A 53,032-nucleotide genomic window follows, 5' to 3' on the forward strand; every position below is an offset into this window, starting at 1 on the left:
GGGGAGAGTGTTGACAACAACATCTCAGTTTGATTAATAGTCATGCTGGATACTTACTTCCCTGGAGGGTTTTGTTTAATTTATTTTTGCTAAATATATGAACTCCACCATCTTTTGCGGCAACTTAAGGCCCTAACAGCCCTAACGCTCTATGAAATCCCAGTCACTCTTCTAGCTTCCCTCAGTGCTCTGTGCATTTGTGTCACTTTGCCCAGTACATGCTAGCATATGTTGCCTCCATTTGGGGGTCGGTAGAGGCCTGGGGCAGCATTAACTAGTTGAAGCTTAAACTTGATTAGATGGTTGTGACACAAATTACTGGAAGCAGAGACAAAAGAAGATATACAGAAGGGATCATATCATGCCGTACAAGTGAGGAGGTGTCCGTTATTTATGATTTCATTTTGTAGCCAGAAGGTATGGGATCCCAGCTGCTGCTAGGTGATCACATACCAGCTGCTTTCAAAAACGTTTTTTCCTCCAATACCTAATCAGGAGACTAAGGGGATTTTCTTTCAGATGTGTACTTTGATACGTTAATCCCCGCCTCATCATCAGCCCTGCACTAGATTGCTTCAATATGCTTTACATGGAATTACACCTGACGTCAATCAAGAAATTAAACTTCAGGCAGAAAACAACCATGTGCTGTAGTACTTTTCAGCAGAGGACACAGCTCCAGCGCTTTCTGTTGGCAACGGCTATTACAGTCCTCCAGGTAGCCTTTAATACGTTGGCTGTAACCTTTAAAGGTATAAAAGCTCGGGGACGATTTCCTAGGACAGCTGTTAGTTAGCACTCTCGGTTAGCACTGCACCCCGCGGCGAGGCCCGAGCTCGGTCCCCTTGCTGCGGAAGAGGGGATTCGCGGGGGGCCTCCTCTGCAGGGCGGCCTCTGCTCCGTGTCCGTGCCCGGCTCTCCGGCAGCCACGTGGCAGCACTCACGGCAGGCCGGCCGACCCCAGGGGCGTGCGCATTGGTAAAGCGGGTGAGGTTTTCTGTCTTGGGTATGGTTTGCTCCGAACGGCTGGTTAAAACCTCTCGGGGGTTGTCATTTGTGTGTGGGTGCGGACAGCCACGGCAAAGGGAGGGAGTAGGAGAAATCTTTATACGACTTTGCAAATTGGCTTAATTAAAAAGACACTACAAATACTTGAGTGTCCTGACTTATGTAGTCGTTCCACGATACCGGTACAGCCACACTCCTGTCACCCTACTGCTTTTAATGCACCTTGACCTCAGGAACGCTGAGGTCCGAACCACGCTCCCCCTGCTTGATCTTCAACAGTACGTTGTTACCACATATCCCCCCGCGTTAACATGATTGGCTTGGGAAGTAAAAACGCCCGTTACGAGCACGCAGCTGCGGCTCGGTGTCGCTGAGCCCCGGTCAGGGCTCGGGGACCAACACGGCCCGGCCGCCTCAGCGCGGCGCGGGCAGCGCCCAACGGCCACCAGCGGCCCCGGCACGCGGCGTGACGTCACGCCCCGCCCTTCGCAGGCGAGCTCGCCTTCTCCCATAGCCAGGCCCAGGTCCCGCCTCCTGCGGGATCGCCCCGCCCACGGCCCGGCCCGCTCTCCTCTGATTGGCGCTCCCGCGGCTCGCCCCGCCTCCCCCGGCAGCTCTTCCCCCTTTCCCCGCCTTCACGCTGTCCCTCCGGGCCTTGCCTTGCCTTGAGCCCTGTCTCCTGCTTGCCCCCGCCCCCCGCCGCGGCTTCTCCAATTGGAAGCGGGAGCCGTTGACCGACACCCCCCTGGCCCAATGCGGCGCGGAGCTCGCGGAGCGGGGGGAGGGAGCCGGGGGTGCCTCCCTCAGCAGGCGGCGGCGGCGCGCCCTGACGGAGGGGCCGGGGCCGCGCCGTCCCCGCCGCGCCTCAGCGGGACCGGAGGCGGCCGCCGGCTGAGCCCCGGCTCGGGGGCAGCTCCGCGCCCCGCGGCGCCCCCTCGCCCCGCCGAGAGGAGCGCGGCGGCGGGCCGGGCCTGTGGGCCGCGCCCCGCCGCCGCCCCTCCCCCGGCCGCCCGGCCTGCCTGCGCGGCCGCACCCCGCCCCGCCGCAGCGTCGCCCGCCGAGCGGGGAATGGGCGGGCCCGGCCCTTAGCCCCCGGCCGCGGCGGCTCCTCCTCCTCCTCCTCCTCCGCCCGGGTCCCAGCGTCGCGGCGGCCTCCGCCCGATGCTGGCGGAGCTGGCTGGGGTCTCGGCGGCGTTGTGAGCGCTCCCGCCGTCCCGCGGCCGCCATGTCCGGCGTGGTGCGCACCCTGAGCCGCTGCCTGCTGCCGGCCGAGGCCGCCGGCCGCGGCGGCGACCAGCCGCGGCGGGAGGGCAAGGAGCGGAGCCGCGACGCGGAGCGGGAGGCGCGGCGGCGCAGCCGGGAGATCGACGCGATGCTGGCGCGGGAGCGGCGGGCCGTGCGCCGCCTCGTCAAGATCCTGCTGCTGGGCGCCGGCGAGAGCGGCAAGTCCACCTTCCTCAAGCAGATGCGGATCATCCACGGCCGCGAGTTCGACCAGAAGGCGCTGCTGGAGTTCCGCGCCACCATCTACGAGAACATCCTCAAGGTGAGGCCCCGGCCCGGCCCGCAGCGAGCGGGGCGCCCGCTGACAGGCGCGGGGCGGGCCGGGAGCGCGGCCGCGCTGCGGCTCCGCGGGGTCGCTGGGCCGCGCCCTCTCGTTGGGGAGGGGGCGGCGGCGCAGGTGCCGCGGGGAGCGGGCGGCTTCCTTCCCCCCCTGGGCCGGGGGGGCCGCAGCGCGTCTGCGTTGTCCGCGAGCAGGGCTGGAGGAAGAGCCTCCGAGGAAACTTCCCTGCGAGAGGGGTTGAGAGGAGCTTTGTGGAAGCCCGGAGGAAAGAGGATATAGGTGTGGCCTGCGCCCTGGAAAAAAACACGAGAGCATCCTCCAAGGCAGGACTGGAGACGCTTCAACGTTAGAAGGAATTTCCGTGCCTCCGGAAAGTGCCCCGAGTCCCTGCACCTCGAGGTGGGGTGAGAAGGAGGGTCCCCATATATACATATCATAGCAGCAAATATTACTTGGCAAATCTCTACAAACAAGGGAGCCCGGGTTGTTAGGGCTGGCTAGCGCAGACTGTTGTCAAGCATAGCTTTGAGGCTGAAAGAACTTTGCTTTGGTACCTTTGCAGAAAAGTTTTGTTCGGCGCTTGTGCAGGCGCTCTAGCGCTGGCTGTGTTGTATTTGTTCAGTGTCTGGAGAATATAAAGGCTGCTGATAGTCTGCAGGTAGAGACTCGGTCTACAGGCAGTTAAGGAAAATCAGCCTTGACAAATATTGTTTCTTGTTGGGAAACAAGTTTTGATGCCCAGTGCAGTTAGGAGCGATCATATTTCAGAAAATCCCTGAAGATGCATAAAAAGCTCACTTAAAAATGTATCTTTCTTCATAATCTCTTTCTGGAAGAGCTACTACAGACTTTTTTTTCCCCCTGCCTGTATTATTCTGTAGGACTGTTTCCAGTCATGGAATTTGTGAGGCTATGTGAGATTTCATAGAAAATTAAAGGAAAGTGTGCAAGTCAAGGATAACAAGAGTTACTTCTGAATTTTCAGATTTGTTTTGAATAGAAGCTTTATATGTGCTTAGTAAGTGCACACACAAAAAACTGATTCTTGTCTTTAAGAACTGTGTTGTGCCATCAAAAGCTTTTACTTCTGTTAGGAGAGAAGAGGAAAATTGTTGACTAGTTTTCTTTTCCGTTTTTGGTCCATTTTCAGGAGCACTGCAAAAGAGGAAATCATGCCACTAAAATGAGTGAAAGGAAAAGGAAGAAAAACCCTGTGGCTGCGGGTTCCCTAAGGGGTGAACCTGAAGTCCTCTCGAGCAGGAAAAGAATTGAAAATGTAGTGTATTAGGTGCCTGTTAACTGCAAGAACATTGAGGCTCAAAAGCTTCTCTTTCATTAAAGAGATTGATCAGCAAGAAGGGTGTTACAGGTTTTATCTAAACACCTAGAAATAAGGAGACCTATCTTAGAGGTCTTATTGTTTATTTTGGTACTGCCATTATGTATTTGGTACCACTGCTGATTTAAAGTAGTAGCATAAGGCTTTAAATGATTTGTGACTACAGAAAAATCTGAGACTCTTTCTGATATGAGTTGTGTAAATAATTTTGCTATGGTAAAATATCGTAATATTTTACATATGCAGAAGGTATAGAGCTTTCAGCAGTAGAATTTAGTGTGCCTTGGAAAGGAAAGCCTGTATCTGCATCACCACCTTGTAGCAGGGGAGACCGAGGTGTCCACTTGAAGCACATGTCTGCTGGATGACTTTGGGCAAATTTGCAGAACTTAGACTAGAATCCAGGTCTTCAAGAATCCAGGTTTTCTAGATAACAGCCTGGAGTTATGATTTCAAGACCAATAGTTACAACATTTTTTGGACTGTGGTCAGCTGAACATGTTTTTAAGCATCTTAGTCATCATGCTTAAATTTGATTGGCTATTTTAAAGGGAGTTATGGCCTTGTAGATCAATATTTGGGAGCTGTTATGTTAGGTTATCCTTCTAGGTATGTGGATAGCATCTGTCAGACTTCTTATTGATCTTGGATGGCGGGGATGGGCCTTGCCCATAAGCACGCAGTCTGTTCTTCACCCATGGGGTTTGGGGAGTGGCCTAGGAGCGCTCGCTATGGAAGAAGCGTGCAGGAGCGGGGGAGCAAACAAAGGAAACTAAAGGAGTTTTCTGGTGGGAAGGAGGTCTAAGACTGGAGTGCGGGGAGAAGGCAGGACGTGTCCTGTTTGCCTTTCGCCCATCTGAAAGAAATGCGGTAACACCTCAGAATTCTGCCTTACCATCAGGGAGAAATCGGGTAAGACAGATTTCAAAACACAGTGATGTTAGTGCATGTAGTTTAGGATAATCGTATAGCATAATGCTTTCCTTGTGTTAAATTTTTTTCTGTAGAAAAACATTACTTTCGCTGCTTTGACAACATAAATTACCAATTGAATCTCGCCATTCCTTCTGTGATAATGTATTTGGAATACAGGTTGTTTTCAGTTTATCAGAAAGTTCAGGCTGAAATGACCCATTAACACTCAACGGAACAGAGATCACTTAAACATTGTATGTGCTATGTCTTCATCATGTATCTAACTTGTAAGAAAGAGTGGAAGATGAACTTTTATAATACAGTATGTGACTACTGTCAAATGAAAATGGTCATATACAATAGCATATAAATGTACTTGACCTTGTGAAGTACAGCTGCCAGCACCCTTAGCCCCTTTTTCCATATAGTTCTCAGCACTGTCAAATAATGGTTTTGTTAAGCCTCTACACCACTGAGATCTGAGCTAGAAATGCAGTGTAAATCTCTGGGATTAAATGGTCAATTTTCGTTTTCCAACCATGACTAAACTTCCCTCTGAATGAGAGGGGGTTGCTATTCTCTCAGCAGTACTTGGTATTTCTAAAGTGCTTATTGCAATAGTATTTGGGCAGGCTGTACGGCTTGTGGAAACCAAATGAACTGGTTCAGAGAGGAGAACCTGAAACCTTTTTGTAAATAAGTATGAATTGATCTTAGTGTCAGCCTCTACTTTCTTTTGAATTTGCAGCTTCGTACTTTTCTGATATCTTATTAATGTTCAGTTCTTTCCTTGCTGCCTTCTCTCCATTTCTCATCCCCCACTTTGGGAAACCCTAGTTAAAAACAAGATGCTGAAACTAAGTAAGTCTGATCCAGAATTTACTTTTCCATTTAGTACAGGTGATGGTTCAGGGCCTTGCTAGCTTTTCCTGGCATTTGTGGAGCAGTCTTCAAATATATTAGTTTTGCTTTGGTTTAAGGTAAATAGGCATCGGTTAACTAGGGCTTTGCTTGTTAATCAAGGCTAAGTTTCAAAGTAACTCTTTGGAGCTTTTTGATGGTTGAAGTGAAAAGCAGCAGTGTTAATGTCCTGGTGTGAGTACATGGCCTTCCTGGCTTGAGCACCCTCGCCTGGAGATGGCGAGCGGGCAGGATGGGGCTAGCTGCTGCCGTGCGAGCTGGTGATGGCTCTTGGTTGTATGGAGAAACTGGGAAAACTTTTATGGACCTGAAGTTTCAAATCTAAGAAATGGCGAATGTTGTTACATGAGCATTTCGATGCCTCCTCACAGTAACTGAAGGAGTCTTGATACCCTCCAGAACTGCTGGGGAGGGGCTGCTACTGTACTTGCTTCCTCTGATAACAGTTCAGGAGCTTAGGGACTTGATGAATCACAGCTCTGATGTTCCTTTTCTAAATGGTTTTGGTTGTTTTAAGTATGAGACTATCATGCTGCTTGGAAAAAAACCCTGGTTTAGCTGCATAAGAAAACAATTAAAGCAGTCTGCAAGCACCAGAGTGGTACCTGCACCAGCATGTTTGGGAGATTTCAATCTGAAGAGAGGGGAAAAATCAGCTTTGAAGAGCCTGGAGAATAATCTGTTCAGGCTTTTTTTGGTAGTGCTCCTGTCCATGTCGAAATCAGTAAGTCCAGCTCAAGGTTTGAGTAGGACTGTGACTGTTTTCTTGTTGCCTATGGCCTGATTCATGGTGACTGACTACAGAATTGGAAAGCCTGGAATTGCAGAGGAAAGGACTACGCAGGAAATGTGTAACTTCATTTGTGGGCTCTGAATGGAGGGGGGGGGACCCGAAGACTTTTGAACATGAGAGCTCCCTGAGGATATATCTACAGGATGGTTGAGTGTAATTGCAATACACCTGGGCATACCTGAAAGCATTTCTCTTGATGGCTTGAGTATGAGTAACAGCAAAGCCTGGCAAAATGACTGGCCTGTGCTGAAGTCCATTTTAAGAAGAACTTTGGACTTCCGCAGCCAATACCGAAACCTGGATGGCTGCCGTTTCAGTGCTGCTGGTAGTCTGTATTCCTTGAGTGCCCTTACACTGCATTTCCTCTCTCGGACTGTAACACAGATGTACCTTGTGGAACTGGAGAGGGGAAAAAAAGAAAGAAAACTCACTTGTAACCTGTGGGCTTTGATCTGGAGAGCAGACAGACTCAGCAGTTGGAAAAGAGCATCGCTGTGCTGGGTCGCAAGCTGCACTTAAGTGACCACATTACTTAGGCAATCCTTTATAATGCAAACACATTTCTTCTAATAGCTTAAAAACGTAGGGGGAATATGTCTTTCCATTATGTGAATTCTAGCTACGGTTTGAATTGACTGGACTCATTTCCTTGAGTTTGCATACAGATGAATTCAGTAACCCATTAGGAGCTGATGCTAATGACAGTCAATCTGCTACTACAGCGCTGGAGTATGGCTGTACTTGAGTAGCTTGCCCCAGGACAGTATCACTCTTTCACTGAGACAGCTCCTTTTAAAAGGAGTGACAAGGAGCTGCAGCTAATTAGGAGCTTCTTCCGATTAAGTTTAATGTTTAAGTACGAAGGCTCCATGAGAGAACTAGTATTTAAATCTGGTTGTCTTCACTCTGTGCTTTTCTTTTTTTAGCATGAAAACTGTTGTTCACAAAATCGTTTGAAAACAAAACAAAAAAGCTTTGAGTCTTGTTGGTCTTTCTGTTCCAGGTTCATATAATCAATGAAGCTTAATTTCCATTTGGTGTATTTTGTGTATCTTAAATCTAAATTCTGTCAGCTTTGGTACTCTCTTCACGTTTGGATGTCTCTTGATTGGGCTAGAGGAGAGCAATCTGTCGTCTTCATGATGGACAGTGGAAGAGAAGTAGTAGTCAATAGTGAGTGATAAATATTCATTCTTTTTTCAAAATAGAGTGTACAGTGCTCTTGAGATGTAGTCACTAGTCTTGCAGAACATGAGTTAGTCCCTGGAGACTGTAGACATACTTCGATGTTGTCCAGAGAAGACTTTAGTCACTTGCGTGACTAAATTTGGGAGGCTGCTGTATATTCAATTGGTTGAATATACATATATTTTTATAATTAATTTGGGAGCAGTATTGGCAAGGAATTTTTCTAATTATGTGACTAGAAATGCTGCAAGAAAACTTTGGAGCAAAGGCAAGCTAGCACACATTCTTTTAAAAAGTAAGATCAATGCAAATTAGAAAAAGAAGAAAAACAAGGGAAGGAAGAATATGCTGTGGAGTTTCTAAATGAGTTTCCTTCGCTCACCTATTTTTTTCATCTCGGGGGGTGAAGAACTGGTCTTGTCCTAGAACTGAAAACCCCTCCGTTGTGGATGAAAGGAAGATGCTTTCTAAGTATGTCCGCTTGGTACGGCGGCAGCCTGCTAGGGGGGCAATACATCTCAGCATTGCTGAGAGCACAAAATTATGAGCTAGACATTAGTGTGATAATTCTAGGAAATGGAAAACTTGCTAATGTAATCTGAAATCATTCACTTAGGACTGTCTTGTAGGACTCCACGAGTCATCTCCTGTGAGTTTGGTTGTCTCCCTACTTTGAGCCTTGCTGCAAGTGAGATTATTTTTCTTCTGCATTTATCCTCATCTTGCTGGATTTAGTCAAAGACAAGGGCTCTTTTCAGAGTTCCCAGACAAGCAGACATCTCTGCTGTTACCAGTTCAGAGATTCGACAGCTAAACCAAATGTTTCTTAATGTTTGTGTTCCTGTGGACTAAGTAAATGACGCTTTTCCTTTGTTCACTACTTTTTTGTATGTTGGGCTGGAAGGTAAGCCCTCTTTAGTGTTTACCCTCCTCTCACCTGGCTGGTATTGGAATATGTGAATGGTGAAAACACACATGCAACCCTTGAACCTTTTTGTTGGCTAACTGCTGCTGATCCCACCCTTATCCTTGTGGCTGTCTCGCCTTGCAGTGAACCAATACAGGTGGCAGAAGCTAGTTTTTACTTAAGTGACTAGATTTTTGGTGGCAGTTTGTTCACTGGATTGACTCGTGGGCTCAGACAAATGACAAATCCATCTAACAGGAGAGGGTGGAAGCAGGAAGGATGCTCCTTTTGGTGGTACCCAGCTGTTAGACTGACTGCTCTGTAACATGAGACCTCATCCTTAATGGCGTCGTGTTCTTTGCTGTTACTTGATTATTAGATTTGGAGGAGGTGGATCAAAGAAAGACACTCTTAATGGTTTTGTGACAGTAAAAATCTGATTGTCTTCCTATTAGCTTTATTAGTAGTGATCACCACCTTCCCTGGGTTCCAGGTGGAATTTGAAAAAAAACCCCCGTGCATGCTGCTTTATTTACAAACACTAATAACTTCATCTCTAAAACTTGTATTTCAAAATGTCCTTTTTAGAATGTTAAGAGACCTATTCTAAAAATACACATAGGTTACATTTTATCATGTTTATTTGCCAGTAAGCATTGCCTGCTGAAGGGGCCAGTCCCATCCATCTATGGCCGTGAGGTTCTGCTTCCCCTCGTGTATTGGCACTGGTGATCATGAAGCTGTCCGAGTTTCTCTGGGTGCAGAGAGACTTGCCAGTCCAGCTGTGTGCTCATACCGCTGCCTGACTTAATACTGTTCTACTGCACAAAGGATGTGTTGGAAATGTCTCACCAAGGTGGGAGCACCCTTGATTTATGTTGATCTCTGAATTATGATCTCCCAAACTTTGCTGATTTCTTGTCAACAACACTAAGGAGTAACACACAGTAGGAAATGCGTTTAAATCTCCCTGCTGACTGCAGTGTTAGTGTTGGTTTACAGCCACAGGACATGACAGTATTGCCTGTTAGCTCTGATTTGGAGTCCCCTGATCCAGTATCAAGCAATGGGATGACTACTTTTTCTGAGCACTTTCTCTTGTAACAACAGTATACGTAAGTGATAAGGATGGTGGACAACTAGGACTTTGGTTTGAGGTTGAACAAGGTATTAATGGCAAAAAATAATGGTAATATCTACAGTACTCTTGTTTCTGTGTACAAAGTATTTTTTCATTAAAATGGTTTTGAGAAGGTTCAGTGTAGGAGACTGCTCTACTTGATACGAGTGGTTCTGCAAGTTGTCCCTAGGCACTTCACTAGAATAATCAGATCTTTTGCCTATTTGATTGTCAGCTTGTGCCTGGAAGAACCTGCCCTCGCTTACGAGCTCGTGTCCCCCAAACTTGTTGTTTCTGTTGTCTGCTTGCTGCTGAGATGTGTTATTTTCATGCAGCCTTTGAGTTAGTCCATCTGGCAAAGGATGTGGGATTTTTAGGATTAGCTTAGGATAATGAAACCTTCAGCTGTTGGAGGAGGTGAATGATAGAAAATATGAATGCTGTGTTTTGTGTAATAGTAACTACTGATGTAAGACTTTTCTGTTACCAAACTGTTCTTTAAATACTGTAGTCAAACACTTCATGAATTGGCACTCATTACTGGCTTTGAGTGAAATTAGCTGGTTGTCACTTTTCTAATAACTCCCACAAAATCAACTTTGTTGAAATACAGAGATTTAAAGGAAACTACCATTACCACCAAAATTACTTTAAAAATACAAAACAAGCTTTTTTTCCCCCAAAGCTAGAATGCTCTCAAAAGCAGAGGAGACAAAATGTATTTTGGTGGGTCCTAGAAATAAAAGTTTGTGCACATGCCCATAAAACCTTCATACTGCTAGTGAGTAGCAAGCACTGCTTAGCAAGCAGCAGCTGTGCTGCATCAGGCGAGAGTTCTCGTGTTTTCCTCCGACGTAGGGAAAGAGTAGGAGAACGGGGCAATGTGATACTTTCCTTCGGTATACTCTTCCAGTTATTGGCAGCCTTTGGTTTCGGAAACGTCTTCAGCCAGAGGTTATATCTGGAATGTAATTTAATAAGTCTTTCTGGACCTTTCTTCCATGAATTTGTCTTGTTTTTTGAGTCTGTTTATACTTTTGGCCAACATCCTATGTAAAGGAGTTCTTCCTCACTGTGGGGTGTGTAAGGAAAAAACCTTTTGTTTTAACAGTCTGCTTGATAACTGTTGCTATTCTACTAATACTTGTGTAGCGAGGGGAGAAAAGGAATAATTTTTTCTATTCAGCTTTGCTATGCAATTTATAATTTTTATGGATCTCTGATATGTTGCTCTTTATTTGTCTCTTTCCAGGCTGTGGCATTCTTGCTCTATTTAATGCCTGCTTGGATAGAAGATATTTCATTAGTTGGATCATATGTATCATTCTTTGTTACTTCTTTTCTAGTTGTGCCCTGTCTCCATTCAAGTTATTTACATGCCTGGGATTTATATGGTGATGTGAATATGTTAAAAATCATTAGGAAAAGAACAGAACAGAGAACATGCTGTTTGCCTCTCTAACTGATGCTGACCTCCCAGTATGCTGCTCTTTTGCCATTTTCTAATACTTGACATTATTCTTATCTATAAGTTTTTCCACCTGTGCTTATTTTGCATACTGTTTTGCCTGCAGCACAAAGCCCTTAGATCAGTGGAACTGCTCAGAAATTTATTTCATATCAGAAGCTCTTCCTACATGTTTTCCCACGTTCCAGTTTGAAGGTAGCGATTGGCAATATTCAGTCTTCTGAGTGAAAAAGTGAATCAGTAGTTTCTTTAGTAGCAGAAAATCGGGGGCGGGGGGGAAGGCATAACAGCACTGGGAATATTTATCATGAAATGAGCACTAGTGAAAGTGGTCTAGTGTTGCCTTCACTGCTAGGATGTGGGAGGGACGTTGCTGGTCCGATAGGACCTGGTATTTTTTTCATTATTTGTATCTGTGATGTCAGAGTCTAAATTTGGGGTTGATATATTTTATTGTTAAATATATTAAGCTATTCTGTTCTACAATAAGTGGAAATTCTAGGAATTTTAATTTAATCTTCTAAATGCAATTTTTACTTCTGGGCATCCACAGCACATACAAACCTTTAAGCAGTTTTGCCTATGGAGAAAATGACTCCCTGGCTGTCTCCCATGACGGTCCTTATATTTCACACTCTATATCCCTTAAATACCTTTGTCTTCCTAAAAGGATGTCATCTGGTAAGCTGTTCCCGAAAACCCACAAGCGCAGTGGTAGTTATCATGGCTGTCTCTGAGCTCCCCTCACTTTGACTGCCGGGTATGCAGGAGCTGTTACTCTTCAGGAGACTTTTGGGGGAGGTGAGGAAGGGTGTGTTTTAGTGTTAATAAACTTATGCTTCCTGGGATGCTAGCTGTAATAAACTCTGTGCGTTTGAGTCTTATTTTTAGACTTTAGGTCAGTTGATTTAGTGTATTTTTGGCTTCTTCAGAGGGAATGCCAAGGAGGATTTTTAAAAGCCTGGATCTTTTGCTTCAGCAAAGCTGTGGCTTTTAGTTAAGCCCTCCTGTTTCCCTCCTTGGTGCTAAGCCTTTCCACCGTCAGAGAAACAGCTTGAACACCTCAGTTATTGTCTTTGTTTTTGATGCTGATTGGAACTGTGGCTTGATTCACTTCTGGAAGTACTGGGAAGGAGTAAAAAGCAAGTAGAAAGTGTTCATACCCACTATAATCCTGACTCTTCCTCCTCATAAACATATTCTCTGCTTCCATACAGACTCGCTCCGGGACGATATGGAATTCAAGCAGAATGACCTTGGGGTACCTGGCTGTTGCTGAATGTTACACCCAGTTTAAAAGTACTGGTATCTGTGTTTGGTGGCTTTGTAAGATGAAAAATTACAGATTTTTCCCTTTGTTTCCTATGGGAGAAATCTGGAAAGTGTTTTGAATGGGTTTCCAGAAAAAGCCCCATTCCTCTGGCAGCTTGTACTGCCCCTTAATTCCTGCCTGGAGTGGGGCAGGAATGAGCAAGGTCTCACTGTGGCAGCTGGAAGGCAACATTACCGGTAATGCTGTGAGCAAAGAGGGGCAATATGTGACATCTAAATTGGGTGATTTCGGTTTCTTCTCGTCCTTCCGACATCTGCTTGTGGCATTTATAGAACTGTTGTGCAAAGATGGAGAAATGCTAAGTCTGGATTTGCTTTATTCAGGATCTTGCTTAGTCACAAATATTTTTGCCTGCCAAGAGCTGAGCCGGAAGAAACATTGGTTATGTTGGTTTTGATGTAAAGCTTTGTCTCACGATCTCCTACATATATGTTTCAAAGTTGGTCTCTTGACTTTTCTGATTGTGAGGGCTGTTTTTGCTTTGGATACACATTGGACACTACTAACCCATTTCCTATTTTTGATGTTCATTTGGTGTTTAAAATGATCCTTCTCTGTGTGTCTGGATGCGCCTCTGTTTTGGCTGTGCTCATGCTGATGTCTGTACATTTGAATCTGCGTGTTTGTGCCAGATCAGGCCTTGAACGTGGCTTAGTGGCAACCATTTCTTTCTCTGAAACGGTCCAAAGATGTTGATGCTCGTGTGCTCCCCATGGTTCGCCTTATGGCCGTTAATGCATTCGCGGAGGGTCTGGGTTTAGTTCCCCTCTTGCCCGAGGGAGGTCCAGACCTGCGTTCCGAGGAGCCGCAGCCAGCAGATAAGCGACGAGTCTGGGACTGGAGCTCTCGTTACGCCCTTTATTGAAATCCTGCTCTGTGGTTTTCTCCAAACAAATGATGAAACTTTCCTTAACAACAGTCTCTAGAGATCCTTAATATCTCCAGTGGAAGCAGTAAAAGGCAGAGTGGCAGCACAGAGAAATACACAGAGTTTGATGTCCAAGCACCAGTTTAATGGGAATTGTGCGATCTTGACATCATTCCTTTGAGAAGCTCTTAAGGGAGCGCGGTGGCGGCGAGACGGTTAAGAGTTAAATCAGTTGCAGAGCGGCAAGGCAGAAAAGCTAGAGGTTAAATGGGAGGGAGATGGCTTTAGAGCCGAAGCAGGTGAGAGGTCGGGGCTGGCGTGTGCGGGCCGGAGGGCTGCAGCGTGCTCAGCCAGCCCAGGAGAAGGGTCCGCTTAACCCTTTCTTTTAATAAATGCTACTTTTCACCAGCGAGAAGCAGCCTCGCCACTTATGTATCCAGAAATAGCAATGTTCCTGCAGTCTCTGTTACTGCAATGTTTTGGAAAAATCTCATGTTTAAGTTTCCTGTGGGGTGGGGGGCGACACTGACTTTGAATTCCACCCACGATGGTAAAGTCATGAGATGCAGTGCAGACATCTGCAGTTCAGAGGGATAACCTTGGAAGTTGTGTTCTTTTCCCTGCATGTTTATATTTGTTGACACCATTCAAATAAAGGAGACTTACTGACTACTGTAACTGGGCATGAGGGTGGGCTTCTGGTCAGTCCAGCAGAGCAGGGAATACTGAATAGTTCAGACTGGTATTTAATTTAGTTCAGTGTGTAAATGTTCAATTTTAGTCTTTTCATGGTATCGTGGAAGTATATTCTATGCATCATTATAGAAAGAAATAACCATTGACAAATCGTAAACTTTTACATTTTGAGGAAACTGCACTTTACGGACATACTTGCAATTTTGATGGCTTAAAATATGCCCCCAAAATTAGTCCCATGATCTGGAGGTTCAGGTGAATAGCTGTGGAAAAAAACTTCCATTCCGCTTTTTATATTGTTTTCATACACTGTTAAACCAAAAGATCAACAAATGAGAGAAGGAGTTTAACGTAGCCTGCAGATTTTACTTGCGAGTTAGGTGGTGCTTGAGATGCTAAGCTGCCATTAACAGATCTATCCAGTACTGGATGGTGCTCACTGCTGAGAAATAACTATTGCCTGTCTGAAACTATTAAGCCCAGGCAGTAACCATTTAACTGAAGGTGTTTCAACAGAAGATGCTTATTTACAGCAAATTTTCAACCCTGCAAATCTGTATAGCTTTGTTTCCATAAACTGTGGTTTATGGAGTCGAAGTGGATTGTGTCAAAGTCATTCTCTACAGCAGGATGCTTCTAGGATCTTCTTAGTTCGGTATTGCTAACTTCTTTACTTAAAGGCTTCACTAATTCACGGATGCATCTTGCACTGAAAGTTAGGAAGTTTTCTCAATTCTAGGTGCTCAGACAGATCCCACAAATCAGTTACTTTATTTCACTGGAATATGGTGTATATTTTTTCAGCAGTGTTTTTTTAATGGTCTTTGGTCTTCTAATTCTTGAGAAGGCTAGTATATCTTGCACATTTTCAGGCATGAGGTTACTTTTAAAACTACAGCTATGAGGACAGGGTCATACGTTAGTTCCCAGACACTTTTCTTACGCATTTGATGTTTACCTTTATTTTCATCTATTTCTAACAGTCTTTGTTTTGCTGCCAGTATTTTTGCCACCAGAAATATATTGTGGCTGGGTCCCTTACACAATTAAGCTCTTTCTATGTTATTTTTGGTGAAGGTGTTGAAATAAACAATATTTATGACTCCCCCTCGGAGTTCAGTCTCACCAGAGTAGTGCCAAAAGTGAGTTTCAGGTACCTCTGAGTCCTTGTTCTTTTACAGTTCAATATTTTTAACACTGACTTTCTTATCTGAATCATTCTTTAGGGCTGCAGGGTTCTGGTTGATGCACGGGATAAACTGGGCATCCCTTGGCAGTACACGGAGAATGAGAAGCATGGGATGTTTTTGATGGCTTTTGAGAATAAAGCTGGAATGCCCATCGAGCCGGCCACCTTCCAGTTGTATGTACCTGCACTGAGCGCGCTGTGGAGGGACTCGGGAATCAAGGAAGCCTTTAGCCGCCGGAGCGAGTATCAGCTGGTGAGTACATCCATCCTCACGGTGAATGAAGTTGTTTTTAGGAAAAAAAGTCTCCTTCCGTATAAATATTTCTTCAGTTGAAAGATAGCTTGCTACATACAACATTTAGCCATCAGATGAGCGGCAGTAATGCTGCTCACTTGTGCTAATGCTGTAAATCTGAACACTTCAGCAGCAGAAACAAGTGGTAATTGGAGCCAAACTTGAAAAACTACATGGCAGTAAGAGGGAGTGGAAAAGTGCATGACTGGATAAACTGGAAGAGCAAGAGGAACCAAAAAAGGCAGGAATTGGTTGAACTAAAAATATTTTAGCAGCTCAGTAGGTCTGTTCATAGTAGGTCACTGATGAAGGCACACTTAATTTGTAACTTTCCAGTCCTGCCAGCTTGCACTATATTGATACTGGCAAACTATTCCTGCATGCAGATCTTTTGAAGTGAATGCAACACCCATTCAGGCTGCTGCTGTTGAACTGTTTCTTTTCATCCTGATGTCTGCAAGTGAAATTTGGATAAGCAACTGAAGGATGACAGTGAGGTTAGAGTAAAATTGTGCTATCTTCCTTGCTTTCTTGTTATTGGGTTTTGATGCTTTAGTGCCAAAATAACTGTTTCTGGTATGGAATATGTTTCTGACAGCTGTTCATAATCTACTCATTTTTCTTCCTCTAAACAAGGAGATGCTTTTTTTTATATATATAGGACTTTGCTAGGTAACCAAGACTCAAGAATATACTGAATGAAATACAAGTTGTGAAGTCTCCCAAATGTGGTCATTACTCAAGAATAAAAATATTCACTAAGCATTTTATCTTTTGTCTTGTGTTACTATGAATTTACTAGGTGAGCAACTATTTCAGTGAAAAGAAAGATTGTGACATTGCTTAGAAGTGTTTTAAAGGATAAAAAATTGTGTTCCTTGCCGAACTTGCATCTGTAAAATACTCAAAGAAGGAAGCTTACTACTTTGTAGTTGAGACTGAGTTTGTATTTTAGGATTTCTAACAAAGTGAACCCAACAGTAATGGAGGTGGGGCCTCTCCACTTAACTTTCATAAAAGGTTTAATGTTATCTTTTTAAAAGAACAGGGGTGGAGGGGAGGCTTGTCCAATATAGATTCTTCCTTCAGTTTTCTTAAGCAATCAGCAGTAGTGCTACGTGAATCACTAGAAGCAAACTGCTGTGCTTTGGGACTTAACTTGGATTCTAATCAACTGTCTCTTCTACTCAGCCAGGATTTTTGATTCTGTAGATTGGGATTAGTTTCTGTACTTTCAAGACCTGGAATAGGGAACTGATACTTACTGCGTGGGTGGAAGTCTGTTTATCAGTTCACAGTAAAGAAGAAAATCAGCAGTCTAAAGTAATCTTTGCTTCTGTATACCTCAAATTCAAGATTCAAGAAGAGCAGGTAGTTAAACATAACACTGAGGGTAATGCAACACCATCATATACCTATGCGCTGTAGTATTATTCCTTTGATTTGTTTTTCTTTCCCTGAGTTAACGCTAAGTTGCTTCTCTTCCAAACATGTACTCGTACTTAATAATGGCACTTGAAGACATGCTTAGCAGCTTTGAAAGGAAAACAAAATAACCTTGTCTGTTTTCCTCTGAAGGAGTCACATTGCAGTTTTGTGTTCAGAAATGCAAGAATATCCTTTCAATTGTGTCTCACATGATCTTGGTAAAGTTTCTAAAAAACAATTGCATAAACAGAGTGATTCAAACACATTTCATGTCAAAAAGTTTACGGCAGAAATGACGGCATTCTCCATCATGTTTTTGGATTTAAAAGGAATAACTGGAATTGATGGAATAGCTACAAATAAGATTAAAATTAACATTTCTGTTTATCTCTCTTTCCTAGTGGTCTCATCTCTCAAGGCTTTTTTATTTGATCTTAACAGTTGTCAGTATTGTACTACTTTTTCTGGCGCTCTTTACCCTGAGAGTAAAATTGTGCTGCTGCTTAAATGTCTTAAATTCCTAGCTTTAGAATAACTTAAAAAAAAAAAAAATGACTGAAGAAAACTTATTTGGGTTGGTTGGGTTTTTTGTTTTGTGTTTTTACTCCTGAGAGTAGCTATATTCTTTCATAATGTGTGGTAACGTCCGAGGAGCCCTTACCTCCAGTTACCAAACAGTTGGCTGGAGATTTCTCATCTTTCTTCCCTGTTCAGTGGAACAAGGTACTTGTCAGTGCAACTTAGTATCACTTTTACTAGTTCTTGGAAGGCAATATGTGATTTCTTAATTGTTCTATTTCAGTTTACCTGTATGATTTTAACTTATTCTTTAATTTGTAGGTAGAATTCTGTTTCATGTGTTTTGTCCCCAGACTGCATTCAGCTTTTTTGTCCCCCCCTCAAAAAAGACAGTTAAAGGCAAAGCTTCTCAGGCCTGGAAACTTTGAGTGTTTAATTGGATGAGTTATGTAGATGTTAGAAACATGACTTTATGTAGTCCCCTTTAGATTCTTACTAGACATAGCTGTAGAAGACATGGAAAAAAGTCATCAGTGAAATTCTTGGGACCTGTTTCCTCATGTTGTAGCTCCGTGTGTGTCCTCTGGTGTCTAATACTGTAGTTGAACTCATGTTGCAACCCTTAGCTACTCATCTTTCTCCACGACGAAGATGCCTGTTTGAGTCTCGTTGCAGAATATCTTTGAAATCTGTCTCTGAATTATGTTGAGACTGGCAAATGGCTAAAGAATGAGTAAAATGACTTGGTAAAAATGTCAGAGGATGGTTGCATAAACCTCATTTCCTTGGACTAACAGGTTAAAAGTCTAGCAGTTTGCATGTTACAGCAGTGGGGACTGGGGGGAAGGTGTGCAGGGGAGAGAAGCGAGCTTATTTGTTTCATAATTTCTAGCGTTTGTAGCCACAGAGCAAGGCTTTGCCATTCTAAGCACTGTTCAATGCAGAACAAAAATATGGTTCCTGCTATAGGGAACTTGAACTTAACATGAGACAACTACTAAGAGAATCTGGTATAATCAGTACTAACTGCATCAGCAGCATGTTAAGAATTCTATTTTTCTGGGAAGCACAATGTTCGAGGAAGGGTTTTGTTTTTTTAAGGAGAGATTCAGATTAGGATCATGTGGGAGGTTCTTCCCCATACCGGTTAGCAATAAAATTGCATCAAACTGGGGAAAAAAAAAGTCCGGTTTGAGTAAATAGCATTCCAAGTCCAGTAAGCCTACCTCTGCGTTCTCCGGCTCTGAGTGCATGATTTAAACAGGAAATACCAAAATATAATAAAAAAGCACACCCAAACCCCACAAAAGCCAGGCATACAGGCATGCGAGTGATCATATGTGATCGCCTTCAGCACCATGGTGGTGCTCTAGCACGCTGCTTTTTCATTGGCATTCATATAACCTGTTTAATGTTACTGGGCCCCAGAGCTCTCAACTTGTAGTACGCTACATCGCTGCACTATTGACTAAAACAAAAAAAAAATACTGTTTGTAACTTGGTCCGGTTGCCTGCATCTGCGGCAGCTACGACTTGGAGTTCCTGGGTTCTGTTATTACCATGCGGGCTGTGTCGCCAGGAGATGATGAAAATACCTCAATTGTGAATAAAAAGCACGTTATTGCGTAAACATTTCATAAATTTAATAGACTGGTTTCATGGATACAAATGCTAGTTTTGGCTTGATGGCTAAACAAATTCATCTTAACTTGAACATGTTTCCATGCTTCACTTCCAGCTTCAGCAAACCTCCGATTCTCCAAGCAGATGGTGATTAGAAGCAGTGCAAATTCTTTAAAATATTTTTAAAACTGCATAGCTTTGTATGGAAAACTCAAGGAGTTGCCATATTTATAATTGCATATAACGTGTACGCAGCCATACCTTCAGTTTACCCTTAGTGTAAATTCTCTATGCATACGGACTTGTATGAGCTAGTAGAAGGCAGGTATATTGGACTCTGAGAAATAATGCTTTACTGCAGTGATTTACTTGGGGCTAAAGAAGTGCTCTGTATCAGCACTCTTTCTTCTTTTAAGTGAGCTATTAACGGGAATATACTTTGTTCAAACTGAATTTTTTATCCTTATACTAGTCTTAAAATCATCATCTAACATTTGAAGCTTTACATTGGTATGATTTTTCTGCATGTTTCTGGACACTTTTGAAGTCAAGACCTTCCTCCACACTCAAATTTTCTTCATCACGGTCTTACAGTCCACACTGACACTTTTCTTTTAATTATTGTTCTTTTGGCTCAATAGTAACTTTCGCTAGTTAACACTGTCCTGACTTCTAAGGGTTATATTCTGCTTTTGAACTGTTTGTATTTCTTCAGGAAGTTGTGTGACTTGGTAAAAAATAAATAAAGTAAGTATGTTGTGTTGGTTGGTTGACTACAGCTGAAAACTGCAGTGTGCAGGTGCCTTCCCATGGCCTGCAATGCTAAACTTAATGACTGGCACAGCAGCAGAAAACTTGTTGAAAGAAAATGGCTCTGACCATAACCTCATACAATCTGAAAGCTTTTTCTCCGGGACTGCTGCCTGTAGGCATTTGAGTGTGTTCTGCTTCATATTCAGTGCCTGGAAGGGCTGGCTGCAAATCCCTGTCTGGGGCTCTGAGCCCTTCAGAAATGAGTGGGTGGATCCGCAGGGTGGTGGGGGAGTTTTGTTTTGTTTTTGCTTCACTGTCTGCCTCAAAGCAGACTAACCAATTCCCCTCGCTTTTCACAAACATCTCCCCCCTGCCCAGCTTGTCCCTACCACCCCGAGCTCCTCCGCTGCTCATGTGCAAGCCAAGTAGTTCTGGGACAAAAGCTTCATTGTGTGACTGCTTACATTGTCACGGCTCTGTCCCCGTTTTTAACGACTGGGATAGGAATGCCTTTGTAATCAGTAGGCGATTCTTCTCTCATCTCCCTTGCCCTCATTATCTTCTCCCGTTTTCGATCTGTACGTTCGAAAGGAATACATCTATCACTTGTCTGAAAATGTCCTGTAGCGGTTGTTCTTTTTGAAGTTGCCTTAGGTATTTTGGGCCCCCGGATGTCATTCTGCCTTGCCAGCAGATGGAGACAACTTCCCTCTCGAATGGCTTCCTCTGCTCAGGGAAACTGGGGTTACGGAGGAGCCACTTATGCTGTACCTGAAAGGAGGGAAGCTTCTTCAATTTGAGTCTAATACCAAGTATTTGGGAGTTCAGGGGCATGTACTGCAATAATCTGCAAGCTTTTTTGCACCCATGAATATTTCTTTTTTATGCCATAAGGAGGAGAGACTGAGGCCAGTATAGGAATGACTTCAGTCAGGGCTTTTTCCTCCCAGTTTTCCCAATGTCCACACCAGATCGCAATTATTTACTCTGGAGAGCTGCTGCCCTCAGCAGTGTGTGGGGTGGGGGGAAGCTTGCAAAGGACAGCCTGTTTTTTTTTTTGTTTTTTTTTTGTGTTTTTTTTTTTTTTGCAGGGTGGGGGGTGGCCTGCACTTCCATGCAGCCGGAGAAGCTACGTGAAGGATATTGAGCAAAGTTGCAGAACACAGTGGTTCTCCAACAGTGGCAGGAGATAGCAGCAGATTTATTCCAAGTTTCTTTCTGCTGTAAGTGCTTTAAAGTAGGATGGTAAATCACAGACATTGCCCAAGCAAAAATGAGATGCTACTGAACTAGCTTTCTCTGAAAGGAAAAGGAACAACCACTGCTGTCTTCATTAGATAGGCAAAGATGGGGTTTTCAGCAACCAATTTCATGCATCAAGTCACCAGTTCTATGCCTTAACCATTAAGAAGCCATTCACTTTCATTTTAATGTGTCCAGAACAAACATAAAAACTGAACTGAAGTCAGCTGCTTTTTGACTGCTTGCAACTTGGTGTGCATTGTGTAATCATGGAGAAAGATAGGCCAAGTAAGGCTTTTCAAGCAAGAAAATGATGCTTTCAAGCAAGAAAATGATACTTTCAGCTTGGTCAGAGTGGATATTTATTGTGTGCTGACACCGTTAACAGAACCTGAGGTAACAGTGAGCTGATTTCAAGAGAATTATTTGGTTTCATGAATCGTTCTTCAAGTCAAACTGACATTTTGTCAGATCAGTTGTTTTAAAATACACCTACCGTTTCATTTGCATCCCCATCCTAACTTCCCTTAGTCAGCAGTATCTTTATTTGAATTATTCTTGTTACTTCCCTTCAAAATATGAAGTCTTTAGAGTCTGTAACTGTCTTTCAAGAATTCTTGAACTTCTCCTTTAGTACAAATGATCTCATCCCTGCAGGATTGATGGGGCCAATTACTCTAAACTCCTAAGCCTATTTGCAGTTAAGGCACTTGTGCCCTGTTGTTCACATGCAGCCAGGCTAATTTCTGGCTTGTATTTGCAGATACCCACTCTTAATCATACAGAAGAGAGAGCATGACCATCCAAGAAGGCTGCAAATATCTGCTTTAATGCACTTATTCTTAATATGCAAAATATGTGCTTCATCAATAGAGCATCAGTTTAAATTTAACCTGGGTATTATTATTGATCTTCACTACACTGATGAAACAGTTTCTACTGTTTTAAGAGGTCAAAGAATTAGCTCTGACCATTCACATGAAGTAGCAGTTCCACAGAGGGAAGTAAGGGGTTTGCAAATATAGACAAAAAAAACTTACTACTGTGTCTGTAGTTATTTTTAGATCTCTGAACAGGGAATTGTGTGGAACACTTCCAGTAATGCTTCACATGGTGAGAGCCTGTGAAGCCTTGGATGTTGGAAGACTCTGGAAAATGCTTTAAAGGCCCTTTCTTGTAGATTGATTCACCATTCTCTGTCTTTTTGAGGCATTTGTAATAGGACAGGAGTCAGACTCCCTTATGAGTTGACTGTGGGTTTATTTTCTGAACAGGCACTTGAAATAAGTTGAGGTAGCTAAATTTTGGCTGACAGAACAGATGCAGTGTGTTGGAAATGTTGCGCAGTGAAGAGCCTGCTCCTTGCATGAGTACAGCTTTCTTGCTGCATCTTCCTCGTGCAGGGATATGCTGATGGCTTCAAAGCCTCCTAGGCAGCCAGCTGCACATCTTGAGCGATATGGAAGCAAGGCACCAGTCATTCCCACTAGTTCTTGATACAGAGTGTACAAGCTGCTGCCCAAGCAGCTTTCTTCTGGTGCAGAAATGCCAGGTATGACAGTAACGTGAGATGATCCGGACTTAGGCTGTATTCCTGCTGCTGTGTATGGGAGGGTATGCTCACATGTGGCAGCCTTTGACTACCTCTATAAACCAGGTAGACTGAAAGCTTGGGCAGCAAAATAGAGTACTGTCTTGACATGAGGAGTAAATGACTTGCAAAGTGGCATGTTAAATGAAATCTACAGTAGTGGGCACTATTTTATCAGAATTCTGCTGTGCGTTTTAATAGATTGCTTGAATCCTTAAGGAAAAATTTTCCAGCTGATCATTTGCCTTAAAAACTTAAGGGCAGAGTAGATTTAGTCTTAAAAGCATGTCTAAGCATTTTACCCTCTTCCGATGTAAAATGTATATTGCAACACTGAAATGCTGGAGATTTGCCTCTAATATCGACTTAATGCACTTGCTAAGGGCTCTTCAGGAAATACCACGTGGCAAATCAAGTCCAGTTTATACAATTGGCCATAAAACAAAAATAAACTACTCTATTCCAAATCACTGTTTGAATATGAGCTTACACAAGAGACTGAATGTTGCTTACTCGGTAAGGATGACTTTTTTCCAAGCTGTGAAGCTTGCATATTTCATCAGTGAAATCCAGTGGGGCTTGACTAGTGCTAGTGAGACGTACAAAGGAAAAAAGCCACGCTGTTCGAAGTGCCAGCATGGGAAATCTTGTTACCATTTAATGCACGTAATTAGGACTAGGCAATAACTCTTTGCCAAATTGCTTTGAACCTTCCTTGGATATTTCCAGTTTGCATAACGCCTGTGAAACTGAATTACTGCTGAGGAAGTTCTGCAGATTTTTTTCTAGAGCTACCTGGAACGCATCACTGAGCCAGAAAATTTCAAAAGACCATGGCATTGGTAGTATGGCTGCAAACCAAACTCTTGCTCACTGTTGCCAAGCCTTGATATTTTGTCATTATGCAAAGTTAAAGTGCTGAAAGTAAATGAAGATGAGGGTTTTTTGTTTTTTTAATTAGTTGTGAAACTGAGGTAAGTAAATAGGCCAGTTTTGAATGTAGTTGTTGCACTTAAGAAATGATAGTGCTATATAACCTAAGCTTTCCCTTAAATTTGCCACTTGTGTTATTGTAAAAATAACATGAATGTGATCCTATTTTAATCTGGTTTAGTTGTATTAGAATTGTGAAACAGTGGTTTAGTCTAACATAAGATGTCTTAACTTAAAGGATCATTAACTTGCAGACCTCATCTATGCAGCTTGACTAATGTTGTGCTTTGGACTTGTATAGGTGGGTGTCATTACAAAAATTTTTTTCTTTGGTTAAATATCTAAGATCTTATGCCTATAGCATGGTAATTATGTGCCAAAGGTCCAGATTTAAATTTTTAGTTCTACTTCTGTCTTCTAATGCATGAGACCTTGAAAGTTTATGGTCAAGTTACATAGTTTGACTCGTCTTTGTACGGCAAAAGTAGGTAATTGCTTAAGTGTAATACTGCAAAGCATTGTGGCTGGTCTGTTGTAGGAGGGATTAGCAGTTGCAGTCCCTGGCTCCTGATCCTGTCTCTAAGACCAAACAGGAAAACTTTTTCAGATCAAAGTCTCAAGTAAGAACACTCAAACAAAAGTGGCGTTTTTGTTAGAGGAGGTGAGTGTTAGTAACTTATGGCTTGGGTTTTATTAAAAATTGAGGTGTAACATCATACAAAACTCAGCTGGGAACCTTTACACAAAACTCTGGCTAATTTTGGCTAATATTCTATAAATGCAAAGTGGCAAATGGTACAAGTTAAATGCTCAGGCTTCTATTATATTTGCAGTATTTCAAGGATAAAAGTTTGAATGACATGCGTAAACCGGCCTGCTGCCACCAGAATTCTTGAGCAGCTTGCTGTTTGGCTCTACCAGCACTGCATATGTTTTCTGGTGTGCTGTGACAGTTGCTGATACTCAAATTCAGGACCAAACTGCAACAAGAGCCAGAGTTGAGAAGGCCTTCATCACACTTGAGAAATGTCTTTGGTGTTTTCTATCATCTAAACCAAGGATTGTTTCACTTAATCTGTTTTGCCGTAAGTGCCATTGAACATCAGGTAAGAAGAGCTTGCATTTAAAGTAGGCTGGATTCAAAACCATTTAGGGCATCAAAGGCCATAAATAATTTTTTGCTGAAAATCATTTTGAATTCTAGAAAAATCTGCTTGTGTGATACCTTTTCTCCTTGAGAAGAGCTGCAGTCTTGAAGAGAGAAAGCTGCATGATGGGTGGAGCAGCTATTAGCTGTTTTTAAATGATTTCTACTATTAGAGAGAAACAACAAGAACCTCGGGATTATTTTTCATAACTTATGACCTTTTCAAAATAGTGCAAAGGGAAAAATGTGGAAGAACAGCAATTTATGAAGTACCTACTAGAAATCTCAACCAAGGATTAAAGCCCAGCATACTAAGTGCTCTGTGGAAAAAATAAATTGATTCCTGCTGTGAATTGTTTCTGGTTTTCGATTATGACAAAATGCAATAGCAGAATTGTAGTCTGCATTGACCGGGGAGGGTAATTTGGAAAGTAACACACAGATTGTATGTAATAAAAATGGTTAAAAAGAAATTGATATGCCTACCCTAAGGGAACGCAGCAAGACTTTGAATAAAACTAATAGAAAAAGACTTGTGCTACTGACTCTTCGGGTTTTCTGTGTAGCAAATTCCTTCTCATCTGCTTTTTTTTAGATCAGAAAGTTAGGGCAAAATCACTTCTAAGGTCTATAAAATGGACAGTGCATTCATACAGTTCGTTAATGCCCTGCTGTCTATGGTTTCCAGTGGGTTGAAATTTAGACTTTGTGTGGTCCTACTTTTTAACTTTAGGTTCTTGGAGGTAGATAAAAAGCCTTGTATTTTTATGGCACTGTGTAAGCCTGTCTGCAGGAGTTTTTGCTTTTGGCCCTTGGATGTCAATAAATCTTGACTGTATTTTTGGTGTGGTTAAGGTGGATGAGAGAAACAACTTCATAGAGCTCCCGTGTTGAAAATGTATCACCATCATTCGCATTGTGCCTGATGATTGTGATTTTTCTAGTCATAAGATTTCTTCTTATTCATGTGCATTTTATTAAGAACAAACATGTTTTGTTTTTTAACTCTTACTGCTTGAGCAGAGCTGTCTGGGTGTCCTGAAAGACTTGCAGAATAAATACTCATCCTTGCCTCTTTCTGTATGCATGTGGTAGCAGTTATAATTTCATGTCATACCTTCAGCAATACCACTGAAACATAAAATCTAAAATTCTTAGACTAAAAGAGTCCTTTGGGCTCCTAATTCTTGTGAATAAATGCTACCCTGCTTCTGCAAAGAAGCTTTAATTTTATTATACATAAAATAATTAGAAAAAATACTCAGTATGTCTGTCTTTGCAGAATTGTTGTCCTAAGTCCTAATTAGCGCTACTCTAAATCTTGTAGGACTGTATTGAATATAAGGATTTGTTCAGAGCAAGTACAGCTGTAATTAATCTTTGCATTCCCATCAAGAAATGCTGGCACATGCTGTGAGAAACAAGGAAGGAAACTTTCAGTTCAGGCTGTCTGAGCCAGTACCCAACTGCAGCTAAAAACCACTGGAGTAATCGCTTTATCCCTTTCTAGTGTGCAAGAAAGTTCTGGGCAGAGAAGAATCCAGTCCAGTGAGCAGACTTTGGTTTTTGATTACGCTGTTTAGTTTCCGTGTTCAGAAAGTTTCAAATGGATCTCAACAATTCAAGAGACTTCGAAATTGGCAGCTAGTCTCCTTGCAGAGATTCCTGGTAATGAGAATATGTTCCAGAAATCTGAGCAAGTAAAGTAGGTTTAAAGGTGCATTCTTCATACAACCAAGGGAGCCTCATAAACACTTCCCGCTGGAATTTGATGGGAGTTGTGCGCTAAAGTGGGAGAGAACTTATATAGTGTAATGAGTATATGCACCGGTTAAAGCCGTGGTATTGCATGAGGACACTAACTTTTATTCAATTTGCAGCAAGTACCTGCACTATACAGGGTTATATACATTAATATTTCATTGTTTACACTAGAGTCTTAAAAATAATTACAGAATGTTGTTTCTAGTGCAAGGCTCTGCTTGTCAGACTGGATTCAATCCTTCAATCCCAAACCTCATTTTGAAGTGGAAACTGTTATGTTTCTGTTCCGATGATGTAGGCTTTCAAAGGCTTTTGGCGTATTAAAGCTACGTGCACGTGAAGGCTGGCATAACGGTGTCGAAGAAAAGAGAGCACTCGTACTTTCTGTATTCTGATATTAGTGCTCGTCTCACCCTACAGCTGATTTTAGGGAGTTAGGCAAAAAAAGGCACTGCAGAAGAAGAGGTCAGTAGTTTTCTGATAGCCTGATTGCCTGATGTGGCTCGCTATGCGCTCAGAAGAGTCCTGCGAAAGGTGCTCTGCAAAAAGTTCCAGTTCTGTAAGGCAGCTTTTTCGACCTCCGCTGTATGTATCTCCGTAGTAAAACAGCTTGTTTTCATATTATGACTGGATCCTGACCTCCCTCATAAAATAAATACAGTGAGAAAGGGGAATTCTAGTGTCTTTCCAAATTCTCCAAAGTGTTCCTTAGGAAAAAAAAATTAAGAGGTTAAGGGTTGGGGACCACTGGCTTTTTCAAAGGCACCTTTAATGACTTTAATGGGATAATGGGTAATGAACTCTTTCTGGCTCTTCTGTATATGCTGGTTTGTTGTAAGCTACGTAGGCTCAAGAACAAGTAGAAAGCATAGATGAGCTAGTGAGCAAAACATAAATTAAAAACTAGGTCTATTTTTTTGAGGAAGTCTTTTTGGCATATCTCCTGGATTTTTTTACTTTTTTGTTTTTTAAATGAGAACAGATATTCAAAGTTGGCGTTAATTCATTGTCAGCACTGACCAGTTGCATCTAATGAGCCTAGATTCCTCAAAACATAGGACCTGACAGAAAGCTGAAAAGCAAATGCAGGTAGGATATCAGGCACTAGTAACCTGCTCAGTTGCTTATGCTGTATTCTCACCAGCTTTCTAAACCTGATGTCTTTGCTGCAACTTCTTGTAATGATTCTAACTTTCTGTAACCTACTTTTCTTGTGTTATCTTACCTTCCCTACTAAGCCTGCTCTGCGTGAAAACATTGAATGTTGTGCCATACTAGAGTTGAGCTTAGCTTGGGCTGTAGTTCTGTGATAGAGTATTTAGTGGAAATGCTGGTTTGGGAATGCTGCTTTACACTGTGTTCTTGCTTATGTTGGCAAAACTGTTTCTGGAAGCTATGCTGTAAATTGGGAAGCTGATCTGAGACAGTGCAACCTTGTGAATGACTGTCAGTACAGCAGAGGTAATGACATACTGTGGCATTAGTGAAGCAACAAGCAGCTGGGATCACAAGTGGAGAAGACAAAAACTCCTTAAACTGGTGCTTGCCAGAGCATCGTGGAATCACGGCCATGTCTTACTGCCCTAATGATGCTTCATCCATGCAGTTGTTCCTCTCTCCCATAAATCTTTCCTGATGCTAAAATAGCTGTCTGCATCATGAGGATGCTTAATAGTTTTTAAAATGTTCATGCTGCACATTTTCAGAGTATCTAAGTGGGTGGATATTGTCCAAAGTCAAGACTTTCATGGGTATTAAGCATAGAGGAGGAAGAGGAGTGAGCAAGAGGAGGAAAGAAACGTAGTATTAGACCTGTGATTTGAGTTTATCTGAAATTATAGCTGTGCAACTTCACCTTGTGGCCTTGTAGTGATGAGATGGAGGCTTCTGTAGTTAGAGGCCTTGACGCATCTGAATGTGGAATTGCTCCAGCAAATCTCTGGAGGTTCCATACTGCCACAGACTGACCAGGCGATGATTGAACATTAATGGAAGAGGCAGAGCTGTGAAGTTATCTTCTCAAAGGAGAAGATTAAGCTTAATTAACTACCTTGCTTCTGTTTCTAAGCTGTGCTAGCTGGGAGAACACTTTTCTCTATTCTCTATTACAAAGGCAGAAGGCAGCAGAAGCTCTATCTTCTCTTTAGTTTGCAGCTATACTTAAGCTCTATGAAGTGAACGTAATTTGCTCTATTATTTACTTAGTATTTAGGTGGGGGAAAACTTCTTGGAAACATCATGCAAGATTTTCTGTTTGAGAAGGTGGAAAACATGTTGCTCTGAGAAGTAATTTATTGACACCTTTCAAATGTCTCCTCTGTATACAACACAGATTCCTGCAGTTCAGACTGTGGCAGACTTGTGCTTCATTTGGCTTCACTCCTGAACAAACTGCTGGTGTTTGTCCTTAGAAGGTCTGCTCTCCACCCCACCCCCAAGCCTCTTAATTTGACTTGCTTTCCTTGATACTCACTTAATTCTACTTTGGAAAACTCAGTAAAATCTTAAACTGAAAAGATGGTGGTTTAATGGTGGACCGTTTCCTATTTAACTCCATTTCTGAATTCTGTGCATTTAAGACTTTGATCCATCTAATTTCATTCTGGTCAGAGTACAGTACTGAATTAGTAATGGTGTTAGGTGTGGATTTATTGGGTGGGAGACCAAAGAAGAAACTACTATGCCCTTTTTTTCCTGTCTTTTCTCCCAGTCCTGTGCATGCACTCTAGGTGTGATCATATGGCTGTCCACAGTTCAGTAGGATATGACCAGGGCTTTAATCGGGATTTTTTTTTATAGCCTAATCTGCTCAGCAGCTTTCAGAATTTTGTTAAACCTCCTTCAGTTTCCACTGTGGCTTGGTGAAATTACCAATATGGATGAAGCCTTAAGGGTGGAAACTGAATCGCTTACTCCAAGTCACTTATTTAACATATTAGTTATTTTCTTTAGGTTAGTTTTAAGATTCTTATAGTGCTAGATTTGTATAAAGCGGATGCATTTCAGAGTGAATAAAAATAAAGCTTTCCATTTGATACATGGCTTTCATATTACCTGTGGGGGGGGTTCCTCCATGGTAAGTTATTTTTAATGCGCCAGAGCTTCAAGATAGTAGCCTTACGATGATCGAGGACTCTGTCAAAGGACGTAGTAACACATTAAAATAGGGCTGCTAAAGCAGTTGTTAATGTGGTTACCAGCCCCACCTCACCCATGATGGATTTTATGAGTCTTCGGTCAGGGATGAGCGATCTTTTAATGAATCGGCACCTGACAGTTGTAGTTTTCAGCCTGGCATAACCAGGTAAATCCATTCCAGTTTTGATTTCATAAGCGAAATTGATGATACGAATGGTGCAGTAGGATGGGCTGAAGTGAAGAATGCAGAAAAAGCGATTCTGAGTGATCTTTTGATGCAGAACAAGTGAAATGAAACAATAAGAAATTTAAGTTACTAGAAATCTTCATACTAAAACATCAGTAGTACTGAGGTTAAAGTGCACATTTTGAAGAATTTCTCCCATCATGACAACCTACAGTAGGGGAGAGAATGTTTGAAATCATTCCTATGCCATAACTGGATGTAATTAAGTAAAAAGTGTTTTGAGATAATGACTATAAATCAGATCACAGAGAAAACTTGACTGTGAATGGAAACTAAAGCCTATTTCAGATCATTGAAGGCTGTGAGAGGTTCATTATCACACATCTGCTGCGTTGTCACTGGCACAGGAGCGGGAGGGAGGAGGTTAGAGGGAGGGCAGTCACTAAGCGAAACCCTCTCTCACAGATCCAAAGTGCAGCTGTGAACTAATGCAATAAGTGTTCTTGGCGTATGACATGATAAAAATTTGTCATCGGTGGTCAAGGAGTTTTACGGGGACATGTAATGGTCAAACTAACTAGAGAGCGATTCCAATGTCAGTCTAAGCAGTAAGTGGCTGTAAGATGTGGCCGTTGTGTAGCTTCTCAGTACTGAGAGAATTTGCTAGTAGACAGTGAAATTACACTGATTTGGGAAGTCACTGGGGAAGCAAGCATGGTAACAACTGACAAAAACAGTGAACGTCATAGTTAAAATTTGGTTGATCTCTTAGAACTAACAAATATCAAGCTATTGTCGAAAAAGTAGTGGTTATTCCTTTCTAGGGCAAATGAGTTATTTCAGAAAATATAGACAGAAACTAGGTTGAGGAATCCCCCAGAAACTTGCAAGTCTTGCATTTGATGTAGTTTAGCCTATTGAGAACTGAAGATAATGGGCATGGTGTAAAACTTCAAAGAACAGCGTAAGCACACTGGAATATTTTTCTACACTCTAGGGTTTACACACTTAAATTGCTTTTAAAGGAAACAAGCTTTTAAAAAGCCCACCTGAGTGTAGCTAAAAGTTAGCTTGCATTTTTATTTCAGTCCACTTTTCACCTAAAATCTAACTCATTTCAAATACTGAGCAGCTTTCTGAATCTTGCAAGATCATCATTTTAATGTACGTTGCGTTTAAAAACCTCCTGCTCATTTGTGCACAGACAAAACGCTTCTAAGAAAATGGAAGAATCGATTTTAAAAATAAACTTTTAAATAAAGATGAGGGGGTAAACAGATTGTCTCTAGTCTTTGTCGTCACCTTAACAACACGAACATAGACAAATTTTTGTAGAACGTTTCTGAGCTGATATTTTCAGAACCATATAGGCTGAAGCATTGTGACACTTTGCAACAAATGCATTGGTGTAAGAGTGGACTAGAAAACGCAATTCTGTGAGATACTCAAGGTTATGCCGGCTGTATATGCATTCAAGTTGCTTAGCTTTCCAGCTGGCTGCCTGCCATGGAAAAGTCCAAGCTCGACATTCTCTCATGGCTGGTGTTAGCTGTTTTTTCAGCCCACAAGATTTAAGATATTTATTTTCCATTCCTTTATCTGATAAGATTTGAAAGGGAAACTCACTGGTAAACTTGTGATTTAGCCTTAATCAAATAGTTAGCACTGCCGACTAGATTAATTCATAAGGTAATATTTTCTGTCAGTGACTATTGTAGTTCAACAGATGCCTTCTGTAAACAGTGCAGACTTCAGGTTTGTATGCTGAGCTGCTGAAAACAAAGCACGGGACTAGGGTTGCTTAATAATGTGATTATGCATGGTTCCTGCAGGCTGGCAAAGACATCCAATTGCTTCTGGATTCTGATGCATTCATTGGAAATGCACATTTTTGCAGGGCAGCTGTCCGCTGAGAATAAATAGGGTAGTTTCCTAGTAATTGAGCTGGATCGTGGCTGCATCTTTTACAGCTCTGGATTTTATGTTAACTGTGCAAGATTGCTGCTTTCAGTTGCCTTCTCTTATGCGTTTTAGCTGACTGTGCTCAGAATCAGAAGTCGAGTTGGCAGGCGTGAGTGCAGCTTTGCGGACAACCTCCGGTGTCCGAGATGAAAGGGCTCTCGCAGTAATTTTAGACAGTGATTCGCTTGGGCAGTTGGCAGGGAAACAGGAAGGAATCCTTTCATGGGACACTTATGACTCGGTCTCCCGTCCCCGCGTGCCAGGACCAGCGAGCAAGCTGGGTGTACTGCTGATGCTGGATACAGTAATCAGACTTCCACTGTTGTTTAAGCGTAACCGTGTTTCTCCCATATGAATTGGGTGTATATCTCCCGTCATCTGCTCCTTGAATCTTGCTAGCTGCTAGTCAGGGAAGGCTGCGAAGTGCTAAATCGCATGCCTGTAAGGCTGGTTAAGGATTTCTTTAGAACAGAAAAAAAGGAAAAGAAGAATGAGTTAACCCCTATAACTCAACCCTTTTGTATTGCGCTGGCTTGTGTTTTGTGGGTGGCCCTTACTGCTTTCTTTGCTATTGGCACCTGCTTTTCTTCCAGGCAGTGCAAACCTGAAGGAAGAAAAGTGGTGATGAAGGGATAGTAAGTAGGAGTGAGTAAAATCGGAATGAAAGGGATTTGTGCTAACGTCTCTTGAAGTTTGCAGTGTAGACTGAGCCAGCCTTAGTGTGTTGAGAGAGCTCCCGTGCTCCTCCAGGCTCTGTTGTTAGTGTGCATATCTGAGACAAATGGACAGGACTATTAACATAGTATCAGGAGTAATTCGTCCCTGTGTCCCGTGGGTGTAGAAATGCTTAGAATTTCAAGAAAACTGTAATTTCTTTCCTTGCAACGCTTCTGAAAAGAGTTGCTGTTTTTAATTGCTGTAAAAATGTCTGTATCTGCGTGGGGAGGTAACGTATGTCGGAGTTGCTCCATGTTTGCCACAAGACCTCTGTTTCTGTTGACGGGGTTTCGTAGATGTCAGTCTGAAATTCCACTCGGTCACAGGGAGCTGCAGTTCTTGTTGCTGAGACACACGTTCAGATTAGCCTGGAGTTTGTGGCGAAAATAAAATAAATATTCAATCACATTTTGGTTTTTTTTTTTTTTTTTCACCTGCCATAGAGCATACAATATCAAAGGCCAGGAGGAGTCTGTAGAAAGCCATCCTGAGTTGGTCAGATGAACAGATTTTTGCATTGCCCGTTTGTGCTGAGCTGATGAAGAATGGATTTTTAAAATTTTTTCAAACTTTAACATCTGGTACCTGCACTGTGTTACTAGGCAGCAGAAAGAAGATGCAGTTTTAGTACTGTTTGGCTCCAAGTTTCTTCTTTTTTGTAGTTGGTGTGTTTGTAGGGTACAGATAGCAGCAGCTTGAATAAGCACTGGAGCCTCTGGCTGGGAGCCAATAGCTCAGTCTGCTGTTAAGGAGGAAGTTAAACAACACTGGAGAGGTTCGATAGTTAGAATCCTGTATGGCTTAAATGAGAAGTGGTTAGTCTCTGCCTAGTAATTGGTGACTGATTGAAGAAATTGTTTGTCCTGTGCCAGTAAAGGTCAGTGCCCGGACGGGATGCAGAGCATTGGTAGAGCAGAAGGAAGGTGTAGAATGGGCACAAGCGTTTCAGCTGCAGCTTCGGTTTCCTGCAGCATCCTTCTGCTGAGCTCTTAACATGCGCAGACATGCTTATCTCCTTGGAAAAGGGTAGTTTAGAGTTCATCAGCTCTCATGGAGAGCAGAATACAGTTCACACAGCAGTAAATCCATGCCCACCAGTTACCAGTGAGGCTGTGTAAGAACCGGCAGGATTTTTGGGGGTGTCTTTAGAGTTGCCCCTCATGAGAATTTCAAACCTAGTTCTTCGGGGTGTTTAAAAGACTTCTAATTCCCTTGGACTCAGCCAGGGTTGGGAAAACGGAGCTGCGTCTGCACATTCAAAGTTTACATGGATTATTGTGGCAGGATGTTAAGCTGCTCATTATGTTGAGTAGGTCTTGCTAAAAAAACTTTTCCTGCCTGTCTCTTTGCTGCTGGAATTTTCTTTTCTAATCTCAGTATCCAAAAAAGTGGCTGACCCTGTATGGTCTCCAGTATTTTAATATACCAGTCTTTCATTGTCTTAGCCTACTTCTGTGCTCCTAACCTCTCTCTCCCTTTGGGCCTCTGCCTTGGATATCTTGCTTTTATCAAACATTTGAATTTATAACATTCAAACCCTTTAGAAACATCAGGTGATCAAAATCCCAGGAAATGCAGAGATATAAAGTCTCCAGTATTTTTGCCTGAAAAACAAAGATTTTACTTGCAGATGAGCTTTGTGTTTTCTGTTACTGCATGTCTTTGGCAGTCATAATCAAATAGCACCTTAAACAAAAGGCAACTCTGGAGGAAATTATGTATCGATGCTTTAAGTCTATTGCATTCACCTATTTGGGATCTCAGAGCTTGGCGCTGGGAGTTTCTCAGTCTTGTTTCTGGGGTCTTCTGGATTTCTTTGGTGTTTCTCAGCTCTGCTGCCGAGTGCTTTGCACCATCTGTGCGTGGAGGGTGTGATGGGAACGTTGCTGCCCTTTTAATCAGGTCACTGCTGCTTCCACCGTGCAGATTCAGATGCAGCCCGTGGTGGTTACAGTGTCTGTTTCTCCTGGTATTTTCCTGTATTTGTGGGAATCTTGTTAGATCTGTATTATATGCTTCCTTGAGGTATAACGTTTCCTTCCTGTGTGGTTTAATTTATCATCTGAAACAGGCTAAGACTGACAGGTCTACCTTAAATTGTTCACTCTAAATTTAGCAGCTAGAGACAGAATGATCAGGAAGGGCTAAATTAATATTATGTCAAAAGGGCCTTGGGACAAGGAAAGGAAAAAAGCCAATTTGGAACAGAGGGTCCCCTTTCAAGTCTCTTGGTTTAAAGCAGAATTTAGAGGAACGTTTTTTCCGAAGGAGAAGTGAATGAGCCTTTTAGGTAACTAGAGAATAGTGTGTTTCGTTATCATTTATGCTCTAACCAGCTGTCACTTTGAATAACTGGCTGAGGGTTGAAGTGGCAAGTTGATAAGTTCTAGCCTTGCAGAACCTATCTTCTTACTCCTGCATTTTTATGGGTATTTTAAAGTGATCTACATATGATCTGCTGTGCACTTATTTTCATGGAGTAAAAACTGCTTGGGAACTCTGCCCAAGTTTTTTCGACTTGCTTTTTACAATGGGGCTCTCAATGGCAAAGGAAGCAATGCCAGATTAGTTATAATATTTCTTTGGGGAGATTTCTTGTGTGTTAGGAGTCTAGCCTGAAGGCACCGAGATGTTAAATTCAATTAGTCATTTTTATGGTAACGCACTTGGAGCTAATGTTAAGGAAATACTCAAATAGTATAAAATATAAAAAATAAAAGGGAATGAATGTTCCTTCTTAGTTTTGCAGCTTTTGCTCCTTGAAAATTTTACTTGTCTTGTTCAAAGCAGTCTAGGATTAAAAAAAAAAAAGAAAAGAAAAAAAAAAGAAAAAGAGCTCTAGGATAATATTTTAGGGAGCAAGAGTATATTTTTTACAGTTACCTTTCATCTTTGTCCTGCACTGCTCACTGCTTAAGCGAAGTGTACTATTTTCTATGGCTTCACCAGCTTCATAATGTGGGTAAGGCAGTTAAAATAACAACAACAACAGAAAATTCAACCGTGAAGCTGCGTTGTGGAACCCGTGGGCTCGTTTCAGGCGTCCTGTTTGTGTTTCTCCATTCCCCCAGTTCCCAGATGTGCCGTGACTCATCCCCTGAACAATGGGAACAGCATCTCTTATTCCTCCTCTTGGTCCCAGTTGGCAAAACTGTTACTCAGAGGATATGTACTGCAGAGGGAGAAGAGATTAGCGGCGGGAGAATGAATCATCTGAGCGTTTGTGGTAACTCTTGTGTGGCGAGCAAGAAGTTAAGGAAGACTTACAGTCCACGCTGTGCTCTTGTGTACTAAAAAGGAGTATCCGAATTATATAAAATTCATAACTCGGAGCTTACTCTTCCCTCCCCCAGTGCTGTCCCAGACAGTACGGGACATAGATGGAAGGCAGCGTTTTGACAGCTTGATTTATACTCAAGGAAAAAATAACTAGCTGGTTTGTATCAACAGCAAAATAGATAATGGTCCTCCTGCTTGTGATGTGTTGATACAACTTCTGAATGTAAAGTGTTCTAATCAAGCATCAGTTTAAAAAAAAAAAATCCCACTACAGACGTAGTTCAGCTCACTGGAGCTATCTGCTGTAACCGTTAGGAAATGGTGCTTCAGGTCTAAATATAGTGCCAGCTGAGATGCAGTGAAGTCTTTCCGTTTCCAAATATTATTTATGAATATTGTCAAGATATTTTAAAAAATGGAAATAGTGTTCCAAGAGTGAAATACAGGAAGAGTCCTACTTAAATCTGAAAAGCCAGAAGCTGGACAACCTTCTGTGAATATGGTTGATCTTAGGGAAATTTCTTGAGTTGCTATTTTTTCTTTATACACCAGTCTGCAAAAGATTGACATATCTGACTTGGGCTTTTGTTTGTTTTTTGTTGTCCCTAAGATGTGATTAGCAAATGCACCATTTTGTGATTATCTTTAGGCATTTAATTATAAAAACGGTAGTAAATAGTAGATAAAAGTGATTTCTACTTTGCTGCTTGCAATCATAGCTCAAACAGATTGTAAAATTCAAAAAAAAATTCAAACATTTTCATTACAACCACTGAATAGTAAACATGAATTGTCAATCTACATAAAGATACTAAAAATATCCGAATCAATTGCAAGTGTTAAGTGTTCTGTTTGCTGTCACTTTTATAGCACGTCATGCTGGTAAGCCAGAAGTAGCTAGCTACGATCTGGAGCACGAGTACATGTGAAGTGCTAAGCCAGCTTTTGAATGCCATTGAATAGCTGGATGACTTTGGAGAAACCCAAAGAATTTGAGTTGAAAAAGCCAAAAAAGCTGATTTCTGGTCAGTATCTCCAAGAGAAAAAAATGTTTAACATATGAGTGGCAGCTGATACTTTTAGGTTTTAATATTATTTTGCCTTAAATGGAAAATCTGCTTTGACAGGCTATTCGTGTGTGTGTGTGTTTGTGGAAAATGTGTATGTACACACCCTGTGCATGGGAGGTAGCTCTGCGTAAACGATAAATGCTTTTCCTGAACCGAGGGAATTCCGAGTTGCATTCAAGTGCGGCTTTGGTACGCATCTAAATAAATCCAAGTTTAGATCTAATTAATATTGCTATCTACGTATACTTTAAAAGGAAAAAAATGGAAGTTTAATGAATGTTCAGCTAATATAGTTTTTCTAAATAAAAGTACTGATACAAAACAGTCCTAACACTTGAAGTCTCCTTTTCTTCCTCATTTAAATGAATTGCATGTTGTTGATGAAGACGTTGGTGTTCTCTGCAGTTGTTCTTTGACACCTGCTTGGTGGACCTAAATACCCCAAGAGCACCTAAATACCCCAAGAGCACCCCAGCTTCTCAAAAGCAACCAATTTTTCTGTGAATCAGACTTATGGTGTAGAGCAGGGTTGTACAAGACGTCTTTGGAGCAGGAGCTGCGTTTGCAGTACTGTATTTCTGTGTTGCGGCCTTTGTCGGGGAATCGTCTTTGAAGTGTGTGTGTATGGGGGGGGGGGTTGTCAGTCTTTATTTTTTTCCTTAAAGTTTGTGTGCTTTAATGTTTTGAGATATTCTTAACTGAACCCTCTGGAGCTCGTGGGGGTTTTGTTGTTTTGACTGGAAAGAGAGATTTTGGCTTAAGTCCTGGGTATCTTTCAATTCTGCGCTAGACGGGAAGATTGAGGCATCTGCGGCTCCGTCAGTGCCTGCGTGCGCACTTCACACCTGATCCAGCGGTCCGACGCGGTTACCCTGCTGTCCAAGTGTTTTGCAAATACTGCTTAAAATGTCCTTAAGTGAATTATTTGGCTTATTTACATGTTGTTAAGAGCTTTATCGGAAACTAAGCCTGTCTGTTTTCCCTAAATCACTGAAGAAATGGTCGTATATTTTACATTGATCAGATTCTTTTCTTACTTTGTTACAAGTGTGCAAAATGTTAAAATGATTGGTTTCCGAGGCAGGAAACAGGGGAGGCACGAGCCATAAATCAGGTGGGGTGGCCTGCGTGTCCCAGCAGCTTACACGCGGACAGCTGTTTCCTCTTCCGAGCGTGGGAGGGTGTACGGGCAAGGCAAGGACTCTCAAAGCAGCTCGGTGCAAAAAAAAAGAACAAGTTGCATCAGAGACAGCCCATTCGCAGTCAGGTCACACGTCTGAAGGCATTGTCTAGGACAGAACACAATAGATAGGATTTATTTTTATTTTTTTATTTTATTTTTTTTAACTTCAATGATCTTTTCCTCTTGGGCTCTCCCATCTCCTAAACATGACTAATGCTGTACAGGAAGACCTTTCTTCTTATTCATGTGGTCTGTGCTATCTCTTCTGATCGAACGGAGTGCCAAAAAATACAGGAAATTACTTTCACCTTATGAAAATTCATGATTGTAAGGAAGCTCTTAGAGCAATTGTTCTTTGGAAACTTCTCCCAGAAAAAGTGTTTTTTTTTTTTTTTTAATTCTACCAGGAATCCACTGTAAATCTTTTGTGATATATGATAGCTGTTTGTAAATATGCAAGTTTGGGCTCCTTCCTGAAGAAACACCTCCAGTTTTACATGTTAGGAGATAACAAGTTACAGCCCTTTGGGTCTGTGCCTTATGCTGAATGTGTGCTTGTGCAGTGCACCGGCTCCTCTGATCTCCCGTCCGATTCTTTAAAAAAGTGCCAATGCAATAGTTCATTTTGAAGTTGCACTGGAAGGAAATAATTTATTTCTGCTGTCTCAAGACTATGGTATGGAGGAGAGCGCGTGATTTAAGGATTTTTATTGCTTTTTGAATCTATGAGGTGATGTTACAAGAATATTGTCATTCTGAATTAGGAATGTGGTGAGGGTCCGTACTGTCAGTTTGGTCATTACTGGCTTGGCCCTGGGCTGCACCATGTACCGTGTTCATTGCCTAGAAAGAGTAGAAAGTAGAAGGGCTTTTTGTTTTATCTTTTCTATGAGATAGCTACAACTGCAAGACCAGTGTCCTAAATGGTGAAGACTGCTTGCTAACTTAACAGATCGACTTCGTCCGAAGAAATTAAATGGCAGTGTTCGAAGGAAAGTGGGCTTTTGCCAGGGATAGTTTCATTCCAAAAGGAAAGTTGAAGTCTTCCTCTACATAGAAACAGTTTTACTACTTTTCAGAAGTATGTGCAGGCTTTCTTGTATCCACTAATGTAAAACAGCACTTGGTTTGAGTGCAGCGTAAAAGCAACCGTGTTGAGAAAATTATTATGCGTTTTCACACAAGAATGAATTTTCTTTATAAATATTACTTACATTCTTCTTTTCAATATAACTGCTAAAGGATCTTCACAACATCAGCAAATCCATTGAGCCTAAAAGGTAAACTGTTTAGAAGGAAAAGTCATTCAGAATGTTTTGGGGAAGTTCAAAGGTTTTTGTTTTTTGTTTTGGATAAACAAGTCTCACTTAAATTATCACTGTAATAGCAAGTTGTGGATGACTTAAATCTTTCACTTTTCTACAGATAGGCCAATCAGTCTAGGATGTGCTTTTCTTCATTGTCAGGAATTTAAAACCAGAATATACTGGCTTCTAATAAATACATTTCATTTTTATTCTTGCTGAGTGTTAATTAACTGCATTTGTCATAGAGGGGAAAATTAATTCTTTAAGCCAAAGCAAAGAACTGCCTTTAATAACACTTTCTTTTCATTGTAAAGATTCATTAGATAACTTTGAGCATTTATTCAGTACTTTACTGAAAACTTTGATATTTCTTGAAGTAATAGAGATTTGGTTTCAGAAGAAGTACTACCTAATCTACACTTCTGTAATATATTATAGCTGCTCCACTTCATTCCAACAGCTAATGTGAACTCAGCTATGTAGTACTTTTATTATTACAGTTCCTTAAGCATATCAGGATGCTGTTGAAAGTTCGATTTCTGAGATTTCTATGTTAGATTTCAGTACATCTTGGAAGGTGAAAATGCTACAATTCAATTTAAATTGCTATCCTAGAAAGAAGTTTAGTTCCCATCTTTTTCCTTTTCCACAGGGTGAATCGGTGAAATACTTCCTGGATAACCTGGATCGGATTGGTCAGCTGGTAAGACAAAACTTTTTTCTGGACCAGAAGAGCTCAAGGACATAAGACATTAATCATAGCCCATCCAGACTAGCGTTTTTTTTTTTTTAAACTTGCATTGAAATAACTGCATCAAAATACATTATTCTAGAAATAGTAAACTCCAGCCTTATGAAACTGAAGACTAGTATTTTCTTTCCTTTTTTTTTTTTGATAGACAGCAGATATTAAGTTTCTGAAAGCTGTATTTATGCATGTTTTCTTCTTTTATCAGTCCTTCTGTGCATTCTTGGGATCTCCTTCACTTTTCCTGATGACCTGCTGGCTGCTGCTACTTAAGGTAGCAGAATGAAACCTTACCAAAAAGAAAAAAAAATTACTATCACTTTTAAGATTCAAAATCAGTAAGGAGAATGACTCTGTCAGGAGACTTGGAGGTGAAAGGACAGGAAATAATCTCCCTAAATAACAGCAGCGATAAGCTTCTGAACAACAAATTGCTCTATAGTGGAGCTGGGCCACCACCTGCAGTAGTACATGTCGCTATACTTACTGGTCGTAAAGTGTGACCTTGGAAGAGTTGTTTCTACTAAAGTTTGCACGATATGCTTTGTAAAAACAGGTGAATTCTGAAAAATTAAATTTCAAAAACATTATTCAGTGATGATTTGGAGATCAGCTTTACTGAACTCTACATACATGGTGATAACATTGTGGGCAAGAATTTCATAATGATAAAATAAACTTCAGCATGAAAATCGGAAGCTTGAAGGATAAAAATGTGAACATTTGTCCTATTATCTTTTTTTCTCATATGTCTCAGAATCTTCTGGTAGCTGTTTACCAGTGCGTTGAGATAATTGGTCAACAGTCTGTTATTTTGAAGTTGAGTATTCATTCTTCACCTGATATAGTTCAAGTCCATCATGCAGTGAATTCCTAAAAAGTCTCTTTTGATTTTTTTTCCCTATCACTTTGATACTTTTTTTTTTTAATGATCAGTAGACATTTGACGCTCTTCTTCTTTCTTTGCAGAATTATTTCCCCAGCAAACAAGATATTTTGCTGGCTAGAAAAGCCACCAAAGGAATAGTAGAGCATGATTTCATCATTAAAAAAATACCTTTCAAGATGGTGGATGTAGGTGGACAAAGATCTCAGCGTCAGAAGTGGTTCCAGTGCTTTGACGGAATAACTTCAATTTTGTTCATGGTCTCCTCCAGTGAATATGATCAGGTTCTCATGGAAGACAGGCGCACAAACAGACTTGTGGAGTCCATGAATATTTTTGAAACAATAGTCAATAACAAGCTTTTCTTTAATGTTTCTATTATCCTATTCCTCAACAAGATGGATCTTCTTGTAGAGAAGGTAAAGACTGTCAGCATTAAGAAGTATTTCTCGGACTTTAAGGGTGATCCTCACAGGCTAGAAGATGTTCAGCGTTATCTGGTGCAGTGCTTTGACAGAAAGAGGAGAAACCGTAGTAAGCCGCTCTTCCATCACTTCACCACTGCTATAGACACTGAAAACATCCGCTTTGTGTTTCATGCCGTGAAGGACACGATCCTTCAAGAGAATCTGAAGGATATTATGTTGCAGTGAAGGAGAGCAGCCCATATTCTGTTAAAATTTGCCAGAGGGTTAGATCAAAGTTTTTATTCTTTCTTTATGGCCCTTGCATGTGGTGTAGGACCCATGCTATTTACTTGGCTCAGGAATGCTGTAAACTAGCCAGTCCAAACAGAGGAGCTATAGGCCGAAGGAGTCAAATGTTGATGTTAGCTACTGAATCATTTGGACTAGAAACACTACTGAAACATGACCATTGTAGGTGTTTTGTACCTAGTTTGGAATACTGAATAACATAACCACCTTCTGCCTTCTTAGAAATGTTTTTTCTCTGACAAACCATGTAAGGAAGACACTTTGTTTTAAATGAATATGTTTATTTTCAGAGACACTAGTCATACAAACTGCCTTTTTTGTAGTTTGGAGGTGCTGAATTAATCAAACTAATCTAAAACATAACAAGATTGGTAGCTGTATTGGAGAATGTTAACAAAGTTGCGTTCTTAACCCTTGGGTGTATAACCAGATCTGGTGTGCGTATGCAGTTCGGCCGAGGATCTGGAGTCCCCTTTTCGAGGTGGATGCACAGCTCTTGTCTGAAGGTTTTGCGTGAGTCTCCTGAAGCAAAAGTCTGAAACAGTCTGTATAAAAGAAACCCGTGTTGGAGTAAATTGGATGGGAAATCTAAGACCTGGCTGATGTGGAGAAGGGTTTATTTTGCACTATGTGTAAAGGGTAGTACATCATCGGGAAGCAGACTTCCGTGGTGAAGCAGCCTGTGCTAGAGCATCTGACCATGCATGTGCAGAGCAGGTGCTGTAGTGAGAGGTACTTTGTGGCACTTCAGCCCTGCTCTCACACCTGCACTCGGCAGCATTTGTGAAGGTTCAGTATCTCACATGACAGGGCTTTATCTGTATTCAAAAATATGAAAGCTGATTAAACTCTTAAGCAAAGGTTTTGGTAGTACAGCAGCTGCTTGATTAGTTCCCGAAAGCTGACCTTATAGGAAGACTGAACACTCTAGAGATCCCAGCTTTACAACTGCACTGATGTATTTGGACAGCAGGACCTTGCTGTAAAATTAGCCCTTAATCTGTGTCTTAATGGGATCTTTAGCCTGTATTAATGCACATGTAATTATGAGTACAGTCAAGTTTAGCGTTGTCCATTTCAGGCAATGGTTTGTGTGTAAAGTTGCAAGAGGCTATGAATAATGTTATTATATGAACTGTTAATTTCCTAGCTTTCTCGACTCATGTAACTATCTATCAGGTGCCTTTCCATGTACAGGTAAGTCAGATCTTCTCTATTACAGTGGGGTACATGGACAAACTTAAGATCTGCCTTTTATCTCAACATTGTAGTGGTATCTTTTAGATAATTTTTAAACATAGTTTACTGTGCAATTTGTGTCATAGTTTTATCTAAGGATAAAACCTGAAGGGCTGTTTATACCCATGCAAAGTCAGCAGGTTCCCTGGAGTTCTTATCCCCATTGAGACTGTAATGGCACATCAAAACAAGCAACATTTTGCTTCAGCTGGTAATCCCATGGGAAATGTGGTCTAAAAAAATCCTGTTCCGTTGTCTTTTTGTGTTAATTTGGATAAAATCTGGAATCTTTCTTTTTTCCTCTGAAATTTGCAGATGTTCGTATCAGCGTATAGTTTCCTAATGTAGCAATCTATTGGTTTTCTTTGTGCAGACTTCAGAGTGAAAAAGATGGGGCTCTTTTATAATGTTATATAATATGCATAGTACTGAGGTAATAAGCAAGTTAAAAGTTGCAGACAGGAAAATCTAATTTAAATTTAAACTCCCATTACTTAGCAAACTTAAACAGGACTTAGCTTCCTTGTAAGAAGTCTTACTTTTGCCAGGACCAAGTCTGTCTTTTTAATGTTTATTCATTTTTAACCTTGAAGGGAAAATGTCATGCGAGTCTTCAACCTTCAGATGGGGGAAAATCTTAGGATTATTACATTTGAAAAGGTAAATGTTTCAACACAAATTGATGCAAATAAGTGTAGTCATTGCAGAGGGTTCACTTCTCTCAGTTAGCCCATTTGCTTGACTCGAGACTAAGGTGGTGTTCCAATACTTCCAAATATTGTTGGAGGGCTAGGAGTGACCTCTGCTTCACACAGGACACTGGGACTTGACTTTATTTCCTAGTCTGTTGTGAGTTGTATTGTTTCACTAAGTTTTCTGGATGGGCTAATATGTTTGTTTTCTCAGATGAGTTAAACATTCCCTTTCAACGGTATCTTTCTAAGGAATTACCTCAGTTTTATGTCTGCATCTACTGTAGTTTTACCTGGGAGGCATAGCATGGAATTTCCTGTTTTGTTTTTCTCTTCATGGTCATCTATGGTTCTGTATCCTCAATCACCTTATGGATTTAAACCTAAGAACAGAGCTAATAATGCAATGTATATTTATCTAAGTAACTTAATCTGTTGCACCTGGAAAAGAAACAGCATGAGATGTCTTTTATTGAGCTGTCAAGCTTGCTAGTAAATTTTTTTACATGATATGGCAATTTTGCACAATAAATCAGAGTCTTAGGGAACCAGTTTGATGACCTCAGGCCCACTATTGCCTTTCTTCTTTCTGTCGATAAAATGGGCCTCAGCACAGCGCGCTAGACTGCAGATGGAAATCAGTAGTTTTGGCTCTGTAGAATCTGTTTTTCGTACTCTGTTTTTTGTCTAACTTCAGTTTGGTATTAGCAGTTCACACCAAGAATGCAAGATCAAGAAAATCTTTTTGCACAGGTCAAGCACTTCTCAAGTTTACAATGGATCTGACCCATGACTGTTTGAGGGAGAAGGATTTTAAGTGGCAGGTATATTTCTTCTGCTGCTAAATACAGGATCTGCTTCTTGCCACAGCTGAGATTTTGGGTGTTTTTGTTTTTCCAAGGTAAGCTGTAGTACAAGAAAGGCAGAAATTCATATTATGATAATTCAGTTAATTACTAACGCGGAACTTAAGTAGCTTAGGTTGTACAAACATCTCAGGACAGACTTGATCCATTGCTCAGTGCTTTCCCAAGAAACAACTGGTGACTTTATTTTAAGTGACATCCTGGAGAACTTTGCAGGTAAACACAGCTGGAGAGAACATCTTTTTTTGTTAACTTTATAGGGTTATTGTTCATCTGGCTAGTCAGGAAATGGGTCACAGGCAGGATGATAATCAGATGGAGGCCTTGAACAACTACTTAAAAAAAGGCCTTTTTCTGTCCCTGCTCTGGTACCCGCAGGTCATTGGCGGGGGTGTTCCAAATGTGTTGTCTCTTGCGAAGACAAAGGGAGGAAGCGCTTGCAGCATGTGCATGCAGAAGAGATTTATGCGGTCTTGCAATTTGAAAAGAAAAACTAACTATTGGGAGTCTTATCAAACACTACTTTGTATTTGGTGTCCTGAAAACAAGGACTTTAAACTTAATATAGAGTGTCAGTCAGTACCATTCCTTCAAATTGTGATGCTATCATTTTCTGAACAGGCTAATTTTTAGACAGCATTACCAATTGAGATAGTGGATTGGAATTAAAAATGAAGAATAGTTTTTTGCAGAAATATGTTGTATAAATGGCATATTTAATAGGCAATTGTCACTTTAAAGTAATTATAGAGTTTAAATGTTGAAGATACTAAGATTATGGAACTGAAATTATTGGCCGCTCAACTTTACACTACCACTCATGAAGATGTGTTTGGTTTGACACTAACTATTGGTCTTATTTCATCCAGTACAGCAACACAGATTATTTGACTTGTTAATTTTGATACCTATGTTTAGGTTTTGAAAGTGCTGCTGTCAAACCTAGAGCTAGGCATGATACAAGCATAAAGGAGCTCCTGAAAATGACTTTTTCTGCAGGCCTTCAGAGCTAACTAAAACCTGAACTTCAGCCAAGCAGACATAGTGGAGAAATATGTATTAATTGCAAGAAACTGTAGTGAAATGGTATAGGAAGAGCTCATCTATATGTGGCACTGCAAGCCAAAACTTCATTCTACTAGGATAGCTCAAGTAGTTTTTGCTCTGAAAAAGAGTCCATTTGGAGCACTTCCCCCCATGCCCCCAAGTATGCAGTAGTTCTGCTTATTGTAATTTGCAAAGAACTCTAGAGTTAAAAGAAATCAAAGGAATAGACATGGAGCCACTGGAGAAACTAGCAGCTTTTTTAATAACAGACAATTGTCTTCCACAGAATATCATTTTTATTATAAGTGCCCTTTGCCTTCTTTAGATGTTTGTCTTTCTGGATGTTAAGTTCCACATTTTGACATCTTTTCTGTGTCTGCACCTTTTCAGTTTTCCTGGAAAAAACCAAAATTCTGCTGCAGAGAATTATAGAAATTCTGTAAAAGGCCCCTATGATTTTCAGATGGTGAGTTTTGACACCTGACTTAACTTTGCTTATGTCATCAAATTTTCAGCAGTACTTGCCAGTTTGGTGGGAAAATTTGATGCATGCCAACTTGAGACAAAAACAAGATATGCAAGAATACCTCCATACAGCGCAGCTTGTCATGTAAACTAAGCCTTGATCTCTCATAATGAAAACTATATTGACTCCTGTAGGTTTACTATTAGTCTCTTCTACATCATTTTTCTGGTATAAAATCATGTGGTGTAGTCAGGGGATTGCATATAGCACTGCCAACTCTTTACCTCAGTCTAGTCTTTATTAATTCTGTCACACAGGAAGTGGTGGGTCAGGTGTTTCAGTAGCAAATGTAGAACATCTATCCTTAACTTTTTAAGTGAGTTTTTGACAGATTTTTAGGGAGCGTCCATTATAGGACAAGAGTCTTGACTGGCATGGTCTGCACCGGACTTGGGCTGAAGTAATACTGTCTCCACACATTTCTAGATGAGGACTGTCTAGCTTAGTGAGGAAGTATATTGGCAAGACAATGCATGACCCAGTGCTTTTTAATATTACCTATTTTGCAATTAGCTGGGGCAATCTCTGCTTTGTGCTGTGAAGTGGACACTTCTTTTTTTTTAAACACTAATTTTTTCTTGCATAGATGGAAATGAGTAAAGCCAGGATATTTGGAGCTGAAACTGCTGCTCTGTTAACCAGGTGATGCTATCTCCTTGCTCATCTTGGTGGTTGAACAGTTTAGCTTCATTCTTTAAGATTTTATCTCTCTAATGGCATTTGGAAAGCAGTGTTAAAGTTTGTCTATGTGTTGATATGCTTGTCTTCGTATTGGGTGGGGAGGAGTATGGAGGTACTAGATTGCCAGTGCTGGTGGTTCTGTGCCTGGCTTGACATACTGTATCACAACCAAGCTCTTGGCACACGTTGATAGGTCTTATCTTCTGTCTGATGTGAAAACAATCACAGTCAGAGACAATAAAGAGCAGCACTGACTTTCAAGATGGGCATTCTGGTAAAAAGCCAAAGTATGTTGGAAGGGAGCAAGAGAGGGGAGCTATTTTTGAAACAGATCCCAAAAGCTGATGGTGCTTGAAGACTGTGTATTGAAAGGAAATGCCATCTGCATTGACCCCAGACGCTTTGACTGGCTCCAGGAGAGCTTTTGGCTGTGTGCGTTCACAGCAGCGTGCTGGCACTGCGGTAGCCGCACACCCTTCCATTGTAAATCTCTCTTCATCTGCTCATAAGTGGGTGCTAAAACTCAGTTCCTTCTAAGATAGGGTATGCAGATCTCTGGCCAGACAATGTATCTTACTCCATGCTAACAGCTACTTAACCTTTCTTCAAGGTATCAGACTGTGAGAAGTATTTCAGGGGAATGGCTAGCCAAGAGTCTGTTTTCGTTATTTAAGTGAAAACTACAATTTGAAGGAGAGCAATTTTTTTTTTTTTTTTTTGGGGGGGGGGGGGGGGAGTAGGACCTGAGGAAGAGCTTCTTATGAAGGAAGTAACTGATTTTGAATAGCACTGCTTCTCTGCTAATGCTTCCCGTAAATCTTTTGTGCTGAGCTTGTGTGCAGGTGAATTGGCCCAAAAGCTGAGGGGAGATAGCAGGGAGGGGGGGATGTGGAGGACTCATGATCTTTTGGTAGGTCACAAGGCTTGGAAAGCGTGCTTGGTAGGCTTAGGGCTGACACCTTGTGTTCAAACTTCCATTCACCTTGTAGCCATTACAGTCTATAGGATAAAGAGTGTTTTTCCAGTGAACATGTTGCGTGATCTGGAACGTGTAATGAGCTTGAGTTGATGATACACATTAAACAGTATTTCCGGGGACTCCACTTAACAAAATGGCTAGTATTTATTGCTCTTGTGATGAGTTGTCTTGTTTATGGAATCAATATGTATGAAAGCAAATTGAGAAAACACTAAGTTATCTTGTGACACAATCATGTAGATAGGAAGCCAACTGAAATGTTATCCTTTATTCTGCAATTTACTTGCTCTGTGGTGCCTATGCATTGTAACACACATACTATGCAATATCATTCTTTTTTAAACCAGTTCACTGCATTGGGCAGGAAAGGCCTGAGTTTAGCCTTAATTTTCTAACAGTTCACAGGAAAGTACTTTAAAAAAACAGTGACAAACTAAAAGGTGAAAAATGCATAACGTAAAAGCACAGTTCTAGACCGCTCACGTAAGTGTCTTTCTAGCACCAAAACAGCATCCACAATAGAAGCAGCTACTTGCTGTAATAGTTTCAATTTATGAAAACTGTGTACTAGATAAAATTATATTGTGATGTGTAAAAAGTGTATTTTATAGCTTTGGTGACTTAGTTTACTGTTTTGTATATATGAATTTTATAAATCTATTAAAACATGACTTGTTATACTGTTCTTTATCGGTTATATCTTTCAACAGAGTCTAGAGAGTGACTTTCTTTTTTTGCTTTGTTCAAACATTCTCTGCAAAAAAGCTCCTTTTTGAATAAATTACAGCATGGACTGCATGAAACTACAGCTATCATGCAATAAAGTCTTGTTCTGTAATCTTTATGTATCTCCCACCTCTCCAGTTCTGGTCTGAATCCTTCCTGAATGCGTCCAAGAATTCAAGGTTGGTGAAACATCGCCCTGTGTAAAACGCGCAGCTCGTTCACCTGTGGCATTTCACTGGTTGATTTAGGCATTCAAACTGATGGGAAGTGGAAGGGGAGATGCAGCCAGAAGATTTTGTGCCTCTGTGTTGAAAGCTCAGCCAGGGAAGATGTTAAGCCTGTTTAGCTGGCAACAACTGTTAAACTGATTTATCTAGGGTCTGATGACAGGCACAGGAACTACCCTTGTTTCTTTCCTGATGCTGGACTTGCTTATGTGTGTGCTGGGCTGCCCTTCTACTCTGCAGACCCTCTGCCCTTTGGAGAGTCTTCCGTAGCCTCCTCGTACAGTATCACCATCCTGGCATCCACTAGGTCTACCAGGATTTGAGCTCCGATTCTCAGGAATGCCTTTAACCTTTCCTCACTTGTTCTTTGAAAGGTCACCTCTGACAGATTTTTATTGCAAATCTTAACCGTTTCTTGTGTAAACTGGTAATGTGCTGCCAGTTACATTGCCAGGTGCACAATCTGAACCACTTCGTGGAGCGTTGCTTGTCCTTGTCACGAAGCTTTTGAAATGTTAGGTTCTCAGCTACATTAAGCTTTTGGGAATGATTGCATTTATTTTTCCTGAGAGGTGCTGAGTGCTTTCAGGTACCAATGCGTATTGTTAGTGTTCAGCTTCTCTGAAAATAAGGTCAGCTCAAATGCAGATTGTGTATATAATAATAGAAGGCTTCTAAGTGCGATCCCATACGTGCTAATTTGATCGGTACTCAGGTATGAATGAACAGCAGCCGCTCCAAGTGATCTCTTTGGTCGGCCCCAGGAAAGCAAATAGAAAACTCTTCTGGGCCAAGACGTTCTTGAGAATTATGGTCCTGCTGAAATTGTACTGGGGCCGAGCCAGGCTTTTGAGATGCTTGACTGAAAGACAGGGAAAGGGGTTGTTTTAAGGCACCACTTTTCTATGCTACAAAGCTGTTTGGGGTTTGGTTTGTTTTAATGGAGTTTCTCTGCTGTCCGAATTGCTCAATCTCTAAAGCTTTAACCAAAATAAGAAAAGTGTTGTCACTGAGATGTCCAGCCAAGGTCAGTCTTTCCCTGCTCAGTGGTCATAAGCAGGTGTTTAAACTGCCCCAATTGCAGTGGGATTTAGAGGCTTGAATCAGGATGTCTTAGTGACACCATTTTTCATTGCCTGCCAGTATTCCCGCATCTCAAACTGTCCTGCTAAACTGGGCAAAGCTGCTGACCAGATGTCGTCCTGTAAGAGCAGAGGCTGGAGCAGTCGGTCCTGCAGGTAAGGCCGTCTGTTCAGTGCTGCTGCCAGTACATGAGCTTCGAATTTTCCTCCCTGGGTCAGGATGCCTGCCTGTTACTAGAGCGTCTTTTCTGCAGTTTTAACAATCTAACACGCAGAAGGTAAAAGGGGAAATGTGATTATTTCCCCAGTGAAAGGCTTCTCCAAAATGCAGAGTAGGCAGGACTGCATAGCTTGTACTTCTGCTGGAGTGTATAGGGCTTAAGGTTTGCACGAGTTATAGAAATGTTCATAAGTGTTTTTTACATCTGTTTGAAAGAGAAGTTGAGAGAAATTAAATCCCTGTGATTTCCACTTCAATCTGGTATCTCTTGGTACCTTGTTGTGCACAGACCTGGGAGGAAAGCTTTTCAGTTACTGACAAAAATTACCAGATTTCTTCCCACTCTCCCCAAGACTGGCTGGCATCCTGGGAAGCTGCAGTGTTCGCAGAGGAAGCATTAATTGGAGGAGTGTTCGGGCATTTTTCCAAATAGTAGCTTTCTTTAAAAGCATCGGGTTTTGTGCAAGACAAGCAAATTTTGGTTAAAAGTATAATTATTAGGAGAGGGAGGAAGTCATGTCTATTGGTAAATCAGAAAGTGCTGGATATTGCTAAGGAAACACCTATGGAAGATAGGATTTTCTCCTCTCCCACCTTTGCAAGCTGTTGTGGGTGGTTTCACTGCTAGTTTTGGCTAGCAAAGAGTCTCTTTTCTCTGTGATATTTGCATTGTACCTGCACTCACTTCAGATCCAGCAACTTCTTGTTTTGCAAGTAGGAGTGGAATGGTTTGCCTGTTTATTCTTGAGAGTAGAAATTTGTCTGTATGAACTTGTTAAGCTAGTAAAAGGCCATGATTTCTACTCTGTGCAGGATTATAGTCTTCAAAAGTTGTTTCAAAACTAGTAAGCTGGAGCATGGGACAGAAAGGGTGTGACTGGAGTCACTTTGTGGTCTTGGAGGGTGCTTGAGGTAGTCGCAGGACGGAGCAGCGATGGAAAGGTGGTGAGCCAGATGAGTCTAACGCGAATCCGTGTTGTGCTATTGCTCTAGGGGTGGTGATCAGCTTTCTGCAGATCTTTGGCTGATGCGGCTGCCCTTTGGGACCAGCCTCCTTCCCCTGCACGGCACCCTGCTCCCTTCCCTGCCTGCCTTCCCGCAGAAGGCTCGCCACGCTGTATAATACACCGCCTACTCTCCCGCCCACCACGTACAATACTGAAACTCTGTTCCTGACCCATTTCTAACCACCCCTCTGACCCTGGCTACTGAGTTGCAAGTGATTTCTGGGTGTATATATGCATACTCTACTGCTTCTTGGGGATGGTGGATCTTACAGCTTGACCTTCTAGAAATGACTCCTCAATATCTCCTCTGTATTCCTGTTCTGTTTAGTCAGCAGCTCACTAGCCGCAACTGATGCTGCCGTTCACGTGTCCCTCCTGATGGCTGCATCTCCCCCGAAACCCGCGTTGCTTAACGGCGAGACTGCTGCTCGGGGGGGTCGGGAGCTTGGTTAGGCACCTTTCTTGTCTTTCTTCATCTATCAGCAGTTTGCTGCTGCTCTACAGCTCTGGCACATGCAGAAAAGATGGGAATGGCACCTTTGTGCTTTAGTCCTGGTTATAACCTTGCTTTTCTGCATAACCTTGGCCAGATGCTTTATTCCTCTGTGACTCTGGCTGCGTGCTGGGGAGAAGGGCAAGGGTCCTTGCTCGCACTGGCAGACTGTGTAACGTAGGTGCTGAGCACTGCTCAGCTGCGCTTTTTGCTCTCCATGCTTTGCCCCAGTGCTGTTGACTCCGGATGGTTGCTGTAGCTCTGCACACCTGTGTGGGGAGTTTGAGCAGAAAACCCTGGAGACCAAACATCTTGTGCTGCGCTCTTGTGCATGGCAGCAGTGCTGCAGAGCTTGGCGGACGTGGAGGGCAGCCACCTCACAGCAGTGCCTTTGCACGAGCAAAAACCTGCACCGTCGTGTTGCATGGATGCTCTCTCCTCTCCAGCAGCCTGAGGACTTAACAGCCACTTTCCATCTGTCACCGCAAAGCTGCAGCTTGCATGTGGACCCCGCCGAGCTGCCCACGCTGGTGTGTGAAGATCTGTGGTCCCGTTTCGACGTACTCCTTACCTGGAGCGGTTCTGGACCAGCTGAGCTGGAAAGTCCTGTCAGTGGTGGTATCAAAAATAGCTCTTATTAGTAAGCAACAACTCTTTCCCAGAAATCCATGCTTTCCAGCAAAGCTATCGTGAGTCTATGAACTGAATGTCGTATAAGGACTTTCCCATCCATGACCTCTGCTAGCAGAGAGCTGGACTTTGCCGTGGTCGAAAGCTGCTGCCCTCCCTGGGGCCTTCCCCTCTCTAACCCTCGGGCGATGCTGTCACCCTGAGTTCATGGCATCTGTTTGGAAAGTTTCTAAAGCTCAGCCTAAGGAGTTGCTACAGAACCAAGTCAGGGCAAACAAGGCTGACCAAAAAAAAGTAATCCCTCGCTTAAAATAGTAAATCCATGAAAGCAACAAAAGAGCAAGTATGGGGCAGCGCACGGCTTTGTAATTGACGCAGGGCTGGTTTGGAAGATCGCCGCTGCTCTGAAGAACTCTTGGACGAGCAAGGCATGGCCTCAGGGGCAGCCGGGAGGGGCGGCAGCGGCGGTGGCCTTGGCTTGTCCCGGTGCGCGGCCTGGAAAAAGTGTGCTTCCAGGAATTGCCATCCTCCGTCCCGAGGGCAGAGCTCCCTTGCCCTCTGTGTGAATCATGCTGATGTGAGGCTGGGTTTGTGTCCCGCATCCAGCTGAGTTTATTAACGCAGGTTAACTCGCTCAGGTGAGTAGAAAAGAAAATCTCAGGCTTTTCTCAAGCGTCTCCGGCCGAGCCTCCCCCTCCCCGCCGCAGACGCGGTGGGGGCTGCTGTGGCCCCCTCAGCCTTGAGTGCCCAGGGCAGGCGCTGAGGAAAGGCAGAGCTGTGAGCTGCCCCGAGGGACACATCCCCGCTCTCCCCCCCGAGC

General features: G+C 42.0%; 1 protein-coding gene and 1 long non-coding RNA gene across 2 annotated transcripts; both read left to right on the forward strand.

The window, feature by feature from the left end:
- The first annotated feature begins 2,013 nt into the window (after positions 1 to 2,013).
- Positions 2,014 to 48,635, forward strand: GNA12 (G protein subunit alpha 12). The gene is made up of 4 exons (XM_026116145.2): positions 2,014 to 2,554; positions 15,347 to 15,562; positions 40,100 to 40,150; positions 41,165 to 48,635. The coding sequence occupies exons 1-4, from the start codon at positions 2,234 to 2,236 to the stop codon at positions 41,732 to 41,734; spliced, it is 1,158 nt and encodes a 385-aa protein (XP_025971930.1). The 5' UTR covers positions 2,014 to 2,233; the 3' UTR covers positions 41,735 to 48,635.
- LOC135329921 (uncharacterized) lies at positions 23,811 to 25,436 on the forward strand. Its single transcript, XR_010391576.1, has 3 exons — positions 23,811 to 24,354; positions 24,527 to 24,799; positions 24,898 to 25,436. It is a non-coding gene; the product is annotated as an uncharacterized LOC135329921 (long non-coding RNA).
- Positions 48,636 to 53,032: the final 4,397 nt, after the last annotated feature.

This window comes from Dromaius novaehollandiae, chromosome 14, assembly GCF_036370855.1.
Source record: "Dromaius novaehollandiae isolate bDroNov1 chromosome 14, bDroNov1.hap1, whole genome shotgun sequence".
Lineage (NCBI taxonomy): Eukaryota > Metazoa > Chordata > Aves > Casuariiformes > Dromaiidae > Dromaius > Dromaius novaehollandiae.

Coding starts and splice junctions, on each gene's coding strand:
- GNA12 (XM_026116145.2), top strand. CDS start 2,234: ATGTCCGGCGTGGTGCGCACCCTGAGCCGCTGCCTGCTGCCGGCCGAG. Junction 2,555..15,346: donor TCTACGAGAACATCCTCAAG/GTGAGGCCCCGG, acceptor ATCATTCTTTAG/GGCTGCAGGGTTCTGGTTGA. Junction 40,151..41,164: donor TGGATCGGATTGGTCAGCTG/GTAAGACAAAAC, acceptor CTTTCTTTGCAG/AATTATTTCCCCAGCAAACA.